The sequence below is a fragment of the Myripristis murdjan genome, chromosome 4 (genome assembly GCF_902150065.1).
Source record: "Myripristis murdjan chromosome 4, fMyrMur1.1, whole genome shotgun sequence".
NCBI lineage: Eukaryota > Metazoa > Chordata > Actinopteri > Holocentriformes > Holocentridae > Myripristis > Myripristis murdjan.
Window position 1 is genome coordinate 7,655,002 of NC_043983.1, and position 72,089 is coordinate 7,727,090.

Here is a 72,089-nt window from a genome sequence, read left to right on the forward strand (position 1 = left end):
AAGCCTGACGGTTTGTGACTGCAGATCCAGGAGCTTGTTGAGGTTGAAAATTAAAAATCACAGCATGAGATGGGAAAACTTGATGATGTTTGAAATCACACCCAGCAGCTCCTCATTTAATGACTTCCTCTGAGCTCAGTAGTTTGCCGGGCCCCCGCCAGCATTCACACAGGCAGCGCAGTGTCTCCTCATGTACTGGACACACTATCCAGTGGCTGCTGCCCAGCCCGTCTGAACTCAGCGTGTGTTGATCTGATGGCCATCTGGGCCGATTCTGCAGACTTCATCCTGCTTATGTAAAAACTGGAGAGTTGGCCTGACATGGCATCATGCTGATGTCGTCCTGTAGAGGTTATTGTAGTTTTGTGTTTTTCATTAGTTTTTTAATTTTTGTTTTCGTTTTTTTGTTTTTTTTTTTCCTAAAGTCAAGATTTTATTTTTGTTTCAGTTGACTAAAATGTTTTTTTTTTGCACCTAGTTTTTACTTCACTTTCAGTTAACCATAATAACCTCTGCAGGAACAGTGTAGTAATGCGTCCAGTGTGAGTCTTTGCATCGCTCTGGCATTTTGATGTCCTCTGACAAATGGAGCGACGGCTGACCACAGGGTCCTGTTAATGTAACACCACGCAGTGATTCCTCTGTGACCTGCTCCTTGCTGACTGTCCATGAAGACAAGCTGTGCCGTCTTCATGGACACGGCAGACTGCTCAGCTTCCCCTCCACATGCACCTCGACTCATCTGTAAACAGGACATTTGCCCTGGGTCTTTGCTGCTATTGAACCCCAGCAAGGCAGAAGCATAAAGGAGGATTTTCACATTCTCTCAGTTTGTAGGCAACAATGTGCACAGTGATAGTGTGTGTGCACTGATTGTCTGGTGGTTACATGCTGGTGTGGCTCTCCCAGAGGCATGTGTCTGTGTCCAGCTTATGTCAGAGACGGTGGACAGCCTGCACCCTGTATGATTCAATCATTCATCCAAAATTACTGCAGCACTTGTCCAGCTGTAACTCCTGCCTCCAACAGGCACAAAGCTCTCTGATGTTAATGAACTGACCAAGCTACATTTCATGGACTTGTATGGGGGTCAGTTTAGACACTGCTCTCACCAACACAACTGGCTTGTTACCAAGAGGATCCAGCTCAGATCCAAGATGTTGTCGGTGACCCCGGCACTGGCTAAACAGACATTAGTCTCAGTGCTGAAACTGCAATGATCAGGATTACTCTTCACTAATAAAGTAAACAAAGTCCCATAGAATTATTATTAGCTTTAATTATTTTATAGTACATTCATCCAGATTTATAAGCAGCCCTTGAAAATGTGTTGTGTGTCTTTTGGCTGTGAAGAATTAAAAAAAAAATCTGTTTTACATTTAAAATCTAAAATTTAATCATTTCTACTGTAATGTAATAGTTTATAGATTACTTGTTATAGATGTTAAAATGTAATCAGTAATCCAGCTATTTCAATTACTTCAAAGTAATGTAACTTGTTATCTTTGGTTACTTTTTCATTACTTTTTTGTTAGACAAGCTTTACACTGCACAGTAATGTAAGAGCCCTTTTCTGATTTCAGAAGGAAAATATTGTTGCATTTCCAGCACTGAAAGGCGTTCTTGTCTGACAACATGGCAACCCGATTTGTTGTGGTCGCATCAGAGCATCAGAATGAATGTTATATTCTACATATAAACTTTTTACAGAAAAGAATATATTTGGATGTAACCCCTTTGTAATCACCAACACTTTGATCTGTAACTGTAATTTAATTACCTTTTTTTCTCAGTAACTGTAATGGATTACAATTATATTTGTTTTGTACTTTATTTACATGTGCCTGGATCCTCCCCAACACCGCTGGTGCTCTCCATGTGTCTGTGTTGTGAGAAGCAGGGCAGTGGGTGGAGTTTGTGTGGGTCAGTTGTGCTGAGCCAGTCTGGGTCACATTTCCAGGGCTGTTTTATATCCTGGTGTGCCACTGATGGTGGCTGCACGGCGTTGTATAATCAGTTCATCTCACCCTCCTTTCCTTCCATCCAGACAGACACAGCCATTAGACATCTTTTTATTAATGAGAATAAAAATCTGGAAGCACTCCTTTGCTTTAAAGGTTTGTGAGGTGTTACCTGTCCTGTTTCATTTGTTTTTTGTTTTTTTGTGAAGTCAGTTTATGTAAGGAGGGAGGAGGAGTAGAAAGATAGAAAAACTTTCATATTTCTTAATTGGTTATGAAGAGGGGACACTGACTGACTGACAGTCTGACTGGGGCTGGCTTCTCTAAACAATGGATAAATAGCTGCATATATATTTTATTAATAATTGGTTTCCTTTTTTTTTTTTTTTTTTTTTTTTTTTTTGCCTTATCCTGCCAGTACTTGCCTCTCTCTGTTCCTCACGCTCACCTCACGTGTATATGAAACCACACTCAAATACACACACACACTCAACTTTCTGTTCACACACGCACACACGCACACACACACACACACACACACACACACACACACACACACACACACAAGCTATCTAGTTGCTGCACTGGCCTCTTTCCCCTGTTTGCCCTGTGCACACTCTGCTTTCGTTTTGATTAATCAAATCAGACTGGCTCCTTTAGGGTATTGCATTTGTCTATGGCTGACTGGTCAGATGGATGGACAGAGGATGGAGGGATGAAACGAGGTGAGCAAGAGGTTAGGTAGAACTCAATACAGCAACATTTTTTTTGAATGTGACAATTCGGGTCATCTCAGAGAGCAGCGAAACAGGACGAGGGCTGGAAATGTCACCATTTGAATTAATCAATAGTTATTGTGCAGTTTCTTTGGTGGGATAGGTGCACGCTGAGAGAATCAAGGCTGAGAGAAAAAAAGGAAAGCAAAAGGGAAAACATGTAAGCGGAGATAATGCTTGCAGACCTTGCTGGCCAGGCTGAAAAAAACCTGCAGAGTACTGATTTGGGATTTCTGACGAGAGCTCCAGGACTGCTGGCCACACTGGGTGCACACTGAGAAAGCATAAAACAGCCTAGAGCAGCAGAAATAAGCATTATCCACCATCAGATATTCTTCCAGTATTAAAATCCAGACTCAAGATCAAGACCTGTTTACTCTGCAAAACTCTCAGCCACAGTCTGCCATCAACTTCCTCCTCCTTGTTTTCCTGAACACAATTGTCACTGAGTCATTTTCAATTGTGTCTGTGTCTCCACTGAGATTCATTGGGTACATCTGCTAATTGACAATTTGTTATGCAAAGTGTGGACGAACAACACACGATCAGAATTACAAATAGTCATCATCATATTGGGATTATTTGTTGGCAAACCTGTTTTTTTTTTTTTTTTTTTTAAATTTCATTATTTGAAGACAGCATTTGTTAAAACAGATAAACTGTACTCCAAAAAAGTGAGTTGCATGTTTTTATTTTTGTTTTTTCGATTGATATATGGAAAACAACTTGGTTTGGATAGACTGGAGCTGGAGCTGGAACTGAACTTTCAACATAAAGCTCTCGACTCATCCCATCATAAATGAAGCTTAAACCTGCCAACCTGGGTTAGAAAGGCATATTTTCTGTAAAAAAAAAAAAAAAAAAAAAAAAAATCACAATAATTACACCATTATTCATAGTCAGAAAATGTTAAAATAAAAAATAGAATCAGATTTTCAAATTTCTGATGGTTTTTGAATGCATAATGTGTGACAAACAGTCAGGAAAAATAACCACATCTAAATTTAAAATAGTGATATTTCATCAAAATCACTTGATTCTACATATCTCATTTGAAATTTTGCCATTTCTTTTTGAAACGAGAGAATTGGTGTGCCCAGGTCAAAAGTTTTTACAAGTAGACATATAACATAATGAGTCACTCGTCACTCATAGATAAGTTTATATCACATTTTTGATGCACCATGAAAGAGGAAAATGTATGGCATTATAGCTGTGATAGTCTGACTTCTTGAGTGTCTCCTTACCTCTAGCCATGATTGTGCTGTTTCCATAGAGGTGCAGGACCTAAACACAGCAGTGAAGAAGGAGCTCACAGTGTAAAAATGTGACTGGAACAAAGTTAAAAAAAAAAAAGAAAAAAGACCAGAATCTGAGAGGTAATTGTCAATCAGCAAGTGAGGCTGAGGTGATTGATGATGCATTCAACGCTCATCAACATGCACAAGTCCGGATTCCTCAACAGCATCTTTAACTCTCCGTGGAAACCGTCTCCCTCTCTCCTTGAAGACAGAAAATGAGGAAAACCCTGTTGTTTTCTCCGTTGCTAACCACCATGTTCCCTGTGCAAGGTTAACCCTCTCCCTTTTTGGATTTTGACAAAATAAGAGAGAAACACTAATAGTTGTGCCTGAAATCCCAATGCCAACTGCAGCATGTAATCTCAGGTCGCTGGAGAAAAGTGACGAAAGGAGCTGACTTCTAGTATCTGCTGGGCTCCGGTAGCTGTGCATTATTGATGCAGAGGATACATCTGGAAGGCTGATTCAAAGCTACTGATGGAAATGAGAGAAGGACTGGAAAGAGGAATGGAAATGATTGACAAGAGGACAACTGATCAGCTGGATGGATTTATTATATTAACATGCTCAACTTAGACATGAGCTACCCAAGTGATGCAAAGCTCTGTGTACAGAAAACTGAGAACAAACAGGAATCTGAAATCGCTGATCTATCCAGCTGGTCAGATATTTCCAGTCCTCTTTCTGATCGTTTCCATCCCTCTTTCCTCTCTCCATGCATATATCGTTTACAGCAGAGAGAGGAACAATTTCCTGAACCTCAGCTATGAGTTACAAAATGCAAAATAGTACAAAATAGTCTTAAAAAAATCTACAATAGCCTTAATTACATAATGTAGCACAAACAAACCCGGCTTATGTGCAATTAGGTATTACACCCATAATGGTAGGATTATGAGTTTTAATTAGGATTACTCAGTCATTTTCACTGCTGCTCAAGCTTGCTACCGCCAATCCTTTTGTGTAACCCACCAGCCTGATCTGCTGTTGCCACACAGCTGCAGGCTGCAGCGTGCAAAAGTGTCAAATGTGAGCATCAACTCCACCTCGTCTCGACTGATCATGGATGAGTCGGCTCCAAAGCTCGAGAGTGAAGGAGTCAAGCAGTCACCTCTCCTGGGGTCAGTTCCCCATCACTGGATACCTCAAATACAAAATACTTGGTTATTTTGCTCTCCATTGGAATGAGGACATTTGGGTCATGCAAAGTGCCTTTTAGCAGCCATGTTATTTACAAAATAAATAAATAAAATTGAAAAATCAATCTGTACACACTTTCTCCCCTGAAATTTTATGAGCATATTTTATGTTTCATAAGTCTATATATTGTGGATATGTGTTTTTGCAAATTTTGGAACAGGAGATCCTAAGCCTACACTGCTGTGCAGTCATGCTTTGCTGTTTCCTCCCTGGCTGACGTGTTTCTAGTTGCAGCTACCGACGTCACTATTACATGATACCGAGGCAATAACTGCTTATGATCACTAGTCTGTCAACCATAAAACAACATTAACTGGCGTTACATTGATGTGACCAGTGAATCAATCAGATTATGTTTTGGATATTATTTTTTTTATTTAGGGGTCAGCATATTGGTTTATATCAGTTTTATATCAGTATATTGGCATTATAAGCTATTTGGGGCTTGTCTCTGCCCAGTGTTGCTGTGCACTGCTTCTGGAGCATGGATTGCCTTTTTTTTTTTTTTTTTTTTTTTTTTTTTTTTTTGTAACCAGATGTGAATAGAATCAAGGTACAGTATTTGTCCTGGTATGATTTCATCTGATTGGTAGAGGCATTTAAAAAAAAATGCAAAAAAATGCATACACAGTACTCGCTGGGGGACTGGAGTGTATATGTGTATATTCAATTAGAAAAATCCTACATATTTGTTTACTTACCAAATATGAGTGGCTGCCAGTCATGTATTAATATAACCAGCTGAACTGTTTTGCTAAATCAGAATGCCGTTACCGGGGTGACTTTTTGTTTGTTTAGGGTAACTGGACTGACTTCTCCTCCAACCTGCAGAGCTTTGTATTAACAACTATCCATCATCTTTCCCTCAAATGTTACTGATTTTGGATTTCTTACACCCACATACGTGTAGATCCTGTTTTACACACCTCTTTTAGCTGATGTTTATAACCACCGTAACAAAAATGCACTTCACACACTCCACACATTTACACTAATCATTTACATTGATTTGGGTGGTTGGCGAATAGAGCTGCTTCTCTGAATGTCTCGTAGATTCATGAATGGCACAGCCTGATGTCCTTTATAGTCACTATTTGAGGGTAAGCACATCATTCATAGGCTCACTCTGGACTTGGACACAAAGGATTACATCATCAAATCTGTAGTGGTGAGCGCATGCAAGCCTGGTTGCTATCTATTATTTATTTATTATTTAAGGCCAGCAAGGAGATTGTCTCTGCAAAACCTGCAGAAGCATCAATTATACCATTAATGCAGGAGATGTGACCTGCTACTGTGTTTTTCACACTTAGCCCCACCACTCTGATATTCATTCTCTTGGGGCTATCTTAGAAAATGGAACGAGCAAGAAAAAAGAAGGGAGAGGGAAAAGAGAGAGAAATGCGGGGATTTTCATCAGGGCTGATGGTGACCGCACGTGCCTCAGCCATCTGCCCTGTAAAGGTCTCGGAAATGAGTTCCTTTCTCCACGTGCCACAATGTGACCACATAATTACCTGCTTCCCATGTTGCTCTCTCTGTCTTTCATTTGAAGTAATGGACAAATGAGATAAAAAAGAAAGATGGCACGTTATACATTTTGTGGCTCCTTGGTGAAGGCATCATTAGGGTTGGGAGTAACCGGACATTGAGGTGTAACAATGAGCCATTAATGATGAAAGGTCATGCCTGAGACTGTAAATGCTTCTTTCACTGAACAACAGAGTGGCATGAGAGCACATGGCAGCCAAAAATATCCTCTCCACCTCTGTCCTCTTTTATTCACTCTCTTCACACTTAAGGACATTTTGTCATCTGTAGCAATATTTTACATGTTTCATAAGGGCGCTCTGACCATTGACATCTTTACTATTGATTGGTTTAATGCTGTTGATCTAACATTTGAAGCTTATCCTACTTCTGTTGCTCAGATAATAAACAAGAGCAAACAAAAGTGAATAACAAGAAAATACCAGATATGAATCAAAACTTCATTACACTAAGGGGAAATGGATTTGGAAATGGGTAAGTGCTAAATACATGAAAAATATGTTTTAAGAAATGATCTACTGATGTCAGTGACTGAAAGATGACAGTGATTTTTTTTTTTTTTTTTTTTTATAGTGGCAGGCACTCATAAAGATTTAAAAGATCTGATGTAGCTAGGAGTCAAATCTTACCAGATCTTAGAAATAATCAGCAATCATCTTGTCTGTGCTGTTTGAAAATGAAAGAATACAGCCATTCACAGTTGTTGTGCTGCTTTGCCTTGAGCTAAGACACATAATTATGTGCAGGTCAATAAACTTTATAAGTGGCATAGCATTGTCTTCTGGTTGCATAGCGTATTATTCTATGATAATAGAATGAGATTTCACACAGTCTGTTTATCATATGTTTTTTTTTCCATGTGTACATCTTGTTCTGATGTTACAAGGTTATTCTATGTCTGGAATCGTTTCCAAGCTTTTTTTGGGTGAGGTAACCGGTTGCGAACAGGCTGCTAAAGGCAACTTCTAAGGCCTTCTCATTAGGGTTTCTCCTCCTCTTGATACTTCTCTGATAATCCTTGAAAAATGTTGATATATAAGCCAATCAAACTGACATTATGACTCAGGAGTTGTACGTAACTAGATTGTGGTGAAATTATTACATCATCGGGGTACGTCGGTTATCTGGGCCATGCTGCTTTTAGCTGAACACTTGGTGGGTTATGTGAAAACCCATTCATTCTCTCCATTTGGAACAGAGGTGGGGAATCTTTTGCTTATCAAGGGCCATTTTGGTTTTTAGAACATCCATCAAGGGCCATACAAAATTATCAAACTAAAATGTATCACAAAATGTTATTCATGTTTGAACTTCACACTAACTTTAATGTGATGGCTGCAACTGCTTCTCAGATTGTAGTGATGATGATGATGATGATAGATAGATAGATAGATAGATAGATAGATAGATAGATAGATAGATAGATAGATAGATTTTATTGTCATTGCACAATCATATACGTATAATAATGCAACGAAATTAGGGCTCAGTCCTTTCGGTGCAGGGGAGAATAGAAAGCATCGTGCATTCTGCTAGCTGAATAGCCAAGTCCAGTAATAGATGGCTGCAGCCATGTCTCTGATATCAGAAAAAATGCAACAGTCACGGAAAACACTTGTTGGATGTGCAAGCACAATTCGTCATCCCGTGTTCGCCATGGACCTGGCGCTGGAAAATGCTGGGAGGCGGCGGCCCAAAGGGCTTTCCTTTCAGCCGTGTCAACGCGCCGGCCCTGCAGCCTCGGCGTCCTCCGGAATGTCCTGGCAGCGATGAAAGTCCGGTGAAATTGGCATCCCGCAGCGCAATCCCAAGCTCAAAAGGTCCTGACGACTGTTGTTTCCTTTGCTTGTTTACGTTTCCTCCTGGACTTGTCACTGGGAAGAACTATCCACGGAGACCCCGGTGTTCTAACGGCGTCCTCCGGAATGTCCTGGTATTGATGAAAGTCCGGCGAAATGATGATGAAATGATGGTGAAGATGGTGCTATTTGCAGCTGGTTGTCCTGGTTTGGGTCAGTGAGTCTTGAGCGGGACAGAGTTAGTTTTGAAAAGAAATGCTCGCAGCAGTAGTTTGTTCCAAACTGAGACACACGTGTCCTTACAGCTCCCGCAGGTTGGCATGTTTCCAGCTATAATGGCGCTCAGTAATGGCCTTTTACATCTCTGAGCATCTGCTCTGCATCTACTTTTCTTTTCATGACAGTCGCCATGATGCATGTGCAATGATACTTACATGAGGGTTTACCCTCACCTCGACAGGCATACAGCCAGAGGGGATGACCTGGAAGGACATGTTAGTCTATGAACTGTTTTATGTTTTTTTCTTTTTTAATATTTTCCATGCTTTATTTTATATTGTATTATTTGTATTCGTATTGCAGGCCACATGCAGCCTGGAGGCTGGAGGTCCCCCAGGCTGGATGTCGAGAAATTGCTGTAAGGTCTAGAAATTGCCTGTGGAGCCACAAGGACACAGCTACGTCAGAATTTATTATGTCATGTATGAAGTCTGTTAGGGTTAGATTGGTATAATGGTTTGATTTTCCTTCCCTCATTTGTTGTCTCTCCATCGTACGTTGTTGCTAAAGCAGAAATGAAGACAGCTTTTGAAAAGCAAAAACACCAGTGTGCTATGATGATGAATCCTGAGTCCTAAAACTACAAAATGTTTTCTCATTTGCCGATGCATGGGTAGAGCACTTTTAATTCCCAAAAACACCTTCACGGCCTCCTGTCAAGGCAACGCTTAACACACACCCCGGATCTCACATACCCTCACACCTCCTGCTTTTCGCATTAACCTTGAGGTGACTGACATCACCAGCAGTGATCTTGTATCAGCAGCACTGTTCATGTTCCAGCTCACGTGGCACGTGCTCTAAAACACTGCCGGCAAGAAAAAATAGGATGACAACTCAATTGACCTTTTTTTTGTGTGTGTTTGTGTGTGGTTTCGTCTTTGTGGGTGTGAAGAAAGAAACTGTTGTGGTATTGAAAAGAAGTGATTTGTGCAGAGAGAAGTGGTGTCAGGTGTAATCTGGAGAGAATAATTTGTGGCACTCCGCTCGTAAGGCGCTGACTGACAGATGATATCTGATGGGAAAGAGGGGAACAGACTCGGAACCGTCGATCAGTTTTTCACTGCACGCTCCCTGTCTGTCTTATAAACAAGTGTAATGTTCCTTTGGGACTTTCTTTGGGACTGAGATAAAGCAAATTGTGCTACTATCTGTTCTTACAAGGGCAACTGGATCGAAAAGTTTTCTTGTTACGTCCGCTTTTTTTCTTTCATTTGTTTTGTGGCAAGTTGTTTTTATAAGCCTCTTATTTTCTTTATCACCTGCTCAAATTTGCAGTTTGCATCACTTTTTTCTTTGTACTTTATCACCACATTTTAGTATTCTGCTTCTACATTTTATCACCGTGCAAATAGACTAGACCAACCTAATGAGTGGAGGCCAAGAAGCAGCGTAATTCACAGAGGCTTTTATGGCTCTTTAAAAATCATCACTGATGTTTAGTGTGAGAGGCTTTATGGGCCGCGCAGCTCTGATCAGGCACACCACTTTTCGTCAAAGGAATCAGCACAATGGGTTCGGCTGATGTATTCACAGACAGAGCCAAACTCCAGAGTGTGAGCCTCAGAAATCAGTCAGTCACTGTTGGAAGTAATCCTCAATGTCAAACTCCAAAGCTCTCCCTGCCTTTGCTGCAGGGCTTTGGTTAACAAATGCAGGATATGCACGTGCAACACACACACGCATACACACACACACACACACACACACACTGCTACTATATTTTGAGTCTGTTCCTGAGGGTTTGGAGAGAATATGCATGGAAGATCAATGGGCTGCAAAACTTGGCCAACATAATCTCATGCGCTGCACTGGGCCGGGTGCTTCTGATTGGTACAAGCCCTCCTAATCTCAGCTAATCCATCCCTATTGGCGAGAGAATAATTTATAAAGTCCTTTTTAAAAGCAACACCCAGTGTATCTCCACCATGGCAGAGGCCCTCTCGCCTACTTTTGATTCTGTAAGCTTAGGTGATGGATTCCTACTTTGCACTTTGTTGCACTGAGGATACTTGATTGATCATACATTTATCTCTTATACTTTTCCTGTCATTTGGCCTCTGTTGCACAAGTCACCTCTGTCTCTGTCATCTGGATTTGTTATTCATTTTAAAAGTTGTATTTCTTTTTTTATTTTCAGGTGACATGTTTTTAAAATCCCCCTATGGGATTCGTCTCACCCACACACTTCATCTGCCTTGTCTGCTCAGTTTTATCATTCACTTGCACAAATAAACTAAACCAAAGCCAAGCCTGCTTTCCTGTTCAAAAGGAGAGTGAAGTTTTACTCGAAACTTGGGACAAAGCACTGACAGTATTTAAAAGTAAAAGATAAGAGAGAGAGAGAAACAATAGTGTCTCAAATGAGCTCTCATCTGAGCTGTGTGGCATTAAGTGGGCCTCTGTCAATTTGTGAGCGCAATAAGTGAAAGAGGACTTGTGATTACTTCTGTCAGGTAATGCTGGCGTAATTTAGAGAAGCTCTCAGGAACCCGGTAAAAATGGCCCTCGTAGATGTACTTTACAAATAGAGGCAGTCTGTTGCCTCAAGTGTCAATTTCCAATCGAATATTTTTGAATTATGAATGAGATCTGATTACAGCTGCAGAGCTACTTACCCACTGAGTGAATTTGAGTCATTAAACTTTAGGAAATGAGTCTGTAATTTAGTGTGGATGCATACTAATATGCATTTAGGGCGAGGAGCTCAGCCCTCATTCCTATTGTTGCTGTACATAGGGGTTGATATGTATTAGATTAGAGATGCTTGAACCCTTCTTATTGAAATTGGTGCAACGTGTTGACATTAGCTAACATGAGACAATGGATGATAAAATACCCTCTTTGATTGACAAATTTATTTTACATAGACAGGTGTGTCTTCTCAATATCACCTGGCAATGTAGTTTTTACTTAGCTGGCTACACTCTTAAAACCCCGGCCAAACCGGTACATTGGCTTGGCTATGCAGCAGTGTTAGATCCAGACGGATACTCTGGTCTCCAGTGATTGGTTAGGGAAAATCTAATCACCCTCCGCCACGGTAATTGGTTAGAGTGGAGGCAATGTCAGACGATAGAAGATGGAAGATGGAAGAAGATGGACATGGAGTGTAATGAGATGACAGTTCAGGCTTGATTTCAGGCAACACCAACATTTTTTAGCACATGGTAACTTAACCAATTGCATACAAACAGTAAGTGTGCAAGAGAGGTTTTTTTTTTTTTTTTTTTTTTTTTTTTTAAGGAAATGCTCAAGTGCCCTCTCATCTGCCAAATTAACCTGCCTCATTGGCTGCTGCATGGTCATGTCGGCGGTGCCAGTTTGGGCTCAGTAGATGATGGCAGCCCTGCTAAAGGCTGAAGTGAAGGTTTGGGCGTTCCAACCCTCATGGACGGAGGAATGAGGTGCCATGTGTATTTTATATTTTGAAAATATTGTTTCTTAAGCGCTGAGTGTTAAACGTCATTTTGAGACAACACACATGTAAACTTTCAAGGATGAGGCAGACAGGGCAGAATCCATTAAATGTGCCGTATCCGGGTGTGGGAAGCAAGCCAACACCCTCAAAGTATATATTTTTTTTCAAAAGCAGTAATAAAAACTTATTGTGAACCCTCAAAGTCTATGTGTGCTGTCTATGTGAATGGAATAAAATTGCAGATCCTCTGGACATGTGGTGTCCTAATTAAACTTAATGTTAATGTCGATGTGGCAGACTAATCAACAAGAGGAAAGAGTCGTCAGAATTAAAGTATTACCTCGTTTGGCAGGGGGGTATGTGAGCTCCCCTGTCCGTCCGTCTGTCGGTCCGTCCGCCTGCCAGCACTGAACGGACATGCATGAAATGTGGAAAGGCTGATGACGGGCCAAAGCACATCACTTTGTTGAGGAACTTTTCAGGCCAAGTGATGAGGAAGCAGGGAGGAGGAGGCAGTGTTGGGGAAAAGTGGAGAGAGACAGATTTGTTTTATCTGTTCCGTTTTAGTAATTTATGTCGCATATGCCCTCCTCTCCTTGTTCTCTTGGCATTCAATCAAATTATCCCCTTAAAACTGAAGAGCAGCCGTACATCCCACTGATCCCCATTGTTCCTCCGTCTCTCTCTGCCTTACTTCTCAGCCAGACAGAGGCACACTTACATAACGTGTTTTTCTCTTGTTTTATTTATTGCCCATTACTCCTTTGCCAAAATGGCTGATTTGTCTTCAATGCAATTATACCAAGAGGAGAAAGAGAGCGAGAGAGAGAGAGAGAGAGGACAGTAGCCTCATATCCCTTAGAAGAAGGAAGTATGGATGTAGAGGAAGAAACTGGGGGGAAACAAGCAAGAAAGGCGTAAGAAAGGTATAAGGAGGAAAGTAAAAGAATGGCAGGAGGCAGGGAGGAGGCAGGTGGAGAAAGAGAAAAAAAGAAAAGAAAAAAGTAAAGGGACTTTAGCGTACTTTGCAATGTAATTGGATTGGGCTGGATTATGAAATGATGGGAGTGTGTGATTCTCTAAAAGCTCCAGCTGCAGGCTCTGGGTATGGCTAATGCTGCGAGGACTAATTGGATCCTGCTTTACAGAAATGTGCAATCTTCTCACTAAGTAGGGTTGACTAGGCCTGCGCCTTTGCAATACATCAAGGGTGTCCAATAAACAGCAACAATGCTTGCACACATGTAAAATTCATCTGCACTTTAGGTGTGCAAATTTCAATGATGAATACTCAAAGTACCATGCAAATAATCAGCACACCATTCACATGCATTTCACTAGAGGGTAGCAAGGTCAGACAAGACAGTTTTTTTTTCCTGTGGTTAAAACTCAGTAGCACAATCAAGTGATTCCTAGTATTATACTAGAAATGTATATATGCATTTCCACTCCCACTCTACATAATCAGATTAATTTAATTTAGTTCACATATTTATAGAAGCTCAGCCTAATCACGACTGGTATCTGCCGTCACAAATTAGAGCGCTGAATTCCAGAGGGAAGACAGGGAATAAAAACATTTGACACAGATTTTGCACAGCACTTGTCACTCGAGCACTTTGCGCTTTATATTCTGAAGAGCATCATGGATTATTAAGGAAAATTTAGTCTGCCAAGGATTTTGTTTCCCACAGTATTATTAAGCAGTGTGCAGACTTTTTCACGGTCCTTTCAGTATATCAACACAGATCAGTACTTGACAACATTAAGACCAGAAAAGTGTGCCACTGTGTGTGCCTGTGTGTGTGTGTGTGCGCGCGTGTGTGTGTGTGTGTGTGTGTGTGTGTGTGTGTGTGTGTGTGACTCCTGAGACTTAAATAAAAAGGTTATTGGGTCTGAAAAACTTTTTTTTTTTTTTTTTTTTTTTTTTTTTGGTAATTATTATTAGTGTAAAGACCTGTTTGTAATCTGGATCTCAATCCACGATCTGTAGTTTACCAAAATCTTAAACATGACGCAAATTTGCCTCAGGCAAGTTTAGTCTGTCTAATTGGAAGGGAGAACTGCCAATCATGGAAGTAAGGTAACCATGGAGACTGCATTTTTGGTATTTTGTTGACTGTTTGAAAATAGCAGCATATATCTGAGATATCTTGTCACCATTTTGGCAGATTTTGAAAATGCATCAAAATGCAAGGAGACTTGTGAGTGCTGAGAATTATGAACAGTTACATTAGTACTGGCACCTAAAGGACAGACAGTGATGCACTGATTCCAGCAACTTGGCATTAATATTATATAGTATGCCTGTGACTCTATCTGTTCCTCTTGTAGCACTGTCATTATATCCTACCCAGTAAGCTGCTGCTAACCAGAGAAGGTGCACGTTCACAGCCTCACCTAAACTGAAAATCCATATAATTATGCTCTGACTGCAATCACTGTATAATTTCCCCGTCTGTTCTGTGTTGTTACAGCAGGCCATAATCATCATAAACACAGCAGTCAATTAGCTCAGGTCTGGGAAACCAGTCACAGCGGACAGTGGGATGTCTGACACAGGTTATTTTGGGCTGACTGGCTGTGGCAAGGAGATGGGTAAGGTTTCCCAGCTAGCGTGCAAAACGTTGGAGCACAGATGAGACTGGACGGCGGCATGCTGACTTTCACCTCGTCCACCTAAGTTTCTCTTGCACCCTTTTCTCCTTTTGGATGCCAGTGAGTGCAGTGACAACACACAGCAGCCTGGCTATAGGCCATAAGGTTAAGGTCTGACTCCACTTAAGATGTTTACATGCATATTGATACCTTGCAGGTCGGCTAATATTCCCTGTTGTTATGGTGAGGTGGCTTAGGGGGTTGGTCGGTAGATCAGCCAGCCTTCATGTAAATTAGTTTAATTTACTTAGATTGGAGGTGCAGTAATAATAATGACATACAGCTCCTCACAAGATCCTCTCCATAGATATTATAAACTATGTGCACTGCAAAACTGCCTCTTCTTAACCTCAGATCTCTTAAAATCAATCAATTTTGATCAATGATGTTATTTCTGTGCACAATTTTGATAATCTGCCTTGCCTTGCCAATAAAGGTCACACAAGTGGGAAACTGTCATGTATGATAAACTGACTGTACTGTCACTACTACTATGACTATCTGTCTATACATCCATATACTGTATTTATATGTATATCTATCTATCTATCTGTTACAATATACGCATCAGTGTTGAACCGTTTGGTACAAGGCTTTCGGTTTGGTATGCATCACAAACCAAAACAATGTCATCCACACCACTTTTTTAAAAATATGTTCTCTGTGCCACACAACAGAGCCACTGTGCCAACAAGGCAGCCAACACAACAAAACAGGCAGCATGCTGTCTGCCTTCCCATCCCCAAAGAAACACACTCAAGCAGCTCCAGTGAGGCAGCTAAGCTAGCTCATTACAATATGACTATTAATGCCATTACCATATACCAGAGATAGAAGATCCTCCAATAACTAACAGGTCTGGTCTTGGGAGCCACTCTAGTTTCCCTGTGAGTTATGAGGCAATGGCAAGAGAGTGGAGCATAAATAACAACGGTATGTCGCTGCTGCTACACAAGAGTAGGTACCTCCAGTGGAAATATTCAAACATGACAACTCATTTATGCCGATGACACCCCACTGTGTCATCAGGTGGAATAAAACAAGGAGCAACACACACACTACAAAGTGTCACTGCAGCGTTTCAGCAGGCGCAGCCGTTCCCAACTAAATCAGGACAAAAGGAATCACCGCAGAAACTGGTACATTTACAGCGGCGGATATGAGAGCCGACTCTGTAGTGGAAAACGTAACGTAACTCCTGCTATACAGAACAAAACAAAAGCCCAAATACAGAATGAACTGTGAGAAGCAGCCACGGTTATAATAAATGTTAATAAATGGCTTCTGTGTATCCCTCAAAATTGTGTGTACTTCCCTCCCAAATGCATTTACTCAGGGAAAAGTTAGTAATAAGTAACTCACACAGGTGCTGCAGAAGACAACCATATTAAAATTCAGTCAGTGTGTCAGCTGGTGTGCAAATATGTTATCCTGATGCATTCTGACAGACACAATCAATAGATATCGTTTGGGCAAAAATGTGCGATTGAGCAGATTGTGGGGGAGAGATTAGAGGAAGAACTTGACCCCTACAATGATTTGACAGACGAAAGCTCTTCTGAAATGCTTTTAATATCAGCTTCAACACTGTTGGAGAGGAAGGCTGTTATTTTTTTTTGTTTTGTTTTGTTTGTTTTTTACATGATGGGGAACATGTCAACTTTTCTGACTTATTTGTTAGTTTATTATTATTATTATTAGTAGTAGTAGTAGTAGTACTAGTAGTATTTTGTTATGCACATGGATAAGGTATATCAACAATGTTTTGGCAGCATTTTTACGGCAGCATGTAGCTCTGAGATAGATATCTAATGAAAGCATCTTGACCCAGCTGAGAGTATTGTCTCCCATCAGAGGCACTGTGTCAGGGTGACACGCCAAACTGTATCTGGCCTGTTTTTACAGGTGCTGCCTGTTTGTTTTCTGGCTTAGCTCAAACTGCTTTTTAGCTGTTGGCAATGCCCTATTTGTTCTCATTTATTGCACACGATCAAATCAGTGTTTATTCAAAAGGCATTAGTCTTAAACCCTTGCGTCAATAAGTGGTGAGGGGGAGCCAGATTGCATTAGAGTGCCAGGATCAATAATTTCTGGAATACAGCGAAACCCCTGGAGGAGGTGAGGCGGCCCCAAGTCTCTCAGCACAAATAATGAGAGAGTGACTTATAGGCTTTATGAGTTTTCATCATTTTCTTATGAGTTCAGGGTGACCTCATTCTGAGTGATAGGAACCTCACTGCTGTTCCACCTCCCCTGACCTACCGGCAGATTTCAAATAAGACACTGGCCTGCTGTTTCATTAAGTTGGTTTCGGCTTGATAAAGCTATATTGTATGATGTAGTGAGAGGAATCGGCTTTGCTTTCAGTAGCTTCTATATTGGGCCCCGGTTGCTCTCTCTCTGACCTTTTTCTGTCTTGGTCTCTCCCTTCATCTCTTGTAAACCTGTCACCCACAAGCCCAGAGGAAAGCAGCAATAGTATATCACCAATCTGTGTTCCCCTTGGTTATAAAAGCTGCTTGGTTTGAAATTATGCAAGGCTGCATCATGAGACACATCTATAGGAATACACCTAGAGGACTATTTGTTAGTCTGGCCTGTAGTATCACATGAAGTCATGCTGACGGCCTTTGGCAACGGACAATGGACAAATAAACTCAGTAATTTTGCTGCAGTTGTTTGGTTTAGTGCAGGCACATGGAACCTGAGTAGTCAGCATTACGCAACTGAACTTGGTAAGTTAGTTACATTCATGCAAACACATTATTCATGCTTTACAAAGTCACGAACACAGCCTTACTCAAAAGGACCTTGCGTAACAGAGATTAATCATGTCCAAAACTTTTCCTTTTGAGGTATTTTGCAGATATTAATATTCTGAATGTTCTGGAGTAAGCAGACACGCAACTGTGGTCGTTTAACTGGAAGGTCATAGGATCAGTCCCTGCAATTTGCCCATCCCTGCTGATGTTTCTTTGAGCACAGCACCTGCATATCAGGAAACAGAGTGTAGCGATATATGACATGTGTCCCATCAAAATCTGCACATGGACCCAAGATGGATCTCTGACTGTCTACTACACATTTACAATTTACCTCTGCAATGTATTTCACGTCTTATTGCCTGAATCCACTTTTCTCACGTTAAAGACACATTTTCTCTGTTTGGGATCTTATAAAAACTTGATTCGGGATTCTTGACTTTTTTTTTTTTTTTTTTTTTTTTTTTTAGTGCTTCCCACCACACATCAGCTTTTGGACATTATCTTTCCAGCTTGTTACAGTAATTCAGTAAGGACAACACACAGGGAATGTATTTCTTAAATGATGACATGGCATGACAACAGGTTTGACTTCGGTTTTCTCAAATCATCAGATAATCATAATCGGAACCAATAATTGTTATCACAGTATCCAGCAAACTAATCAGCCATTTCAACCATACTTATAACTAATCATGTGCTCAAAGCAGTAGCCACCACGCCACCAAGCCACTGTGTCAGTCAGTTGATTGCTAGCTATAATCACATGTTTGTTACATAACTGAGCAGGATATACAGAGCCGGCCATTGTAGACGTCTGAAATTTTCCTCGGCGCTGACTTGTCTGCTATACAGTCTGCTAGTGGTATTATGAAAGATTAGAGTTTTGTGTTACAATAAGCTCCATTCACAACAGAAATAACAAGGTGCAGTAACTGATGTACTACAGCATTTGATGTCAGCTTTTTTGTTGTTGTTGTTGTTGCTTTTGCCACCTTAAAATGAAGCCATGCATATTCCTGTCTGTAAGCTGCATATACAGTTCAACCAAATTAGGGATTTTATGTCACAAATGATCCGACTCTTTTGAATGGCTCTTTAGTACAAACCATGGAAACCAAGTCATAGGTGAGAGACTTTTTTTTTTTTTTTTTTTTTATCTCTGTGCCAAAATTTCACTGCCTGCCCTAATCCACCCCTCAAATGACCAGTGTATGACCAGAATGCAGTATTTGGATGCACTTCAGCAATAAAGGCAATTATAAAGCAGAGTGCAATATCAAAATGTCATTAAAGCCTGTCCCCTCTTGTTTAAAAGGAACCAGCTGTAATGGCTCCAATGCTTCCAAACAGAGCTCCTATCAAAGATCTGTAATGCTCATCACAACAAAGAATGCTTCCCCCTTTTCAGGTTGTTTCATTTTATGTTCTTGCATACATCTTCTGATGCACTTGAACACATCATCAGTGATGTGAACTGGGGTCATTGGGTGTTTCGGGTCTTTCAACATCAGACACCCTTGCCCAGGTGACCCAGCCGTGGCTGATCAGACCATGGCTTGTGTTCAGGTGGCATTCGCTTGTCCCCATGGTTCTCCCCTCCGGATCCAGAGCCATCTCGAGGCTTTCTCGGCTGGTATTCTTGATGGCTCTGCTCCTTGCTGTTCCTCTAATGCCCAATGCACTTAGGGCTTTGTGGAGTGAGTGCCCCACAAATCCCCTGCAGCCGACCTCGATGGGCATACAACTTACCTTCCAGCCCTGCGCTCGACAGTTGATGACGAGATGTTCGTATTTGGTCCTCTTCCTCTCATGGGCCTCCACCAGCCAGTCCTCCCATGGCACAGTCAGCTCCATGAGGATGATGTTCTTGGTGCTCTCAGAAACCAGAAGGATGTCTGGCCTCAGGGTGGTGCTGACAATATGCTGGGGGAATCTCCGCTGCTTCTCCAGCTCTACAGAGAGCTGCCAGTCCTGAGCAGTTGCCAGAATCCCTGCTGCCGGCCTCTCGTGTCCTGCCCGTGGCTGCTTCCCTGCCTTGACGAAAGCGACTGCGCGGGTGGTGTTGCGCGCTCGGCTGCAGCTGCTGATTCCTTTGCTGACGGCTTCTGCAATGGGTTTCAGCAATATCAGAGGCTGAAACCTTTTCACAAACAAAAAATGAGAAAAATCTCGATATGATAATAAACGAGACCTGATACTGGACATTTAATAAAACTTCAGCTGCAGCAAACGTCTTCCGCACACTGTCTAGTTGTAAACAAATGGTAACATTTCAAAATGTGAGAAGGCCTGTAAAGGGTTATGGGTCATTTATGCTTCACGGTAAGTACATACACAGATATGCACAGCGCCCTCTGTCTGTACTCTGTGTTCATTTCGTTGTTTTTGTGTAGGTTTTCAGGAAGCTTACAGACACGAACAAAACAGAGCAGGACCAACAGAAATGATAGCACAGCGTAGCCAATAGTAATGAGCGAGACACGTGGAAGTGAGAAAAACGACAGAGAAAACATTTCTCCATCCTCCTGTTGCGATGTTTTTGATGACCTCACAGACTACAACCATTTACACCACTTCCTCTACTTTTGCCTCTTTGTAGCAGGTCCACTATTACGACCTCCTTAACCATCGCCAGGCTTGTTGTTGTCAGACAGTTTTGACTCTGACCTGCCCTCTAGTGGATTTGTGCTTCACGTCTATGTCAGCATATAGAACTCATGACAGTATGTGGGCTGGTGTGTGATGGTTACATGTTTTGATATGGAGATATTCATTTTTGTATGGAACGGGAGCATAAATGAGCCTTTATATTCCACATTGGTGTATCCATACCATATGAAACTAGGCTTCTGTTTTCACACCATTGTCTCTCAGTGGGAGGGCTCATGAAGACTTTGTAACCCTTATTGTGCTTGTGCTTTCATACCAACAATCACAGCGTGACCGAAAAGCTGGAAAAACACCAGAGCAGAGCGTTTCCAAATGGTAGATATCTCTTTTTTGAAATGGAACTCTTAATATCCTGTTACAAGGCAGGAGATAGACTTCTCAGAAAATCTGTTGGTCAAGCGTGACAAAAAACAAGACATCCAGTAATATGAACTCAGCCACTCACTCACTCGATGTTGCATGACCTCAGCTGACATGCTGACACATGCGCACCTTCACACACACACACACACACACACACACACAGTCCAGTTGTGGAAAATTCTTCTTGTTGAGCGTGTGCTGTAATTTTCAGCAGCTTATCTTTTTTTGACGCCGCCTGGCATATGACCCTTCTTTGAGGCCAGGTTGGATAAGATGGAGTTAGGCAGTGGCGAGGGCTGCGTGTGGCTATGTAGGGGTAAAATGAGGTGTGTGTCCTAACTTGGGATAGAGTTGCTGAATGGGTAAGAATAGGCCTGACCTGGCCTGAACTGATCATGCATGAACTGTGTTTGTGTTCCTCAGAACCAGCTCAATAGCTCTAACTATGCCACTAATCGCAGACTGTTGCATCATACACACCATCGGTGAAACACACAGTCATCCCCAACAACAAGAAGGCACAGGGGGTTGAGTTTCATATGATGATTCATATGATGAGGTAAAAGTAAAGCAACAGAGAAGCACACTACAGAGTAAAAGTATAGAGTTTTACAACTTCCGTTTAGTTGTTCACAACCTTGACCATTTAAAGCTGCACTATGTAAAACGGCATTGAAGTGAGGACCCCGAGTCAACATAGTTCTCATCACCAGCCTTGTTCAGTGATAAATGTGTGAGGTTACGTTTTTTGTCAGTTGAGTCTAAAAAGGTCCTTATCTCAATCAACCTTCCATTTTACTTAGTAAGGCTCAAATCCCTTGAACTTTGATTTCCCTTTAAATTTCCCTTTGCGTAGCTTCAGATTTAGAGAAAAATATATTTTTTTTAATATTCGACAACAATGTCACACACATATTCTGTATCTGCCGGTTGCAGCGCTTCATTGAAGCTACATCACATTTACACTTAGTGAACTATTAAACCCAAGATGCCATGCCAATAAAGCTCTCTCGGTTTGAGCAAAGCTTGGCTGCACAGGAACGACAAACCCACTGCTGGAATCAGGGGAGTCAAAGAGGTTAAATGGGCACTACAGGATTATATCTGGCCACTAGCTGGTATCAAGAGTTGCAATAGTTTTGCATGTAGCCGCTTGGCAAAGACAGTGTCACGGGGAAGCCCTGTAACGTTACATTGGTGCCAAATCACACAGACTATATGAGATTTGGAAGAAAAGACTGACAAAACATTGACTATTTTAACTTCTTTTCTTTATTTGATTAACTTTTGTGTGTCTCATCTGTCCTCTGGACTGCACTCAGCCATCCTCTCAGCTGTATGGACCCCCCATCTGTTAAACCACTCCCTGTACATTGAGACTCATTTTAGGGTCAAGTTCCTTGGGGAATGTGCCAAATGTCTTCGATTTTGCTTTTCCTCAACTGGGCCAAGCTGATCAGCGCTCTAAGTATGGTGCACTAATCCACTGCTGTGAAGACAAAAAAAGGGAAAATAAAGAACTTTGACTGTGGAAAGGTTTAAAGACCCTTCCTTTTTTTTGCCTTCACCACTCCACCACCCTGCTCTCCCCACATAAAATAAATAAGGATACATCATGGGAGTTTGGAGGCCTAGAACAAACTTTGGTAGGATCTGTGCCTGCAGGTTAATTGCTAAGCCAAACCAGCAGCAGCATGTTTTGCCCCATCATCTTCTCTTTCTTGTTCTCTTTATTTGGCTCAGTGCCATCACTTGCCTTGTTGTTGTGCTCACTCACTTCATGGATTGTGAATTTTCAGGAATGGGAGGGACGGTGTTTCTTCTGAACAGCTGTGGAGGTAGCAGGAGGACGTGCACGGCGTGCCAGCCAGGTGCGGATTTTGGCAACGAACTTTGGAGAGGAAGAGAAAAGCGCTGAATGCAGCAACATGGCTGGTCTGCAAGAGCTGGTATTGGTTTATATCATTACTTCTCAAAGAAGACATTAGTTTTAGGATTGTTGCAGGTTGTGAAATCTCACAGGGTATGTTTAAAGATTCATTAGACAAGACTTTTATGTAAAAATACACATTTTATATTCAGCCTTAATCACAACATTGGCAACCATAAACATCCTGTCCCTTTGAATTAAGACACTGGTGATTCACTCTTTGTGCTGGGCATGGTCAGGGGCAGAAAACCTCTTTTTTCCCAGTTTCTGTGGGCAAGGTTATTTTTAAATTGAAGGAGAAATTAGAGGAAGAAGTTGAAATGGTTTCTTAAACACCACAGAGCAAGCACTCTGCCCAAGAAACCTGGACTCACCAGCATGAGATCTTTTGCCTCTCTGATCTCTCGGCTATCCTTTGCTGTAAAGCATCACAGAGCCGCTGGGTTGCTGAACTTGAGCTGGCTGCATGAAGTTTGCTCCAGGTACGTTTCATGATTTGTTGGTACTGAAGTTCAAACAGTTGTCAAAAAGGTCCTTGTTGCCTGTGCACCAAGTTGCCTAGTGCAACTTTAAGAACTTAATTCTTTAGTTCCCTCAGCTACTTATGCTTTTTTTTGTCGTTTTGATTCCTCCTTCTTTTTCTCTCTGGGGTTGATATGCTTTTATAATATCTTTGGACATGGTTTCTGGAAATAAATGAAAACAAAACTGCACTAAATTGTTTTGCTTGCAAGCTCTGCCATTGTGCTCTTTCTTAAGGCCTTTGGGATAAGACAGTCAGCAAATGCTTGAAATTTAAGTGTAAAAACGAACAGGAGCAGTAAGTAAACAACTCAGAGACAGAGAGGGAGAGAATAAGTGGAGCCTGTTTGGCTTTGCTCCTCACAGCCGCGTCTCTTGTCTCTACCATGTGCAGTATACATAACGTGCATGTGGCTCAGCCTCTTCCTCTCTATCTCCAGACAGCGAGCAGCCAGCCTTGGTGTTTGCCAGGCTCCTAAATGAGACCATTGTACACCCCTGAAACCCCGCCACCCCACCCCATCAGCGTCGTCTCACAACATCTTCATGTTACACACCCATATTGTGAACTTTGATCTGGGAAATTACATTTACAACCCCATAAGGACCTGGCTAAGCCTCACACACAGCAGGCCTTTGTGCTTGTGTTACCCAAGCCTCTCCCTTTCTCTCTCTCTCTCTGTCTTTCTCTCTCTCTCCCTCTCTCTCTGTCAGCTCAGAGACACAGTGTTAGGATTACAGTGCGCTGATGGCTGAGTGTTCTTGCATGTGCACATGCATGCATGGTTGCATCAATGAATCACTTTACACCACCATTAGACTCCTGTGCAGCCTTTCACAGTGTTTATTATGTACACTGTACCATTTAATTTGTACTTTTAACGAAAAAACATTACTTTTGTGGCCGTATATTTTGTGTGACAACTTACATTTCTTTGGCCATGCTCACTGCATTCTACTGTCCCGTCACCAGAAGGTCACGAGGTTCAACCCCTCCGAAGCCACTGTGTCCATCACAGTAAGGGAACATACCAGTGCTTCTGCATGTTTAACGTAATATCTAAAAAATGTATACACTTATACCATAGCAAGCAGTTGTACTTTGTGATTGCGATATCATCCCTACCTTTTTTCCAGCCATTTGTTTCCATTAATTCCGCTGCGATATGAAAATGAACTTCAAACTTTCTTCGCACCACTATTCCATCACCGTAATAAAATCGTCCACATTAGTTTTCCTAAAAGCCGCAGCACTGTTGTGTTTTGATGACTTGATATTGGGTGGAGTGACTTTACACAGAGAATTCTCAGTTCAGTGGTTTATGAGTAGTGGTGACTTTGTTAGAAGCAGAACATTATAAGGTGGCTGTCTCAACCAAAAATCCTGATTTAAATATTGGGGGACTTTGATTATATGTTGTGAAATCTTTAGTACCCCTGCATGATTTGTAAAATGGTTTGTTTACATGTAAAATGTGGGTAAACTGTAGTAAATGTGCCAAACATACAAAAGCACTCGTATGGTCCTTTAGGATGTCCTTTGGGATGGCAGCGAATCCCCTTCATGTGTTTCTGTAGTACTTCAGAGTACTTCAGCTAAATGAATCCCATTTTTCCCACTGTGCTGCACTCAGTAAGTGAACACATCTTGGTGGCTGCTTTCAGATGGACATGACCCCTCCCCACACAACAGTTGAGGCTTACACTATGCACTCAACATATTGTGCTGGCCGGCAATCTCATTTGCGAGGGGACAGAGTTACCAGATAAGAGCATTACAGAGACATCAAGTGTCCTTTCACGTGATAATTCTTTATAATAATGGACTCTCCTGAGGGATTTCAATAAGCAGGAAATAACTTTGGTGCTGCAATCGCTTATAATGCACCAGCAGCAACAACAACAACAAAAGGCCACGTGAGAGAAAACAACAGACATGCATATAGGTATGTCGCTAAACAGATAGCAATAGCAACTTTTTGCGTACTCCCATTCTCACAGTATGGTGTACAGACATTGTCAACAGAAGTGGAAATCAAACCTCAAACCTTGGCAGTGGCAATGCCTTTGTTAGTGCCCACTGAGTTGCGGAGAAAGAGTGAGAATCAGCAGAAGAGGGAGATGGGGGGGGGAAAGGCTAGAGGTTGAGGACGAGTGCCGATTCAGTCAACAGAAAGCCTGTCAAACACTTAGTGACACAATAAGCCAAAAACAGGAAACTGCAGCCACGTGGTGCACATGGCAATGCAACAATAATCACATTGTCCACCACCAATGATGCAAGCACCCTTTGAGGAAGAGTAACAAGAGACATCATCACTCCAAGATTTGCTCATTTTGCAGTTATAGCATTTCAAAGTTTTTATCTGTGAATTTTAATTATAGCACCTCCATTTGGCCAATTAGTGTACATATATACATACATAGATAGATAGATAGATAGATAGATAGATAGATAGATGATAATTATTATTATTATTATAAAACACCAGAACACAGGAATTATGTTGAGCTGCTGGCATGAAGATGTCATGGTCCTGTGAACAGATTCTGGTGCTTGGACTTTGTGTTTTGGTGCAGTTTCCTTTGCCCTGCTGTGTCACTCATTAGTGTTTTCACCTGTGTCTCGTTACTCAGTGTTGTTGGCCCCGCCCAGCTTCCCACACCTGTCCTGAGTTGCATAATCAGCCCTCTTATCCTTGTGTTCCCTGAGTTATTATTAAATATTAGTTTTCTGCAACGCAACCTGCCTCTGCTCCTGCGTTTGGGTCCACCCTCCCTCCACCATGTGACAGGAGAACTACCTCAGTTTTAGAAAATGGCCATGAAGTGGGCACATCATTTACAACAGGCCCAGATCCTCACCTTAGTCTAAAACCATTGGTGTGCAACTGTTGGTCTACAGCTGGAAGTGTACTTCTGTGAAGATGCATGTGAAAGTCTCTACAGAGCTATGCAGACAAGGGTTTTATGAGTAATCATAGGTCCCAGGGGCTTGTAGAGCAGCTGAAGTGCACGCTTCCCAATTCTCAACATGTTGTGCGTCAAACAAGCTGATTGGTGGAATTGTCCTACTTTCCCTCAGGAGGCAGGCTCGCAACAGAAAAGGACCGCTGAATGAACCGATCTGTTTTAGGTCAGTGAAACAAACATGGAGCAGATGGAAGAGCACCATGCAGATTTAGGTTGAAAATATAAATGCAATATCAATGCAATGAAAACACATTTGTTTTTCCCAGTGTGATACTTGCTGCAGGTGGACACATGACAAACCCTACAAGTATAAAAGTGAACAGCCATGTGAATGACAGCTGTGCAGGTTTGCTGATGTGCCAATGAAATGTTCCATCTTAAAACTGTGCATGGAAATTGTGTGTCATCCCAACAAACCAGGGCTGGAGAGCCCAAGTAGAGAAATGTAGAAAAAAAAATCTTGTGTTATCATAAACATAAACCTTACTCTCTGTGTAGGCTCATTGTTCCCATGCCCTCTATTTTACACTGCCACTTCTATCCATCTATCTATCCAGTGGGAAAAGTCAAATTGGATGAACTTTGACCATAAGGCAGCTGAAAATCACTGGTAGTGGCCTTGATGCTGTCTGTCTTTCTTTACCTTAAGATCTCTTCACAAAGCACTTTTGCTCTATTTTGCTCAAAATGGATAAGTGCTATCTCATGGATATACAGCACTGAGGAATCCCTCTGAGAAACTGCACGCTATGATGAAGTAGCTCACAGTTGTAGTGATGGGGAGGCCCATTTTTCATTTTAATGGGAACATGAATTTTATCTTGCTTCCTTTTTTTTTTTTTGGAGGGTTAGTATCGTACGCTGTATCGATATAACAGGAAGCCATTTATAATAATAGATTGGAGGTGGGGTGCTGTGACCAGCCAGTGGTGGGCTGTTTTTTAAATTTCATTCACTTCGCAGGATGAGGGAAAGACAGTGCCATGGGAACAGCAAGCTCCCTAAGCCTAAAGTCATATTAGAATTGGAAAAGCTCAAACTGTTTTTCACATCTCTGCCGTATGCTGAGGGACATCAGCATTCACATTACATTTACAGAGAATTAAGTAAGTATTTTAATCAGAGTCTTCAGTGTGTATCTGAGAAGTTTTTTTTGAGAAATTTGAAATATTCATGCTTTCCCCTGGAGAAGCTGGCCTGTTTGTTGAAATTCGACTTGTAGGTACTGCTGTTCTTTCGAAAGTGGGGTAATGCAGCCATAGAGATGATGACTTAAGATGTGTAGTGAGTGAAAATGTTCATTTTCTTTGATTTTTAGAGCATAGAAAAAGCAAACAGAAAAGGGACAACACCTTCCCTGCTTCACTCAGTGGTCTGTTTGGTGTTCTTGTGATCCTGTGTGGGCTTGCTTATTCTCATTCATCTTTTATACCTAACTATTTTTTTTTTAATTCAGCCATTGCTAACAGGAGATATGCAGTTTTAAATGTGTGTGAATGAAAGAGCATCGTTCATTCATAAGGCTTTCCACATGAACCCTCCATTAACAAATATCAGGAAGGAAGAGCAAAGAAAGCCATTTAGCACAGTGACTGTCCACAGTGGATATTATTTCACAGGCTGGTTAGCAGTCCATTCAAAAATATTGTTCATCATGCACTTGCTCATGGAAAGAAGAGCAACAAAGCTGTAAAAGGCTTTTTTTTTTTTGTTTGTTTTTTTTTTTGTAGCCAACGAACCAGTTTGTCCATTTGTGTGACGATCAGTTTTAGCTTGCATAAGATCACATAGTATCATAATCACTCTGTTTACCAAATGTGCAGGGATTTGTCTTGGTGGCACTGATGCAAAGAAATATTGACAGGATACTCAGAGTAGCCTAAGCTCGTAGCTTTATGCTGTTTGGTTTGATGCTTGCAGAGCAGAAAACTCGTGTTTACACTGTATCGATGGTTCCATTCCAAAATGAGCAATCAGTTTGAGAAGATTGCACAAACTGCCTGTAAATGAAAACAAACTATGAAAATTTCTACCTTTCACAGCAGAATATGTTAAGTCAAGTCCTTGGCTGACCGCGGTCCAGAATCTCTAATATTGTAACAGGTGGAATCCTCAGTATTTTAGAATTACTGAATCATGAGCTCCATGTTGTTGTTTTTTCCAAGATGAAAATTTTGCTGTTGATACTAGTGACAGTATTCCGAGCTGAAAACCTGATTTAACTTCATTGATATCACCTGTGTTTACCTGCTATTTCATGTCAAAATGGCTGCTGTGAAAACAGGTTCTTGACTTTGTTTACTTGGTGGAGTTTTGAAAACTCAGGCTAGAAAACTCCGTCTGAGGAGTGAGTTCAGAACGAAAAACATTTGAAGCTCAGGCTCTCAAGAACCCAGTGAGATGTTGCTTCGCATTTTAATATATCTGGCCCATTATTGCTAGTTAGTCTAACCACATGGCTAGATCATAGTTAACTTCCATGCTAAAATCCATCTGTAGTTGTTGTTTTTGCCATTACAAAGTAATTTGATTTTGTACTTAAGGTCTCCCTAAAGGAACGCTACTTTTATACGAACATGTAATTCTTTCAGGTTGGATTCAGGTTGCTGAATCTGCACATGGAGCCCATTCATTTCTGCCAGCAAGAAATTATGGTGCCTACAGACTGTGAGATTTCAGTGATCTTGTAAGTTTATCACAAGCTAAGCTGTGCAGCATGGATCTAATAGACAATACAAGTTGGATGAATGTAATCTTATGATGAATCTTTTAGGCTATGACTAAAGTCAATACATAAGAGAACATCATCAGCATGTGGCATCCATCCGCCAGCTAAGCAAGAATGGAGCCTTTGCATTAGTGGTGTTAACGTGTTTGGACAAAACCCCAAAGAAGAGGAAGAGAATGTGCACCCAGGCGTTTTCTTCTTTGTTGGAAACATTTCATTTTGCCTGATTTACCTCCATCACTGGGTTTAGCACCAGTGTCGTGTTGATCAGTGCATTATTTTATGCTGCATTCCTATTGGTTGGTTAGTAGACGTAGGTCGCAGCAGCAGTCACATTGTGGGATGGTTATCCTCAATTTTGGACACAGAATTTTTTCCAAGGTAATTTTTGGTTGCAAGACTGTGACAACGACCATGTTAAAACCTCTCACAGTGTGATGTAAGGCCACCTGTTTTCAAGCCACAACTACAATTTGGCCGTGTTCCTTCCAATTTGGTCATCTTTGGTCTGGGACAGCCCAAAATCACACAGTGTATACCCAGCTTTAGACAGCATGTCGAAACGTTCTTTTAGTCTTCCAAAGATGGAAAATCAAAAGTTCCTACAAAATACTACTTACCCTGTTGTACATGTTGATCTTCCTTTCTTCCTAGTCCTTCTTCATCACCTCAGGAACACTTTGCTACAGCCATTACCTGGGCTCTATGCCTGTAATGTGCCCCTGGTCACTTGCTGCTCTGGGAATTTAATGTCACTGTCCTGTTGCTCTCGCTGTAAGCCAACTTTTAAAGGAGCATGAACTAATGAAAAGTTATTCCCTCCACAACATATTTGCTTGTTGGTATTCTGAGGCAGAGTCCCTCCCCAGCCCTGATGGCGTCTGCAGGATATATAGGCCTGCCAGGGACAGTCCTCTGAGTGTATCATTGCAGATGAGGCGATGATGGCCACTGAGTTAAACCGCATGAAGACACATCCTTCCTGGGAACAATGTGACGGATACCACATCAGCCGACCTTGATTACATGGTTCAGCAGGCGAGAAGTGTTACAAAGGGCATGAAATCCTGTTTAGTTTGTGTTTGTGTGTGTGATGGTAACATGTTTAGCGCCAAGTATTCGTTGCTGTGGTGTTTCAGCACCACACCTGCTTGCACTTCCAGTATTTCTGTGACTTTTTTTTTTCTATTGATGAAGTTTGAGTTTCTGCAGGTTGCGCTCTTTGCCTGCTCAGCCTTGTTGTCTATTTATGCCACTTTTTCTAGTTATCCCAAACAAAACACTGTTTCTGCTGCTTCAAATGTAAAACACTTCCTGTGTGCCTGGGCAATTCCCCTATCGGATAACACCACATGTAAACACCTTCATGATATGGATATAGGTTGAATCAATATTTAATTAAGTATTTAATTAGTATCAGTATTTATTTAAGTAGTGTTATTTAAGTCATGTAACAGACTTTTATTGCTATGAAATCATTACTTTATTACCTCAATTTGTTGTTAACAATGACAATGAAGTGATTCTTATTTTTCTGCCTGTCATTGGCTAGATGACACACACAGTGGCATTTAGGGTGTCTGTAATTTTCATTTCTGTACTCTTATTGTGAATTTGTATTGTAACCCAGGTGCTAAATTATTATTATTATCATCATTATTTTTATGCCTTGTTTTTTTGGCCTTTTTTAAATGCCTTGCTCTAACTTTATGGGGATATATATATATATATATATATATATATATATATATATATATATACACTACTCACAAAAAGTTAGGGATGTTCGGCTTTCGGGTGAAATTTCAGGATGAACCTAAAATGCATTATAACCTTTACAGGTGAACTTAATGTGACCTTCTGTAAACTTTTGAATGCACATGTCCAACTGTTCAATGTTTCAGTACTTTTTGCACAAGTTGCTGTTCTCTAACAAGGAGCTTAACGGCAAAATTCACATCAGGTGTTTGATGCTCCAGCTCATCGAGGTCGTATCATTAGGGAACGGCTGCTGGAGACTGGGGTACCTCAGATGGAGTGGCCTGCACTTTCTCAGACCTGAATCCCATAGAAAACCTATGGGATCAGCTGAGTCGCCGTGTAGAGGCTCGGAGCTCTGTACCCCAGAACCTCAATGTCCTGAGGGCCGCCCTTCAAGAAGAGTGGGATGCCACGCCTCAGCAGACAATAAGTCGACTTGTGAACAGCATGAGACGTCGTTGTCAAGCTGTAATTGATACTCAAGGGCACATGACAAGTTATTGACACTGACATTTTTTGTTGTGGTATATCCACCACTGTTGTTGGCTTTTGTTTCAATAAATTGTTTGAGATGAGGAAATCACCAGTGTATGCTTCTACTTAAATGCCCTACTTTCATGATATAATATCACTGTAGCATGAACATTTTACATTTTCCATAAATTTCACCCAAAAGCCAAATATCCCTAACTTTTTGTGAGTAGTGTGTATCAATCGATTCAGATTCAGATTTAAACAAGGATTTGTGTAGTATACTTTGTATACATATGTATAAGTATTTGTATATATAATCTAGTTCAAATTCAGCTGTCACTGAAATAGAATGTTTGGTCAGTAGTTTGGGACTCTCACCCCCCTGCTTTGCAGTAGGAACAGAGGAGAAAACTTCTGGTGCATACAGACTGAGTGACTGCTCTCAGTACAGTACAAAATACAATACAAAATACAAATACAAAATGTTTATATTTTCTGGAAATCAGAAGATTAAATTGCAACGACCATATAGCCTCATATATGTATTTTTTCACCCCAAATCCAATGCCACCACCTGTGAGTTTACAGTTTTGGAGATAAATTAGACCTGCATGCGGGACTACAAGGGAGACAGTGAGCAGTAACCAAGTAACTGTCATGTTGTTCTTTTCACAAATATGGGAATGATAGCCAAAAAGTATCATTAAAATGCATAGTTTTATATAAAACAGCATACATTTTTTTTCGCCGGCTATACAAGGGCCCAATAAGATTTCTTTTCATGGGGCCCAAAAACCCTGGCGTCGCCCCTGGGAACAAGTATAAATATGTTGAAACAACAAGGCAGAATACGGCAGATCAGCCCACTGGTATTAAGAAAATGACTCTGCATTTGAGACAATCAAACTGATCAGCACTGGAAATAAGTGGGATCATGTCATCCCATTTGTAGATTTTTTCACGCTTGTTTCCATAAGATTAAGATTTTTAAGACTGAATATGAGACCTAAGGACTCATTAAGATGGAGATTTTTTTTTGCAGTGTGAATATGTGCTGCTGGAGAAATGGTGTTGCAGGGCTTTGCTGATTTTAAAAAAAGTATGCATGGCCAACCAAGCCTTTTCCTGGTTAAATAATGGTGGCTCTTTTTTCTACATGGAGCAACTGTCTTTCACATTAAAATTAATGTTAGAGTGGTACCATTCATTGAAAGCAGTCTTTCATGGCATTTCCTTTATTTTTTATACCAGGAAGATTAATGGGCTTCAAGTGGCTCCTCATTTTGTCCTGAACTGTTGGTCATGCCAACTCATGCCAACTCCCAACCAGTTTGTCTTTGGCTGTTGGTTCTGAAACAACACGTTTATCTGAAATTTTAGGACATCAGGATGACAAATTGTCATTATCTTTTGAATAAAAATGGTAGGTGGCATTGCACAGGACATTTTGGTGTGCTTGTATAACCTTGTTTGCTGTTTCTAGGATGGAGACTGTTGGGAGACATGCAAAGCGCAGAACACAGAAACGTGCTGAAACACACTGAAGGCCTCCAGACCAAATGGAATTGTAATTAGAATGTAAATTAGAATTCAAAGTAGGAAATGTTGATTATGTATTTATTGTCACACACTCTGGAAAATTGCCATTGGCCAAGACACGAATGCATCAGTGCATAGACACACAGACAAATGGACAAAATGTACACACTGTCTTAATTAAACCGTAAAATGCGCTGCACGAGTTTAAATGCTATTTGTCGAGTATGTATGGGTTGGGAAATTTTCAAAGCACTTGCTGGAAGTCTCGGAAGGTTTAGGATAAATAACCAGCAGGTTGGCTTGTGTACAAACCATTGACAGCCAGTGAGGTGAGGTACTTGTAGACTAATGGAACAAACAGTTCAAAGAATTATTCACATGCACCAATCTAATTCCATGTGTCTCCGCTCTCCAAGTGCCCCCTATAGACCCTATCATCATTACTGTCTGTCTGCAATCACATTCCTGGCTCTCATCACTATCACTATCACTATGGTTACCTCAAGTCTCCGTGTACCTGTCTCGTGTCACAAACACCTGATACAAAGTTTCAGCTAAACGCACTATCTAAGATTACACAAGATTTCACGTGAGCACAAACACATGGTGGTTTATAGATGCAGCTGAGGATGATTTGACTACTTTTCAGTTTAAATTATTGTGTAAAGTAAGAGTTATGCAGTATGATCATGCTTTGATGGCTTCTGAAAATTTGTGCATGTTTTTGTCTGTGCAAACTGATGATTTAAGCATCAGCTAAACGGAAGTCTGCTTTGTCTGCATTGTCTAAGTGCTAATGCGTGTGTGTCTTTATTTCATGCATGCATGTAGAGTCTGAGTGCCAGTGCATTTGCATGTGTGCATGTACATATAGAGTAAGTACGTGTGTGTGTGTGTGTGTGTGTGTGTATGTATAAAACTGTATATTTGACTACAGCTTGTATACCTGTGTGTGTGTGTGTGTGTGTGTGTGTGTGTGGTGTCAGGGATGAGGTGTAAATGCAGTGAGGGTGATGCACAGTTAGACAGTCACAGCATCCCTGAGGGGTTTCCTAATGAGCTTTAGCTGCTGGCAGGTAACTGACATGTTATCACTTCACTGAGGACACACACACACACACACACACACACACACAGAGAACATGTTAAAATCCTACCCTAATCCAACCCTTACACACTCTTCACACACTGTCTTGCCACAGCCACAGAAATATCTGGGACACTAAACTTTTGTACTGCTCTCCGGTATCTGGCCTACATGTTGTCAAAGATAGATATGGTAGTCTGAGACATTTATTCCCAGAATGCAATCGGGATATGGCCACTGGGCTCCCGGGTCTAAGCGGTGGTCCTATTAGCCACCCACCCAGCTCAGAGAAATGAGATTAAAGGGGCATGGCTAAATTTAGCTCCACTGCTCAAAAAAAGAAACCCCGACACGCACAAAAAAAAAAAAAAAAAAAAAGAAAACAAGCTGAGTGACAGTAAAAGGAAGGGCAATCTGAAGGCATTCAGACAAAGCCTTGTAGGTCGCGCAGAGAAACGAGAGAGCCTTGCGTTCATTTCCTGAGGAACTCTAGCACCAAATGAACTATGGCTCCAGAACAGTGGCTTCTCATGGCCTGCAAGATGAGATACAGCCTTCTCACCAAGGCTGTAGGTTTATCACACGATTGTGATCAGCATTGGAGATGGGCTTGCTATATTGGATTGTTGCTTTCAGGATGAAGCAGCGATGATGAAATGCATATTTTTAGAGGTCTGTGTGTCAGCGTGTGTGTGTGCTAGTGGGAATCTGCAGAAAGACAAATTTCAAGTATTTTAGGTTAAGAGATTAAAGTCTTTTTCATCCTCTTCCTCCACCCTTACACATTCATAAAACAGCAATATGTATTTAGTTTAATCATCTACTATAAATGTCCTCCTCATCCTTTTATTTCTCAGCCTCTTCTCCACTGAGTTGTGAATTATGCAAGAAAATCAGCCTGTTTTTCCCTCATGTAGAAGCAATCAAAGTTTAGAATATGCTTTGCAAAGAAGACAAATGAATGAAGTATGGTTACATCGTTGGGGAAGGCTGCACAAGAAAAGAAGATGACACTGAGAAAAAAAACAAAACAAAACAAAACAGCCAGCCATTATGGTGGGATTCAGGGCCTGGATGTATTTTCTGTTGTTTATGTGTAAACAAGACTTTAAAGAAACACTTTAACACGGCATATAATGTATACAAATGTATGCGTAGGGCTGTATATGATGACTGTAAGGTTGCCATTGTCAAAGCACATTGAAAACATAAAAAAAAGATTTTTTTTTTCTTAATTTGTAGCATGTAAATAGAATAGACAACATGCCTGCAAGCAGTGAAATGTGTCACATGGCCCTTTTAAAAAAGGACTGATGGATGTTAAAAGCACATAGCACAGTTCCCACACAGCGGTTGAAATGTGGGGTTTAATAAAAGGGAAGAAACAATACAGTGTGTGGGTTATCTAGTTTTCATTAAAGGAAAACCTCATCCTAAATCTGTATATTTTATAAAATGCTTATTTTGCAAAGTTTTACCAAAAATACACTGGTTTGACAGGCTCTGGGTGCAAGACTTTGAGAATTTGAAGTAGAAATTTTCAAATTCGTTTGCTTGCTCAAAAATGGATACAGTTTTGGGAACCTTCGCTGTCCAAGCGATTAAAACATTTGTTCTTTGGACTTTTGAGGCAACTCAGTGTGAGTAATTCTATTTCAAATGTAAGTATCAAGGTCAAGTTCTCATTTGTAGTATGATGAGCTGTATAAGATATTTTCCTCTTGACATGCAGCCTCTCAACCAAAGATGAGGAGGAACATTTGACGCCAGCTATTCACTGAGCACTGAACACCTTGACCACCTGAAAGCTCAAAGCAGCGATGTCTCACTCAACAGCTCGACCATGAAAGATGATCTTATACAGCTTTCTACTTGAAACATTGTGTCAAAAAGAGAAGAAAAAAAGATGCATTTCTACTTTGAGATGGGTGTCTGCAAAGTGGTTGTTTGTATGTTATGCAGGTTAATATCAATGCAAAACCACCAGGAAATGGGCAATATGTCATTGCAATTTAAAATAATCAAGACACCATCCAGTGCAAGCTGATAATCAGGGTGTTTGACATTGTTGTTCAAGTGGTTTTGTAAAGGATATGTATCCAAAGCGGTTTCTGTTCCTCATTTTAGAATACTTACACTGGAAAAGAGCTTCCTTCTTGAATTTGTTTTAGCCAAACAGGTCATGAAAATGAACTTCCAGCAGATGTGTAGTAATACCTCCTAAATGTATGATTCAGTAAAGTCAGATGTTTTGATGATACAGAAGTAAAATGATAAAGCTCAGTCATTAGACAGAGAGAGAGAAAAAGAGAAGAGGGTTAGCAATTCATAAATTTGTCAGTTCATCTATTGCAAAATCAAAATGTGAGGGTTGATTTTGTAATGAACATGATATTAAATTTCTACTTAAATATTTCCTTCCTTAGATTCAAAACAGTGGTAAACAGTTGTGATATATTTAAAATGAAATTACAAAAAGACTAGTAAAAAAAATACAAACAAAAAAATAAATAAAAATTATAATACTACTAATAAAAAAAATTATAAATAAATGGAAGAAAAAAAAAATTACAGTACAGTGACTGTAAAATCATCAAAAAGAAAAAAGACCAGAAAAACACATTTGCAATGATTATAGTCTTTTAGTCTTAATAATCTTTTGGAATTTGATTGGCTTTTGGGGGTCACCTACAATGTCCAGGGGGGACACATGTGGCCCGCATCACCTATCTGTGCTGTGCGGCCTGTTGGCTGCTGTGTGGTTTGACCACTGGGAGGTGATAGCAGGGTGCTGGTGGCTCTGTGATTTAACCATTTCCTAATATGGCTTCCCCCAGCGACTTCTGCAGATACATATATTTATATGTATTTTTTTATAGTTTGGAGGGGGGAGAGACTCTGTTGAAACCATGTGACACTTCAAGCTGCAGTGCAAATCCTGGCGGACAGACTGGCAGCTTCTGTTGATGGGGTCACCCACCCTGCTACTCAGCGGCAGGGGAAACACAGGCCTGCAGACACTTGGCTCCAGCAGCCAGACTCACAGTGGGGTGAGATCCTGATAACCAGGACAGCACTGTCTCTCTCTCTCACTCGCTCTCTCGCTTTCTCTATCTCTCTCTGTGTCTGTTTGCTTTTGATGAAAGCCACTACACTCAGGCACAGACGAAACTCATCTCAAATGACAACAGTGCAGAGTTAACATATCTCCCTTTTACTCACAAATGGACACTTAATACACACTCTTTCTCTCTCTCTCTCTCTCTCTTCCATTTTTTTTTTTTTTTTTTTTTTTAACACTTATGTATTTGTGTTTCTGTGCTTGGTGTGGGCCTGGCATTAACTACAGTCATTCCCTAAACATAAGGGCCTATTCACACCAAGTCCAAATTTTCAGCATGTAAAAAAATGCACAGTAAAATCTAAAACAAAACAATGCATCTCTTTTTTTTTTTTTTTTTTTTTTTTTTTTTTGTTGGAGACCGAAAGAAAACTCACCGACCATTCAGATTAGCTTTTGGGTGAAGTGTCAGGAAGTGCCATTGAAGATGTCAGGCAGTTGATATCTGATAACAGCTATCTACATGATAAATAACAGCTGAAAACAAGTGGAAAGAAGCAAACTGTGAGCTCATATTCATGGTGTAGTTTCTGTGGCCTTACCAAGGCTAGTGGTGGCAGGAGAGCTAGTGGGCGAACATCTCTTTATCAGTGTTTGTGTGTTAGGTAGTGGGGGAGGTCGGTCAAGAGTTTTAGTGCAAAAAAGAATCGGATATTTTATACCAGTCCTTTATTCACACCAGACTGGGTGCGAATAGGACTTAATTATAACCCTCACTGTTATCCTCCTGATCTTTTTACTTCCTTGAAGAGGTGAACAGCAACAAAGATGAACCCTCTTCACAAAATTGTCCTAATTCTAAAAATCTAACACTCAAACTGGTTCTCACAAGGATAGGAAAACAAGACTCAGACCTCGCAGCACCCATCCAGCGATCGCCATGGTAATAAGCCCCATTCCTAATTGGGTAATTCATACAAAAAGGGGTATCAGCCATCCCAGGCTTTCTCTTGGCAGATAAGGTCGGTATTTATCGGCAGCAGCAGCCGTCCAAAATTCGATCAACAATTACGTAACTCCCAAAATCAACAAGGGCAGCGCCTCGAGATGTTTTGTTTTTGCTGCTGTGATGTAACAAATTTAGCGGCCGCAAGCCCTCACAGGCGTTGTCTAAGGTGAACTGTGTGAGAGTCACAAGGTCCCAGCTGCTTGTGCCTGTTAACTCTATCAGGACTAATCCAGGGCAGGTCTGCTCTCCTGAAGCCTCAGGTTCTGCTCGACCGTAATCCACAGACAGCTTATATCACACAGGAGCAGACGTGGCCAATCCAGGGTCATGGCTCCTCCACCCGTCCGCTCTCAAAATTATATAGTAACTGCTCTAAGGACAGATGAAACTAGGTAGTGCTTATCCTGTGTGTTTCAGGGTACACTGCCAAACACCTCATTCAGCCTCATGTTCAGTGTTAGACTGTTGATTTTCTTAAAGAGCATATTGCAGGTTAAATTTTTTACAAAATTTATACTTAACATTGTGTGAAAATGACCATGTGAAAGGTTAATGCAGGATTTCATATGTTTTACAAGATATTAGGGCACGTATTCAGAGGAAAAAGTGGCCGTTTTGAGCAAACCGCCTAAAAACACTCTTTTTTTTCAACATCGCGTCATATGACGTAACAAGAGGGAGTCGTTCTCCTCAGCTCTGCTCCAGCTCAGTGCGCAGCAGTAGGTGGTAGTGAGTCTGAGCGGTCTTGGTCTAATGAGTTGGTCTGTTTTCAGTAGTTTTACATAGCATTTATTTATCATCATCATGGTAAATTATTGTGTTTGTGCTAGCTGCACAAACTCCAACTTGTCAGGACGTCGGCTCCACCGTTTTCGAGGAGAGAAACTCAGTGCGACCATAAATGACAGCAAAACACAGTAGACGCTCACACTGAGCCTAAATGAAACAAGTTCACATAAATTAGGAAAATAACATAAATAAACATGCCCTATTGCATTTTGCTGTCATTTATGATTGAGCTGAGTTTCTCTCCTCTCCTCTGTTTGACCGCGGGCAGAGCTGAGCCTCCGTGTGTCTCCACGGAGCGAAGCAGAGCAGAGACACTGAACCGGGTTGGGTTGACAACTACACTCGTTACTGTACTGTAAAGGGCTGCTCACACAGGGCAGTCACATTACCTAAAGCGATCGCCCCGGGAATGCACGTCATCACGTTGAAATACGACAAAAAGCATGGTCCGATGTCATCATAAATCAATATAGTTCAAATACATTCATCATGTCTTCTTTTTAGCTAAAAGACGTTTTTGTTTCTCTTAATCAGACATGGGATGTTTATTTACCTTGACAGTGTCGGAGGTAACTTCCTCCTCCTTCAGAAAGCGTCCGACTGACAGCCGGAGCGACACCTGTCAGATCCGGCAGCCCGGGTGCCACGGACCGGGGAAGCGCAGTGCCTGAGCGGCATGTCAACTGGCTGCTACTTTAAACCGAGTGGCGGCGCACACCGGCCAGCCCACCTGATTCCGGCCAGCACCGCGCCCACCCGGTCAGGTCTGCCGGATCTGACAGACTGCCATATATACCTTTCATCATAAATCAACTTTTGTTTATATGCGGCTGCAGCAGCACGACAGCGACAGACAACAAAGCGGGGGCTTTAAAATCAGTTTATCGTTTATCAGGAAGCTGTTTATCTCTCCTGCGGTAACGGTAAAGCACTATACGACGCAGTGTGGAGTTATATGATGCAGTGCGAAATACGACTGATAGAAGCTCATTAGTTTCCGTTATGGGTAAGTATCAATACTCCTGCTGGTATTATACGATTAGTACTAGTTATAGCCTGATACGTGATAGCAAACTTTACAGTGTTGTGATGTGAACACAGTGTTAGATAACGCTTGCTAACGTTCATAGATAAATGCGTATATATCTACAAGCTAACCCTGGTCACTGACCAACACACCTGCCCGGTCCTCCGCTGGTTCTCCTCGCACCACAGCTGAATCTCTCTCTGACCGTTATTTCTTCTGACTCTGGTCTGTTCCTGGTCTCTTTGACGCCTAACAGGCTCGTAATTATAAGGCTGTGGTCCATCATATTGATATGAATACACATTCACAGCCTCTTCAGTGTCACAACAGGCATTAAGATCCATTATATTCCTATTGTTCAAATTGACCGCACTCCCTCTTCCTACGTCACTTCCGGTTTAGCTTTTTCAGATGCGGAAGTAAAATTCTGCCACAAAAACAACTCCAGAGGTCACTGTAGAATATATATATGCATATTTCAATGAAAATTCAGTTCCCACATGATTTTCCTACACATTGATTCACTGGGGTCTCCAACCTGCAATATGCTCTTTAAACAAAAAAAAAAAGGAAAAAAAACTGGCATGCTGTGCCATGTTTCCAATGCAGTTTCACCTGTTTCAGGAATTTTCTGGGAATAAATATGTTGAAGAATAAATACAGTGAAAGAAGGCACAATAAGGCAGATCAGACCACTATGATCAAGAAAATGATTCAAGAAAATTCTGGAAACAAGTGGATTAGAGCTGGAAACAAGTGGGATTATCTCATCCAACTGGCAGATTTTTTTTTTTTTTACTATGTTTGAAGAAAGTAACATTGCAGTGTTATGAAATATAAACTTATATGGTATGCAACTTTGTTCAGGTTTCTTAAAAACAAAACAAAACAAGGCCACATAGCAATTTAATGTAGCCAGAGTAGATTCAAGATTCAAGATTCAATAGATTTATTGCCATGCCAACAAGTTGATAGGAATTTGTCCTGGTAGACTCTCCGACATAAATATCATAAACAAGGACAGTAGAGCAGCACATCATGTACAAAAAGACGAGCATAAACTCAAACAGACAGTAAACAATAAGCAATATGCAATACCCAGTAACTGTTTTTTGTTTTGTTTTTTTACCCAAAGTTACATTTAACAAACAAATATATTCGTAATACCTTATTAAAGCCACAAATCAATATCTTTAGTTAAAAAAAATATAAGCTTAATTAAATAAATCAGTGCACTTAAATTCAAGTCAGGTGAGTGAAATCAGTTTGAAACTTGCTGAAGGAGCTAAACCGTGCAGCCGCGAGGTCTATCCTGTGCGCACGCAGCACCCCCTCAAGTGTTGATAGTAAAATATGTGTCCTTGAAATACATATCATTCTGCTGCAGCTCTGTGAAAATGTGATATATGACTTTCTTTGATGCAAGCATGAAGGAGCTCAAGTGAGTCTTTCCAAAGTCAGGGGGCACCTAATGGGGTCACCGGTTAAGGCTTCGAGGGAGACGCTTTGATTGGTCGCAGGGGTAACAGATCCATCCGGAGAAAGCCAATGACGGCGCCGCCTCGCTGTGTGTCGCCAAGGAACATTCTCATATTCCTTCCTCTCAGTTTACTTGAATGGTAATTATAGAGCGCAGCCTGTTACGGCGAATTAAAACCCAGACGGAATAATAAATGCTTTGATGCGCTGGCTGGAGCTCTGGGGTTTATTGCCAAGGTGATAGAGGGGTGGAGGTGTTGGCACATTGGCACACTTCTTCCCTGTGCCCTCCTCCTTCACGTCATCCCTCCGTCAAACCTTCCTTCCTAATAACCCTGCAGGTTATTAATCTAGGTGCTATGACGTACATAATAATGTAGTGGCTGCAGTGAGGGAAGCCATATCAGTTGGCAGGGATGCTCATGAATGAACCTATTAAGGCAATAATGTCAAAATCCTGTGTGTTTGTATGTGTGTGTGTGTGTGTGTGTGTAGTCTAGTCTGTGTTTGGATGTAAAATACACAAAAGTTTCATTGTGACTCTACCATGTGTGTTCACTTAGATTTATTTGTGTGACATTGTCTACAGTTTGAGGTAGTGTGTGTGTGTGTGTGTGTGTGTGTGTGTGTGTGTGTACGTGTTTATGTACCCATGAGTAGACTTGAACATTTACACCCCCCCTCCCCATTTCAAATATTTATGAGAGGTTGTTCTCTCATATTTATAGTCTGGAGGCTGAAAGCACTGCATCCATTCCTCATCAGCCCAATTTACTCTGCCAAGGTGAGGGAGGGAGAGAGAGAGAGAGAGAGAGAGAGAGAGAGAGAGAGAGAGAGAAAGAGAGAGAGAGAAAGAGGAAGGAGGGGCTGACATGTTTACAAAATCCAAAGAGACAGACAGGCTTGCAGGCACGCAGACAGACTGGGCAGAAGTAAATCTTCCACTGCCAGTTTGTCTAGAATGGCAGCTGATCGCTCTCCAATAAATACATAAATAATAAAAAAAAAAAAAAAAAAATCAATATTTAAAAAAAGAAGGGCTGTAGAGATTTCTGAGAAGGCATGAGATTTCTGATTGGACGCACTGTTCTTTGCAATGACTCAAAAAGGGATTGACAGTGAATCTTTCAGCACTGCTGTACTGTTCTGCCGCCGGAGCCAGTCAGCACAAAATCTATCATGTCAAAGTGCCCTCAAGCGCCCTTACACTCCCGTCTCAGCATGACTCACTTTTGATCGCTTTCTTAGTATTCCCTAACGCCGGAGCCCTTTTGATGGACCCAAAGACAAAATTACTTAATCAGACGGATGAAGACATTTTCGAAATATTTGACACACTTACATTTGTTTCTCGAGAACTTGTTTGCTTTTTCTTTGTCTTTTTTTTTTTTTTTTATGAAAAAAGAGGCACCACGCCAGGACCATAATCCCTATTTGGCATGTGGCGTTGAGGTTCTCGGTGTGTTTCTCAGGAATGCTTGGCGGCGGTGTGAGTTACATCATGTAACAAGGAGCCCACTGTGAGGGATTTAACACTCTGATGGACGTCCCGAGGAACAGATGCACTAAGAGGTGCAGATGAATCAATCAACACGACATCTGCACTCTAATCTGCAAAGCCTCTCTCCACCAGGAAAAGTCCCCATTAGCACACTTCCCAATGGACACCAAAGCACACATAGAGACACACACACACACACACACACACACACACACACACACACACACACACACACACATAGTCTAATTTAGCCTTGGAAACACAATGTCCAAGTTTCTTTGGTATTATAGCTGGATGGCATCACTTTTACAGATTTACTGTCAACTGTTCTGCTTGCATTGTTGGATAACTAAAGTTTGAACTGAAAGCCTATCATTTCTAATTTCAGAGTGAATAAGATGTGTTCCAGTAAGACAATCACACATTGTTGTAGGCGTTCCCCTTGACTGCCGTCTTTGAGGTCATGCTGATTTTAATCCTCAGCCCAAACAAGGAAGATCGGATCCTAGACGCAAATAATTGGTTCCTTGTTGTATTCAAGATCACTGTGTGTGATGGGCGGCTTTTGCTTTCATGCCTGGGTGGGATGGGCTGGGCGAAAAGTGAGGATTCTGTTCTCTCTGCCAGAATTTTGGGCAGAGGTTCGGAATTCTCCAAGATTGGGTGAAATAATTACTCTAGCAATGTCAATAAATACCCGCCCACTCCATGCAGAGCCGCTGGTCCATACCTTGGAGCTTTTGGATGCTTTCCTGTTAGCTAGGCTGACTCACACTCTGGTATGTTTGCCTCCTAGGTTCATTTTGTTTTTGCCTCCTAAGTTCCTTTTTGTTTGGGCAGCTGTGAGCACAGTATTTGAACTTGGGTGCGGACAACATCAACTGCATCAAGACCAGTTCAGTTCAGTTCAGGTGTGAAATCAATCTGACACAAACAAATTTCACATCACTTTGTAGTCTCAAAACAGCCACTTTATTTGCTCATTTTTTTTTTTTTTTGAGTTATTACATGTAGGTATAACCAAACTTTGTATTTATCCTACTGTAGTAAAGCATCATGCATTCTAGATTTGTGTCCAATGTAGGTAAAGAGTAGACAGATCCCCAGGTTGAGCCACCTGTCTTTAATGACATTGTGTCTTTTGATGATCATGAAATCATCACAAAGTTGAACAAGACGTTTGCAAAACTTTCTTCCACTGACCTTTGATGTAAACCCCAAAGCTTCCCATTACAACATGTAGCTGGTTATTCATTTTATTTTTCCTGACAAGTCCCAGTTTGAGGCAAAATTTTTTCTCATAATTATGCTCCCTCCTGGTCGGATCATATCCTTTTGGTAGTGTGTGAAACCCATCAGCACTGAAAGAAAATTGCAATGGTGTAATAACTTGAGGCTGATTCATACAATAAAAAAAAAAAAAAAAAAAAAAAAAAGTGAGAAGGTCTGAAAATGACCTTAGTCTCAGTCTCCCAGTTTGATTCTGTAACTGATCCAGGATGCTGCCACGTGCCAGCTCAGCACCAGGGCTAAATCCCGTCATGTGAGCGGTGGTTATCATTACTGATTATGGCGGCTGCCGGGGGAATAGGTGTAAACATGAGCGAAGGTGGTGAGGGCATCTGTCTTCACCGGCGCAGGCCTGCTGAGAGAGCTCTGGGATGAGCCATGAAGACAAATGGGGGGCCACACAGGCCACAGATGGCCCTCTGGTAATTATGTATGTGGGTCAGCAATGTATCAGTAAAGCCATGCACCAGCTTGAGCAGAGTCCTCCCATTGTTCTCATCAACAAAGAGAAGGAGAAGCCATCAGACGAGCCTTGCTAGAAAGCCGGGTCTTGAGCGAGGCTTCAGCACAGTCCTTTGAAAGTCAGTGAGAGAAGAGCCACTCCACAGGAGGAAATGATGTCACTCTCTATTGTTCAAGGACATGGGGCGAGCTGCCTCTCTTCCTGCCAAGCTTCGCAGGAGACCGTAATTGTTAGGATGTATTTCCAAGCTTTCTGCGGGTGCCACATTTAGACAGCATGAGTACCATGTCTAATTATTGTCTCAGAAGCCCATTTTTACCACCCTAATGAGTTTATATATACACAAAGCACACTTTACATTGTACACACAATGAACTAGGGACAAAGAAACAGTCGGGGTCAGGGAATCAGTTGGGAAGGAAAGATAAACTCTTGCTCTTCATAATGAGGCTCTTCAGTGGTTTCCAAATCAGCAGGGATAATATTATCAATACAAAATGAGGCCCAAAAAACAACACACGCTCTCGCACGTAATTGGAAAGGTGACATAACTACCTCGGAACAAAAATACTGAAACTCAGCTCAACTTTTTCATAGAATAATGAGGCACTAGCTCATCAACATGCAATGCCATGAACACACACACACACACACATACACACACACACACACAAATACAAATAAATGGCAGTGCCCTGGCGGTGACCTGCCCCTTAGTCTTGTTTCTGGCTCCGAGTAACACTTGCCATAACAAATGAATTTCAGATTTATATAAAATGTTACATAACCATAACAATTTATTTCTTAAAACTGCAACGAGCAATTATATTTGAAAAAAATATATGAAATAAAATAAAATAAAAAAACAATGCTGGAATTTGGTTCAAGTTCAAAACAAGCAGCAATAGTAAAAATAGCACAGCCTCTACTTTCTCCATCCTTCCTGCTATATAAAACTGTCCTCCAGCAGGAAGAAAATCATAACATAATCAAACATTTCTGTCTGCGATCATCACAAATAACCAGACCTGGGTGATGTATCTCTAAACAGCTCACAGGAGGTGGATATTGCTGCATGCAGAAATCTAATGACTCACACAAACTCAACCTCCTGTTAGGTCTTTATCCTCACATGACAGCACTGTCACCACTCCCATGTCTTACAATAAGAAATGACTCCCTAATGGAGACATATCAAGGACTTTCCCTACTTGGCAGTTCAGTCTTCCATTGTCCTCACACTCAAAACATCTGGGTTATAAAAATACACTCCTTAAGTCCATCATACTCTTGTTTGGTCCACATGCTCTATTGAAATATGATTATATGGAGTCACTGCCAACCCCACTAAACACCAATATTGTTCCAGCTTTGATTAAAGCCAAGGCTCGCTTGGAATTAAACTTGTATTTTTGTTCCTCTGTGGAATCTACAGTCCCAGTTCCAGTAAATGTTACATCTGGTTTTACAGGAAGTTCAGAGCCTTAGTTACTGTTGCAGTCACTGTTAACTACAAATGTAACTACACATAATTAGTTTTGTTCCTCGTTTCCCTTGAACACAGATGCTGTACTTCAACAGAAAGGAGTGCACTCTGAATAGTAGAGACCTATTACCCCAACTCTCGCAGTGGCCTTGAAGTCTCAAGATTAGAATATTCCTGTATGAAATTAACATCACATCAACACATCAGTGAGGACTTCAGACAGACCAAACAGATTAACTTGCAGGTGCGTAGGCCATATTGAGCTAAATATTTTATGCATGAAACGATTTTTTTTTTTTTTTTACTTCTGTTTTTCGCTAGAGTTTACTGCCTCAAGTGTGAGTAAGTTTATAATGACCACCATGGCAATAGGTCAGTGGTCAGCGGTCATTTTGCTCAAGGGCACCTCAGGTCTGGACAGACAGGAGGCGTCAGTGTGCGCCCTCATTGTGCTAAATCCCATTGTGTGCCTTTTGATGCATGGCATATGATCCCCATGAGTGCACACTGCATGTGGGAGCCAATGTGCGAGACAGATATAGCCCATTTACATTAGTATTTTGGGACTTCGCTCAAATTTCACTGTCACTTATGAGCAGTGCAATTGATTTTCAAATAGGGTGACCACATTTTTAAACCCTCAAACCAGGAACCTTAAGTGCACTGCATGCACATTCACACACACATGTATGTGCTCATGCACGCAGCATAGGCATTTTCACCAGGATGGGGGACAATTATTTCAGCTCTCAGCACACTGACCAAGCATAACCTTCAACACAATGGACAGCACCTCAGTTGGAAAACTTTGTCTCCCAAAATCCACCAAAACCTAGTTGAAAACTGTATAATAACACTAGTTAACACTAGTAAACACAAAACACAAGGATTGCATCGGTGTAATGCAACATGTACTGACTGTCGGATACCTTTTGAAATAAAACAAAAGGTACAGGTCAGATTGCTTCAACTCTGGTACCATTAGATTCAGCAGTAAACACTTAACATTTTTGGTATATAATATCTGGTATGTTTGGTTTGAATTATGGTGTGAAAGGTAACTACTTTGGTAGTGCATAACATTTTAGTGTTTTACAGATATTTGATGGGACTCCGGACACCTCAGCTTGAAACAGGGACAATCCCGCGTAAACCAAGACTTCTAGTCACTATATTGTGAAAGGAACAGAGGTCTGAAGATCATGTGGTGAACCCATCTCTCTAGCTGTCCCTATAGCACGTCACTTTATATGTGCAGAAAGTTGAACTATTCTAAGCTTCTCTGTGTTGCATAGTCACTCAGATCTTGTCACCAGTTGCCGCTCTCTCTCTCCTTGTCTCCCGGCTCCATTTCAAATGAATGACCACCAGTCACTTAGAAAAACAAGGTCACTGCCTGTATGAGCACATGGTCAAGCCTCTTGTTTGCCTGCAGCGACTGAGAACAATATGTTTGCTTATGCTAGTATCTCAGCAGTTTCAAACTACAATTTTTTTTTTCTCAGAAATCATTATCGCGACATGTGTTTTTATCAGGCCTTTGTCAGCTCAAACCAGCAGCAAGAAGACCACTCCTTGTTGATGCTTTGTGACGACATCAAAGGGATGATCCTGCTTTGTTTGTCCACAGTCTGCCTCCTTAACCTCACACTCTTGCGTCTTGGCAGCCTAGTGCCACAAAACAAGCTTACCTTCCAACATGAGGCTGACCGCTAACTATATCACCATGTGCTAGGCTAAATTTAAACGCTGCCCTGACTGGAGGCGTGATGCCGCCTGGCTACACCCTGCACATAATGTCATGGTGAGTCAGACCTCACGTCCACTGCATGATACTGCGATCAAGGAAAAGCCATTACCTCCACAGACCCATGCCAGCACCAAAACAGAACTCTGAAGTTGAAATAAGGCAGGGCAGAGTGCTGAGTTTTCTGCCTTGTGCAAAGCAAGTGCTTTAAAAGGCTCTGCTACCTATATGTCTGTGCTTATTTGCTTACTGCTTCTCAGTGCATAGGAGTCATCAGCTGGGGCTTGAAGTCGATGAAACTGCAGAGCATGTCCTGAAATAGAAGTCACCTGCAGTGAACTGGTCAAAGATAGAAACATCGCCCTTCCCTTTTCACAGACAGAGATTGAAGCCAGCAGAACAAGATGGACTTTCAGTGATTTCAGAACTTAAATGTGCTGCAATCATTGTGGTGTTTAGTTTGAAAAGCATGTTAAACCACACTGATTCTGATTATCAGTGCTTAGCTTTGGTCTTGGTCTTGGTGACAAGAGCGTGGTGTGTTAACCGTGTTCATTACTGGTCAAGCATCGCCACTGATCACCGGACCAGAGCCTGGAAAGGAGGTGATTAGGACGGATGATTGGGTGATTAGGAGGATTTACTGATGAGGGCTCCCATGAGGTTGTAGCAACACATGCTGAAAAGGAGCAAAATCAGATGTTTTTCTGGGCACAAGAACAGTAGTAAACATACAAGGGAAAACCTGAACTACAAAGTACATTTGTCAGTCTTTAGCACTATTTATTTTAAAGTGACCACCGAGCTGTATTCTGCATCTTGTGCGATTTTCGTGTTGGAATCCCACCAAGGTGTTTCTTCAGGTTGATGCAACTGGTGTGCAACAGCGGCTCTCCTCTTGACTCCGCTCCCAGTCTCTGCATAAACGCCTGCTTGGCTGTGCTCAGAGCTCAGGCTGTCATTTATTCAGCTAGTCTGCTGCACAAACACAGAGATGGATGAGGCATAGACCAGATCATTCTAGACCATCTAACTACTTGTCAAGGATAATTGTGTGGCACTCCTGAGTGCCTCCCTTCACTTTCCTTATGCCTCAGGAATATATTACATTTCTCCTGCCCATCAACACACAAGTGGGTAGTGAATATACTCATTTTTAGGTGTTTTTTTTTCTTTCATCTAATCAGGTCAGGATACAAAACTGACAGTCTGAATGGCCACAAATATCCAGTTGATGTTCAAAATGAGGGCCACAGAATTCATTGATCACCACTGTCACAAGCCTTCCATAGTAACAGGCATAAGAGTTATAATGTCAAGTCAATATCCCTGTTGAAAATGAATTAATGGTATTGGATAGTCAAATATCCTACTTTTCTATAATTATGACTGAATGATCCATTTTCATGCACTGCTTGGGGTATGATCTCCTGATTTTGTATGTCTTATTATATGATTTTTATTTTCTTGTTATGTTTGTCTGTTTGCTTGCTTTTTGGGCCACATTTGGTATTTTTCATTGTCTTGTTATCTTTGTTTTATGTTAAATTGTGCTTATACTGTACTGTTGTTGTTGGGGACCCCCTCAAAAAAGAGATGGTACGTCTCAAGAGGTTATTCTTCATAAAGAATTTCAGTGCTGCTGTTACAAGCCCTCCATAGTAACAGGCACAAAGACCAGAGTTATAATGCCATGTCAATATTCCTGTTAAGAATGAATTCATGGAACTGGATGTTCAAAACCAAGTTTGAGCGAGGTCAGAGGTTCTTTGCCATGACAGTTCTTCACAGTCTGCACACAACACTGTCCATGTGAGCAATGCAAAGGGAATGAGAGAAAGACTGAGGAAAGTAATGCAGACACAGCTTGTCTGTACAGGCAGCGACAGGATAAAGAAGGCATTTTCAGGCAGTGTGTAGACTGTGATGCAATTTCATAAAATCAGTGTTTTCAACCTTCCATTTACCCAGGCAAGACTGGCTGATCAAATATGCTCTTTTTCAGCTCATTATGCTCCACTCCAGTCTCCTGCCAGCCACTGAGCAGCTCCACTGTCGGGTGAACCCGGGGTCAGCCCTGTAGCCGTTTGGTGACAAGCTTTCCTCTCTAGCCGTAAGGTTAACCCCAACCTCAATTGAAATACAGTTTCTGTCATGGTTGCCTTTCATATGCCCCTTTCCTAACTAAGAAGGGCAGCAGTAGCCTAATACAGGATGATCAGGAGGGAATGAGAAGCAGGACATTGCTGAAAAATAGAGCAAGCTCAGGAAAAAAAAGCTTCTCTGGACAAACAAAAGTTTGAAGAAATAAATTAACCATACGCTCACAGGACAAGAGCAGCAAATGTTGCACAGGATTTGAAATAACTTGTCAGAGGGATCATTGTCATCTGTTCTGGCAATTCGAAAACATCAGTGCTGCATTTAACTTTTGAACATAATCAAAGGTAAGTACTGAAATATTCTGAAATATTATCTCTTTTGGTAATCAGTAGCAGTGTGTTGTCTTCACTGACCTTTCTCAACAATGCTCATGACACTTGTTTAGAGGACTTTTGCACACACTCTTGTTTAAAATGCATCATAAAAATCAGCTTAGACTAATGAGCTCCCTGTAGATAACTGCTCCTGCTAAATATGTGCTGTCTCTCCGTCGCTCCTTGAGTTGCTTTCTCACACACATGCACACACCCTTTCAGACCGCACTCGGTCACAACCTCATTAAATGAATGGCAAACATTGTAAACATCATACGTTTTTTGTTTTAAAGATTCGCTGATGAATTATGTGGCTATAACCGCTTTCACTTTTACATTCACCACACTGACTCCATTATTAAAGGCCACTTGAGGTCAAGGCCATGGTTTGTATTGTTAGAAGCATTATTTGTTATCTAACAGCCAAATGTGCAGGGGTCATGTGCCATGTCTTTGTCGTTATATTGCGTGACAGCTGCCGCCAACACGACGGCTAATTTTGCCCACATCTGTCGCAGAACTGTATAAATCTCCTGTCGAAAACAAATGGATGTACTCTTTGGTGCTTTGGTCTCAGAGCTCCGTTTCTTTGCAACTGTAGTCGCTGTTATTTGATAAGCTTATTTATTTCTCTTCTCTCTTTTGTTTAATCTCATTTATTGTTTCCTGACAGGAACAGGGGTTTAATACCTGCCGTGAGAAAATCCCGGCAATGACCTCAGGTTGCTGTTGGTTTGGCAAGGAGTCACCACTGGAATGTGCGAGGCGAAAATTGCTCTGCGAAAGGTGGCCTTAATCCAGTGAGCTTGTGATTCGAGGGCTGCCAGATGAAATCCCACAAAACTCTGGGTACAGAGAGTACATGAAGACCACTCTCTCTACTGAGAAAACAGTCTGCAGCACTAACGCAGCACACGGGGAACGCATGATGGAGCGTTTTTGCACTACGAGTACGATCGCAAGTGTCCCAGGTCAGAGGGTTACATCATCAGGTCACTTTGTTTACAGCGAGCGCCGCTCATAGTTGCAAGTTCAGTCCACATGTGCGCTGAGGTCAGTTCCTAGAAGTTAGAGGAGTGTGAAAATTTTCTTATGAGCATGTCATGTTTGGATGGCATGTTTGTCAGGGCCGGTGGATTGGTTCCCACATGATGTCACCTTCCCTCTCTGCGGGGGCTTTATCAGTGAGCTCAGACCAGAGGCTTTTGCATTTTCTTTCCATGACAGCTGGATTTTTCTCATTCACTCTGAAAACTCTTCTCAGTAGCCTCATGTACAAATGCACTCTAATGCAGCTGCACAGTCTCAAATCCCTCAAGGTACAATGTGTATTCTATATTCAAACCATGGTCAAATATTTAACCTTTAACATGCACTGTATATGTTTCTTCTTGTTCTTCTGTTAAAGGAATAGTCCAACATTTTGGGCAAAATACCCCTTTTTCCGACTTGCCCAGACTGAGACAAGATGTGTGATACCATTTTCACCTCTCGGTCCACTATTTTGATTCCAGTGGATAGCATTTCGTGTTAGCTTAGCATAAAGACTTGAAGTCTATGGGAGTCATTAGCCTGGCTCCGTCAAAATGAAAAAATAAACCTTACAGCAACTCCGAAGCTTATTTACCCGGTGCATCACCTGCATTTCAAGTCCATGACTGGGGGTGTTTTTTTTTCAAAAATCATTTCAGGAGAAGTTAGATGGTGGAATTGTAACAACTGAACACATAGATCCAATACAAATTATCTTCTACCCAGTGGAACCAAATCACTAGGCACAGAGGTGAAAGTCTCAGCAAAGCACTCTGCAACAGAGTTCAAAACCCTGCCTCTGTAACTTTTTTTTGGAAAGTGGCCTCATTTATAACCCAAATCAATCTTCCATCTTGGAAACTGAATGTAATGCATAATTTAACATCTGATTGACATTCATACATTTACACACAATCACACCTAGGAATTGCTCAGTATAATCATTCTCCTGCTGCATTTTCTCTGAATATGCACAAACAAAGAAGCACAAAATAAATTTTAAAAGTCTCTGGTTCACTTGGAGTTTTCTCGAGTCTCCCCCCAATTAAAACATTCTCTCCACTCAGCACTTTCAAGAAAGGAGAAGTGTGAACTTCACTCACCCTTTCTTCCCCTTCAAAAGTTATCAGCGTTTTATGGCCGGGCGCCAAATCATTAGCTGCTTTTATCGTGCAGCGGCTGAATTTCCTCGCAGCCGAGATGCACGTGAACCGGTGGCGTGTGAAATCCTCTCTGGTCAAAATGACTCAAACTGAGTCGGCTATTTGGTGGGCCAGATTTAAAGTGCCAGATTGCCCCGTATCAGGGTTCCTCTAGCAATCCACCAGAGTTATTTCCAACATAATAAGGCTCGTCCTGCATTAGCAGCTCACTTAGAGGGCCGGACAGGTGGCCTGGCTCTGACTGATAGAACTGAGCTGCTCTGACTCCCTGCGGGCCCAGTTCACTTTCATGTCGTTATCTCTGCCAGCGTCCAGTAGATTTAGGTCACAACATTTTCAAGAAGTTACAGCCTGAGTCCAGGGGTGAAAGTGGGAATTATGTGGCCTGTGCACAAGAGGCATTTATGGGCCCCGCTCCACTCATTTTATAGGGTTGTAGCTGTGCAGATATCCACCAAAACTTGTTTCAAAACCAAAGAAGTCTGAATGAAAAGTCTAAAAAAAAAATTTAAACATGAAGGTTTTTATGCATTTTAGCACCAGCAAAGTCATTTTTGGTGCTTCCCTCAGCCTAAGATTATCAGCACCACTCCTCCCTCTAGCCTGATCCAACCACAGTGTGTGCTTGAACGTATGAGAGTGTGTGTATGGGCTCAAAGCACAAAAACAGAAAGCCTAGGACATAACATTACACAACCTCTGAAAATAAAACAGCTTGACAGTGTTGTAAAGATTCCTGACCATAACATTATCGCTCACAGCAGCATTGTTCTTGAGGGATGACCATATTCTTTTCAAGACACATTTGCCAAGACATCTGCTCTCTTGTCTGTGTGTTTAGTCTAACCCCGCAGTTTCCCCCCATTTTGCTTATAAAGCTCATGCGAATCTGCCCAAAGTGTGCAAGATGTATGTGGTTCACCCCACTAGACCACATGACAACTGCAGGAACATTCAGACAATTAGATGAACATATGAGAAGGTGTGTTAGGCAAGGTTATTATAGTTTTGCATTTTTCGTTAATTTGTATTTTTATTTCATTTCATTTTTATTTCATTTTTCATTTTGGTTTAAAGTAGGTTTTGAGGAGCGTTTGCTAGTTTGTTTTTTTTAATTGCTTAGTTTTAGTTTAGTTTTTACTTGTATCAGTGATAGTTGTAGTATTTTCATAAGAAGGGGTATTTCTCAGGGGCAAGATTCAAAAAGGTCAGGAACTGTATGTCGTAATCAAAACATTTTCACTATAATTTTAGTTTATTTTAGTTCAGTTACTTATCTTTTTGTTTGTAAAACCCCATTTTTATTTTTCATTTCAGTTCACGAAAATGTTTTATCACATCTAATTTTTGTTATTTCATTAGTTTTCGTTAACAATAATAACCTTGGTGTTAGGTCACTTGACACATCATAATTGTCCTGATATGGTTAAAAAAAAAAAAAAAAAAAAAAAAAAACTGGTCTTCCATCTTTATGATTTTCACAGAACTGAACTTACAGAGCATTGCAGCAAAAAAGGCAACAATGCCAAAAAAAAAAAAAAAAAATAGTCATACTTCCTTCACAGCTGCCTCATTTGCTCGCCACGCATGATGACCACCATTAGTTTGACTATGTGGCATGTGTAAATGCCATCAGTTGCATCAAATACGATCGCTTCGTGGCAACAGGCAGCCTCTAAAGGTCTCTCAGCGTCATTTACTGCGGTGATGGAATGCCATTTTACCATATAGGAGTGAGACATCAAGATAAAGAGTTGACATCCTGCTTTGGAGGACTTTATCAGATGAATGGTCTGGATATGTTTGCAAAGCTAAATGATAAACATCACGTGATGACTGAATGGGATGCAGGCCTCCTTGTGAAGTTTTTCATGGTACGGCGATGACAGAGTAATTAGAGAGCGGAGGACCATGTGCATTTTACAGGGGCCCCTTTTTCTGTATGTCCCCTGATGCTCAATCACATGCCTCGTGTTCATTAGTGTGTATATGGCAACGGAGGTGAGGATGATGAACTCACTTGACAATGGTACGCATTCCATCAGCTGCAAAACACACTCTGCATTCATCACCTCGGCCTCCACTCTGTAAACAACTTTTGGATGTATACGTGCATGCCTGTCCGTGTGAGTGTGTCCTGTTTCGTAATCACAGGCAGGCCTGAAGTCCTTGAACAAGAGCGGGGTCTAAATCTGCCAAGCGCACAGAGGATGGATGTTGTGGAGTTCGGTAGCTGGCTCTGCCTGCTGTAGTGGAGGCTCTATTTCTTCTTTATGGGCTCGGTGACCTTGCCTCTCATGAAGTCCTGGAGGAGCTGATCACCGCCACTGGCATTCAGATCACCCCGCCTGGTCGATGTGAGCCGATTGAGAGCCACTGTATCGATCCAGAATGTCGGCCTCATTCAATACAGCTTTCTCCTTCAGTGCATCAAATGTGAGTGAAGGCTGCCGGAGCCCTTGTGAATGTTATAAAGTGGAGCGCCGGGCTCGCTGAATAAATGTAGCATAGCGCTTTGATGAGGAGAGGATGGAAAAAGGACAGGCAAAGGTTTTAAATTAAGCAAGTCCCATGAGGCTCGTGTTTCACATTGTGCCTAACAAAAGCCCTTAGCCGTTCTAAAATCACTGTCAAGCACGGCTTGGAGTGGCTTTAAAATTGCAGTTTTAATGAAAGAAAGAAATGCTCAATATTTATATATTTTTTTTAAAATTTTCAATCATTAACAATTACAACAGTTAAATGTCATTCATCCCCAGGCAATATAGATCAATACCAATATAGGCAGCAATGTTCAGTAAATTAATTCTCAGATATGCAGCAACAGAAGTGTGTTTATCATGCCTTTAACAGCAGCTTTGAATGTGAATAAGCCAACTTTACTCCACTTTTAGGTATCCAGGTGTTCAATGAATGTTTAGTCTAAACAAAATAAATTTGCATATGCGTCTCTGAAATGGGGAAATTAGGTGATGCTCGTGAAATGGAAACATTACTAGGTCAAAGTGGTGCTGCTCACAATGTGGTGGCCAGGGCTAGATGACAAATGATATCGCCATGCTGACATTTACAGCCTGACAACAAGGAATTATCTCTGTGTGGGATCAGACTGACACGATGTTTTCCACATGGGGATGGCTGGGGAAAATAATCATCACGGGAAGAGTTGCAAAGGGTTCAATTTGGAAAAAAGATGATCCTGCACTCAGAAACAGGTATTTTAAAAGCCAGGTCTTAAAGGAATACTCCAACTTTTTCTGACTTACCCAGACTGAGACAAGATGTTCAATAACCTTTTCACCTCTGAACGTCCAGTTGGTCGGTTCCAGTGCCAGTCAGTTCTAAGTTCCAGCTTCAGAGTTGCTCTAAAGGGTTTATAGTATTTATTTTGCACTATTTCACGTGGTTGGTTATGAACACAGGCGGCCACAGCTGGCAAAAACTAAACAAAGAAGTGCAGAAGCAATGGCCAAGGTAGCATGAAAATTGTTTGAGTGTTCCAGAGTTACATTAGAGAGCGAACCACATGTTTTAATTATCCATCGGCCCTATAACACTGAAATGGAGTTAGACATACAGGAAGTGTGGTGAGATCAGGGGCGCCGCCAGGAATTTTGGGCCCCATAAAAAAACAAAAAAACAAAAACATATATGTATATGTATATAGATATAGATATAGATATAGATAGATAGATAGATAGATAGATAGATATGGATATAGATATAGATGTTAGGAGTCGCATCTGTGTGTGTTTTTTCTGTTTTCCTGTTTCCCCTCCCCCTGTGTTGTGTGTGTCTGTTTCCTCCCCTAGGCTGGGCGTGGCAGGCTCATTGGTCTCTCCACTCACCTGTTCCCGCTCACGCACCTGGTTTCCATTCAGTCATTACCTCACCAATCAACTGCCTTTATAACCCCGGCTCAGACTTCCACTCATCGCCAGTTCGTCCTACACGCTCGCGTGGTAACGTCTCGGCTCCATATTGCGACTTTGCTCTGTTTTTTGAAAACCTGTTTCCTGATCCCTCTTTGCTCTGCTCCCAGACCCTGCCCTGCCTGCCCTCGCGTCCTGCCTGCCTCCCCGTGCCCAGCCTGCTGCGCCCAGCCATCCCCGGATATCTCCGAGCTTCGTCTTGTCATCTTGGATTGTTTTTCTGTTTATTAAAAACTGCTAGTTTTTCCACCGTATCTGCATTGTGGGTTCAGTTCTTTGGGCTTAGGCTTAACAATAGATATATCTATCTATAGATATATCTATCTATCTATAGATAGATAGATAGATAGATAGATAGATAGATAGATAGATAGATAGATAGATAGATAGATAGATAGATAGATAAATACATTATTCACAAAAAGTTAGGGATATTCGGCTTTCGGGTGAAATTTCAGGATGAACCTAAAATGCATTATAACCTTTACAGGTGAACTTAATGTGACCTTCTGTAAACTTTTGAATGCACATGTCCAACTGTTCAATGTTTCAGTACTTTTTGCACAAGTTGCTGTTCTCTAACAAGGAGTTTAACGGCAAAATTCACATCAGGTGTTTGATGCTCCAGCTCATCGAGGTCGTATCATTAGGGAACGGTTGCTGGAGACTGGGTTACCTCAGATGGAGTGGCCTGCACTTTCTCAGACCTGAATCCCATAGAAAACCTATGGGATCAGCTGAGTCGCCGTGTAGAGGCTCAGAGCTCTGTACCCCAGAACCTCAATGTCCTGAGGGCCGCCCTTCAAGAAGAGTGGGATGCCATGCCTCAGCAGACAATAAGTCGACTTGTGAACAGCATGAGACGTCGTTGTCAAGCTGTAATTGATGCTCAAGGGCACATGACAAGTTATTGACACTGACATTTTTTGTTGTGGTATATCCACCGCTGTTGGCTTTTGTTTCAAGAAATTGTTTGAGATGAGGAAATCACCAGTGTATGCTTCTACTTAAATGCCCTACTTTCATGATATAATATCACTGTAGTGTGAACTTTTTATATTTTCCATAAATTTCACCCCAAAGCCAAATATCCCTAACTTTTTGTGAGTAGTGTGTATATATATATATATTTACTCGATGGTTTAATAATTTTAGATTAGTTTTTACCTATTTTCTGGGGCCCCTGTCAGTCAAGGGCCTTTGGAATTGTCCTAACTTTTCCTCCATATACGGCGCCCCTGGGTGAGATATTCATCAAGAGTTTGTTCAGAATCTACTGGCTTGGTAGAAAGAGATGGGAAAGTTGCATTCAGGTCAAAAATGGCTGGATAAAGGCTTTAACATGACTCAGAATCTTGGTGATCACAAATAATCTTTTCTATTTCTAAACTGCAGATAGCCCATTTGGAGCTTAACATCTTCTTATGGCAATTTTGGAGAAAACTCGTTATATTAAATCCATCATTCAATTACAAAAATATGAAGCATCTCGTCTGTAATAGTATTATCTTCTCAATCAGCGGGTCACAGTTATGCACTGTATCTTCAGGTCATTGCCGTTTCTTTTACTTCATCATGTCGTTAGAGCATGTGTCACCACGTTCACACGGCAAATGTGGCATGAAACTCATCATTCATCCCCCCACTGGAGCCTCCGGCAGCCTCGCTCTCCTTCTGTCCGCCGCTGTCCCTCCCATCTCGCGCTAATGTGTAGATGGCAGATAAGAGTGAAACTCAATAAACAAGCAAAGGTCAGAGGACTATTCATGCCTTAAACAATGTCATGTTTTTCTCATTGATGAAATTGCAGCAATTGCAGAAAGAGAGCGCGGAGAATGTAGATGTGACATACTGTTGAACTCACATGCGCTGGTTATTCTTTCAATGAATAAAGTATGTAGGCCACAGGAGGGAGGGAGGGATGGAGCATGAGAACCGGTGGGTTGGCATTGATGTGCTGCTAAAATGTACACTAAAGTCTGCCATTACAGCCTTTCATTGTGATTGTCCTTGCCTGAGACAACAGCAGAAGCGGCCATTCAAATTGGGGAAAAAGGATTAACGCAGTCGGTACAACAGTTTTCTCGTCTTTGTACTGCAAGATTGCTGTCTCAGGTGCCATGGTAACTTGCCTATAATACTGATGGTCGAGTCACTAGCCTTGCTTACTCAAATTTTTTTGTCTCACTCCCATTTCTTCTTTTTGCATTTTGAAGCTCTACTTAGGACCTTCTTAAGATCCAACAGTGTAAAATGTAAATTCTTGCAATTTCTAAATGGGTCTTAAAATTTTGATAAGGAGTGTATGTACCCGAAGATGTGCAGATGCATGGTTGTGTTACACCAGTGAAACGTCCCACGAGTCAAACAGGGACAAGATACATCATCCCACCAAGTCAATCAAGATTTGAGATTAAAATGTTGACTTTTAGGGGCCCGGGTCGTTCACCAGGTGGAGTGTGTACCACATTATTAAGGCCCAGTCTTGGCTGGACCCTTTGCTGCATTTCGTGCCCTCTCTCTGTCCTGTCTGTCCTGTCTTTCTCAGCTGTGCCTATCTCATTAAGTATAAAATGCCCACAAAATGTCTTTTTTCACCGAGCTTTTCTCAAAGGCCTATTTCCAACAAAATGTTCAAAAAGTTTGGTTTCTTTCAATGTGTGAGTCTTTGATTCATCTATTACTGTTACTACTCAAACACAATGGACCTTGCAAATTAATATTTCTGTAGGCCTTTTTATAAAACATTTAGTCAAATACTGTGCCACAATGTACTTAAAACACACGGCAGACATGCAAACTGTTTCCAGAGACTCATCCTGATGTCATTTTGAAGTGAGGACTGTTTAGACTCAACGGAACACGCTCTCTGTAGTGCTAATAAATGAAATTATTTTTCCAGGTCTTTTGTCAGCTTCTTGACTTTCATACAGTCTGGACGATCTGTGTTAATTAAAAAAAAGGATCATCTGCAATAAGTGGAATCCCATCCAAGGTGATAGCTGCCAGGGTGGAAAAAAGGCAATTAATTGGTAGTGTAAGTTCATTATGTCAATTATTATTATTATTAATTGTGGACTTTAAGCTGAGCTGTAGCTTTGATGTCAGATGTGCATGTGTGCCATCAGACCAGAGCATCCTCACTTAATTGGATTGAGGGGGAGACGCTCATCTGATGCAAACCCTCGGTGATGAGACTGGTCCTGCGTGTGCAGTAGATTCAATAACATTAAGCCTTGGGGGCAACATTTAACCCTTCAGCGGTCACACCAAGGCCGAACTGCAGAGAGGGAATAGTCCTGGTAATGGGGACGGTCTGACTTTGACTCAACAGATGTCACCGCTGACCCAGGGACGACCTGTGTATTGACGTATATCTCGTGGCTCAGAGTGTAGATGTATGCACAACGAAGAGGAACGGGACTTTAATAGCCGAATAGGAATGGACTCATGAACATTCGTTTGGTAACTTACCAGCAGCTGCATGACAAAGTTCCTGTGATTTTTGGGGCGAGTCGGAAATTATCTGATAAAAATGCTTCAATCCAGGTCATTACTTACTGTGAATTACTCTTATCAGTGTAAGATGTCAGCATAACAGCCTGACCCGTGTCTATCACAAAAGATTGATCCTCTTAGAGCCTGAAATAGAGGATGATGTGTTATTATTCTTCATCCATGGAAAATAATACACCAGACACTGAGCTCACTTTATATCTGGACAGAGAAGTGTTAAAGATTCAAGCCCTGATTTATTTATACACCTTCCCTCTTGGTGGATTCACACATTCTTTTTTAAATAATTTGACTTGTCAATGGAAAATAAGCTCTTTTTGGAACTGCTCTTAAACTATCAAAATGTAAAATGCCTCTACAACAGGTTTCCTTCAGTTTGTACAGTCGTCACTACTGATAAAAGCTCAACAGACAAGATAAGCGACAACATGTTGTCCCACATGAGTGCTGCACTCTCTGGGCCTGGGCCAATCTGGAACCAATATTTCTCCATGTTTTGACCTGCAATAGGATCATCCCTCCTGGGAAATTCAGTGCAAACTCTCGTCATTTTTTCTCCAAATTGTCCCAGATATTAGAGTGTGTCAGATATTAGAGCGGCAGCAGTGTCATTTAAATAATACTGGTCATGTGACATGAGGCTAATGATATTTTTTAAAATGCTGAGCATATTTGTTGTTTGCTCTCTAAAAGTAAACCAACAAAGTAGTTAATAAATGAAACTGGCCCAACCTTCTTTGTTCAACATTTAAATAGCATAGAGATTTATTCATTCTGTAAAAAAATTCTGTTTAAAATGTTTGTCATACAAAGAGCTTATATTCTCGTAGCTACTCAGCGTGCGTATTTCATCTTGAGTCTTATTTCATGTCAACGGCTATTTTATCTGCTTAATAGCATGATTAAAAATTGAAAATGAAAAAAGATAGAAAGAAAGAAAATATTTTGCAGCATTTTAACATGATACATAAGGGATGAAGATGCATAAATTACATCTTGGACAGATGTAAAATTGAGACTTTCAAAAGCCTTTGTGATTTTTTTTTTTCTTTTTTAGTCTCTCACTCAAAATTGAGGCATTTTTCATTGTAAGGCTCAACATGTCAACAATTTCATGCCTGCATAAATGCAAGGGCAAAGAAATTAAAGTCACCTTTTTGAGTTTATGATTTTTAGAATGACTGTATTTACCTCTTCGACTCTTGGATGGTTTTGTCATTGCTGTGCAGCCAGGCTTTATCCTAACCCACAGAGCTTTATTTTACATCCCAAATATGTGAAGATCCCCCACCAAATCTGTCTTGCTGAATTACAAGGAGATGTGTATAAAAAAGGCTTAAACCAAGTAGACCCAGATGACATATTTTTCAGTTAGAGAATGTCTATTTTTGGAAAGTAACTCTCCACCTGTAATGGATTTAAAATTTGGACAGTCAAGTAAACTGTTTTTTTTTTTTTTTTTTTTTTTTTTTTTTAACATTTTGTTCCCATGTCTGAGATGTCCATTCTCTAAGATGGAAAAAAACCTGATTTTATGAGTCATCCTCCATGTGCGGAAACTCCACTATGTGCTGCTGACCCTCTCTGCAGATGTTTCCTCTCTCTGTTGTTGTTGTTGTTCTCTCTCTGCACCCTGGGGTCTCTCCCACTCAGTTTGTGGGGAGGCCACTGCGGTCACATTAGTTATCTCCATGAACAATGTCTATTGAAGGGAACAGGGACCCAAACAAGTACATTTCAGCTTTTCCCCGACACCGCGTGGCTGATGGCTGGATGGCGGCCATCGCCTCCGCAGTGATAACGACCAGGCCAGGAAGCAAACATCCCAACAGTGGCTGCTGGTGGCTTCCAAACATTTAAGAGCCACTTTTACTACTTTTTAGAACAGGACACAGTGAGGTTGGTGATCTGCCAAAGTGGATAAACCAGTCAAAACAAAAAATTTAACAGCATTTGGCTGACAATTGGTGTAATTTCCGACTTTGGTAACAACTCTGTTTTGTTCCTTGTGCTTTAAAAGTTTATTTAAAGCGCAATATCACTGTTTACAGTCTCAAAGGGCTTTGCATGCCCACAACTTTACAACAAGCAGGACGACACCTCCTGACTTAATCTTCACAGATGTTGTGCAGAGGAAACATCTAAATCCAGTTTACACACATTTTTAGCTGCAACCAGCTGCTCTATAGCCCCAACACTTTAGCCATGCCTCCTCCCACAACTCTTGACCCATTTGTCTCAGGCTGTGTTCGAAATAGCCTACTAACATACTGCCTACTACATCCTCAAACAGTATGGACTACATGCTGCTTACTCAACAAATGATTAGTATGCTTACTCATAGAAGACTGTTCACACCAAAGTATATATTGAAGTACATAGTGGTGCTTTCGTTTTGAAGACAGGACGTATAACATCTTTTTCAGCTGACTTCTGGCTAACTCGACACAGTAACATTACATGTCGTTTCAATAAGTTGGCTGGCTCCCAGTATCTTAATGTGATGTGACCTGTTGACATGAGAGAATCAGCATCTTAAATCTTAAATTACGATCATTTACAGTACCAGAATGCTGACATAGCGTTAATAGATCACACATTTGTACGGACGCTGCTGCTGGTCGGCGTCAGAACAGTCTGTCAGTCCATCACTGCAGTCTGTTTTGATGCAATGCATTTGGGGAAGTTGAGTGTAACCAGTAAGCTGACACAAAAAATTGTGAATCTAGTATACATCCAGGCATTTCTTGCATACACAAAATCCAAATAGTATGCAGCTGAAACACACTGCATAGTCAATTTGACGTCATACTTAGTATGAATAGTACATTAGTGGGTGGTTTTGAACACAGCCTGAGACTCCTGTGGGAGGCGTCACTGGTCAGTTAGCCCCTCCTCCTGCATTATTGCCACGCCTCCTCCTGGCTCATTAACTGTTTGTTTTAGGCATTTGTGGGAATTATCGTTGGTCTAAGCAGATTTTATTTTTCACTGATGACTGTTTGCCCTGCCCCATATTTTTAGCCACACCCCCTTTCATAACTTATGAACCATTTGTCGTAGACCACCCTATTGCAACTTTCTACCTATGAGGCTGAAATTTGCATGGAGGTCAAGTGTTTGTGAGTTTGTGATTGTGTGTGTGTGTGTGTGTGTGTGTATGTGTGTGTGTGTGTGTGTGTGTGTGTGTGTGTGTGTGTGTGTGTGTGTGTGTGTGTGTGTGTGTGTGTGTGTGAATCCATGCACAGACGGATGCATGCATGTGTGTGGTTGCAAGTTTGCAGCCTGATATAATCTTTATGACTCTACATTCATAGTATCATGCCACAAAAATAGAATCAAACTAATAAAACCTAGATGAGGAGAGGGTCTTTTAAATTAGATATGCATAAATTAACATTTTTTTAATAACATTGTAGATTTTTCTTCATAAAGGTTGTTGTTTGTCCGCTATAAATTTGAACATATGAGGCAGAATTCATCATAGTGCAGTTAAAAGCCTGTAGCCTGCACTGATGTTATTTATTAGGTTGAAAAAGGCATATTATTTTGAGTTATGGCCTCAGTGACTGGGACGACCCGTACTGTGCAGAAAATACCTGATATGTGCCTCATTAATATGCTCCACTCCTCTCTCCTTTATCTCCTTGTCCTTCTCGTCTCCCCCTGACTCCCTCCTTGTTGATCCTGGTGGAAACTAGGACAGATGTTCAGGCATTGCCCTCACCTTTCATGTGATGCGCGTGCTCGTGCGCTCGCTCAAACGAGCAGGTGCGTGCATCTGCATGTGCCTGTGCTCCCACAGAGAGGACATGTTGCCCTTTCTCTGTCTCATCTTTAAAAATCACATGCACAGAGCACAGAGAAGTCTCGTGACAAAAGAGGCCATTGTAATGAGAATGGATGCATATCTGAATTTAAACCAGCGACCCACACCAGTCTCTGTGGCCAAGGTAAAAATACCCTGCCTGAGGTATTTATAGATTTCATGAATGATTCTCTAGCTTGCAGTGCTCAGAGGGGAGTACACTGGGACTTCTAAAGATAGGGCACCTCAGCTGTGCCTGAAATACGAGGCGTTCTGGTTCCCATCCAGAACCGAATGGGGGCTAATACACTGTGAGTGATGCCACTGTTGAATATCTGGAACTGTGTGGAGATATCATCATAGGCTGGGAGATATTCCCAAGTCACCCATTCCCAGTAAGATTTACTGATTTGCTGAAACAACAAGAAAAGACATATCATAACTTTGGGTGGCCATGCTGGGAATCAAACTCCAGGAAGAAGCCTAGTGGGAGCGGAAAGTGGGTTTCTTCCATGTGGGAAAAGATAGAAGCAGATAGTCAGAAAAGCAAATCACTTCCCTCTGCTTCTGCATCCCCTGTGGATGTGCCCTTAAGCAAGGTTCCAAATCCATGCAAAAACATTAAAAAAAAAAAAAAAAAAAAAAGACAGGTATCAGCATTGTGGCTTATTTCTGGGTCTGTTTTGTTGTTTATTGGTGTATGTTTCTTATTTGTGGGTAACTTCCCAAATGCAGACAATATGACATCGCCTGAAGATGTTCCAGTGTAGCTATGGTCTTTGACTATTGCAAATTCTGCAGCCATCTTAAATATAAATGGCAAATGCCAGTTTTTGGTGTCAGATCCTTAGATTCCATGAACAAGAGCTTTTTTCTAGATGCATCATTTAGCACTGACAATCATACAAGGAGGAATCATAGAAGAGGTAGAAATACAAATTTCTTCATTGAACGTGGCCTCAGTATACCAGAGTAATGTGCTCACCTTAATTTCAACTTGAAAAAACTCTCGCTCTCGTGGCAGAAAATGTCAGCCTTTCTCTGTGGATTTCTTGAAGTTATTTTCAGAGATGCAGGAAATCACTACTTGAGGTAGAGACACAGTGGGCACACCCAAACAAGTAAATTACAACACTTCATCATGGAATAACTCCCTGAATGCATTAAACATCACAGATTGAGATCACATCACATATGAACCCTGGAAGGATGGATGTGCTATTGCATATCCACTTTTCAGATGGCAAAAGGCTGATGTTATAAGGTTTGGTATTTTATGACTTTGTGCTACATTATATTCTTCTCTGAGTCCAAAAGGCTGCAGCCCCATGCACAGCAGTGTTCCCAGGACCTGTTATTGGACACAGCAGGAAGCAAACAGATCAATCAAAAGCTCATCACAGGATCCCCAGATGGTCAGACTAATGCACCAACTATGGCCAGCCTTGCTCATCAGAGAATGTCCCCGCGAAGAAGAAACTCAAGATCAAATAAAGTTAGACAAGGAACCATGGAAAAAGTAGTGTTGTCAAGGTAAATCATTCGTAATATGATTAATACGTTTTTTTTTTTTTTGTTTTGTTTTGTTTTTTTTTATGTTTTTGTACTTTGAGTACTTTTGAGTGTACAGTATATAACACATCATGCATAACACATCATAATACAGATACATATGTAACACTCCAACTGATAAACATCTTAACATAAAGAATTTTGAGAACATCCCTCATCAGAGAACATATATTGACAAGATAGCCATTACTCCATCTATTATTATCATGTTGGGTAATGTTTTCTCCAGGCACGTATGGCATGACTCAGTCTCAGGCAAAACAAGATGTACCGCAGGGAAAATCCTGCATAATATGCAACATTAATCTGCAGCATTTTCATGTAAATTACTTTCTATTTTACTACCATCTATTGCTGCCTGATATAACACAGAAGTGATTCAACTAATAGTATATCCAGGCCATTAAGGCTTTGCAATATGCAGAAACAATCTGTAAAGTTTTCATATGAATTAATTTCCATTTGGCTGCTTTATATTGCTGAGTGATGTAACACAATAGTTACTCAGCCTATAGCCTGTTCATGAAAACTTTTACAATTACTGTTCCGAATATCTGGTGTTGGAAAGACTGGTAGGACTTTCCATAGTTAGTATGTGATGGCCACCTCACCTGAACCTCACCTGGCCACCAGTGCCCCAAAAGTCATGGACCACCCTCTCATGGCCCCACTAAATGAGCAGTATTTCATATATAGATAATTACAACCAGTTACTTTGGAGCGGTCATTGAAGTATTGAAATAGCAATGAACCTATCATTTGCTTCGCCTTTTTGTATGCTGACTCCATGCACATGCTGACTCCACCCATCCGGGCCAGTTTTGGCGTACCCTGGCGGCAACAACAAGCACACCCAATTTCTGCAGACCTCCACGGTGTTGGATCTCTTAGCACCACGAGACTCCAGATTTAGAAATAGAGTTTGTTGTGGCATGGACTCAGGACAGAGTCTCATTTGAAACGAAAAGAGCAAATACAGGCAGCTTACTCAGACTTTACACTTTAATTCAATGGCCTTACTTACAGTATTAACTTACAGAAGCGTGGCAACAAATTACAAATTTGAAAGTTTAGAGTTAGAGTATCTTTGCAATAAGTTAGCATTATATTAATCATTAGGAAATATAGCCTGTTACTGACATGTGAATTGACAATAAACCTGTAATGTCACCTCATGTACTGCCTCATAATGAGTGTTTAATCATTTCTGAAAAATGGCCACCTACAACCTCAACTGTGAACACCCACAAGTTTTCTCGGAGGCTAATTTACTATTTGGGAATCTCTTCAAGCTATAAGAGAGAACAGCTAAAGCTGCAACAGCTGGGTCAAGATATCATTGTTACATGTTTCATAACACAAGCAAATTATGAGCATGGCATATCAAGACAGTGGTAACAATCCTTTAGAAATAAATGCTGAATTTAAAAAATACTGCCAGCTCAATAAATCAGATCATGCAACTGCTAATGCTGTTGGAAAGAGTTTTATGGACAGATTATCTCTCCTTTCATTTAGATTAACAACTGAAGATAGAAATCTGCTCATGGCCCGTGTCTCTGTAAAAGAGGTATGCTGTGTCATGAGCTTATTATAGAAGAATAAATCACCTAGACCAGATGGTTTTCCAACTGAGTAATATAAAGCCTTTTCTAAGAAACTCGTAGTTCTCCTCACAAACATGATCTTAGAATTACTGGAAAGGAACATTATCCCCAAAATAATACATGCTGATCAAACAGGGTTTGTCAAAAATTGGCTGGGTTCACCTAACACATGCCCTCTACTTAATATAATCCATTCAGCACAGAAACAAGCAGTTAGCTGTGTATATGAATGCTTTTAAAGTGTTTAATATCATCAAATGTACGGTCTGTTTTCAAATCCTTGAAGCTATGAACTTTGAAGATGATTTCATTAGACTGATCAAAACTCTTTTCAAGACTCCCAAACATAGCATATTAACTAATCTGAACCCATTTCATTTTTCAGAGGCTGCAGGCAAGGGTGTACAGCGTCTCCTTTGCTTTTAAATTTGGCAGTTGAAACACTGGCTCTCGTCGTTAGATCAAACCCTACAATCACAACAATCAAAAAAAAAACTTAAATCATCCTTATGCGCTGATGATCTCTTGTCTTATTTGACCAATTCAAACTAACATAAAACTGAGATCCTTCCTCTCAATATACAAGACCCAGAGATCAAAGCAATCATCTCTATAAAGTGAATTATGACTTATTATAACAATAATAAAACTACAGTGACCAAATCTTGCATAGCTTGTTCCATGATGTTGTTTTATGGTGTTTTCCTCCTTAAGCACAGATGCAGAAAGAAATCCAAACAAGTCACAGGACGGTGTGTTACTGAGACCACTGTGTAACTTATGACCAGTATGTACGTGTGTTCATGCATGCATGCATGTGCATATGAATGTGTGTATGTCCGGTATATCTGTGTGTGGCCAAACATGTGAGTGTCAGTGTATGTGAGGGTCCGTGTGTGTGTCTGTGTGTGTGAGAGAGAGAGAGAGATGCAGAGATAGAGAGACTGCATTATATAACTATGGTATTTGCTGGAACATGGCTAGAGGCCATGTTGTCGGGACCCCAGCTGCAGACACACTGCGCCCAACCAGCGAGTCATACTGCCCTTCCGCTCTCCACACAGTCCCACTGGACAGCTATGACACTTTGCATAACACCAAGACCTTCATGCACCAACACCTCCAGCAGCACCGCGCAGCCTCACCTGCATCCTTGGGGGTGGAAGTAGCCGAAAGTTTAGAGCAGTGCGCTTGTTTACAGTTGAAGTCCCTGGACTGACCCTGGGGAGCGAATGATTTATGCTCTCTTCTATGAAGCTGGGCAGTGCTGAAGGAAAAAAAAAAATGCAAGACATCTCAATCCAACATGCTGGCGAGACAGTTCAAATCAAAATGTCTTAGTAAACCTGCTCCAGCTTGACACTGGGATATTGATATTGAGGTGGGCTCAGCAGAGGGCATTCACTTGCAGACTTAGAGTGCTGTTAGCGCCCATTTAATGTAGTGGAAAGACTGGAGGATCAATGAATGCCCGAACAATTGTCTGCATTCTTAGAATCTTGCATTCTTAGAAATCCATCTTCCAGGCAAACCAAATTACCTCATGTGCACAGTGTTGTTCAGCTTCTGCAAGCTATGAAAAAAAAGAAACTGATTCTTCACTCATGTTTTTTGCTGAAGTTGTCACAGTTGGTGTCCTGGCTGGCCTCAAGACGTCAGTCAGAACCTTTGCTATTTTTTGCTCCCAGTTTCTTTCCGTTGTTTATCTCTGGGTTTGATTTTATACAGCTGCATGTTTGGATTTAAGGCCACCACACTGGTGAACCCTGCGCAGAGAGGTGACCACACTCATTATAGCTGGACACACATAAATACTGTCAGGGGGCTTGTGTGAAGTGCTCAGCAGATGTTTTGATGGAGGATCTTGATCTGATGATCTAAGTTTGCAACTCATTATTCCCACACAGTGGGCCATGGCTTTTCCTGCCACACTCAAACTCATCCCCAGAGCTTTGTTGCATCTCAAGGATTTGCAAATATTTGATCATGGGGTCAGTGGGGAAAATGTATTTGTATTTGAGATTCTGATATACCATGTAGCCCAGAGCTACAGTGTTACGTTTAAAATGACTAAAACACAGCAAAATAAAGACTTTTAAAATGTCTTTTAAAAATGTGCTCAGCGTCAGCTTCTCTAATATACAGAAGAGGCCCTCCAGAGTTAGGAAAGCAATTACACTACATGCCGCATCTCCCCTTTTCTTTACGGTGACCCTGGTGACATTTAAAGGCCCTGACACACCAAGCCGATGATAGGCCATCAGCCAATGTTTGCCTGTCGATGAACGTCTATGGCCCTAGTTTTTGCGGTCTTTCCCATACTGTTGGCACTAGTCAGACCCCTGTCCATGACTTTTCAGATCGTTGTGCATGTTTAACCGGTAGTAGAGCTGGTCAGGCGACAGACACAACAGTTGACCTATATTGCTCAACAACTCTAAAACACATCCAAGAAGGCAGGTTATGTAGGCATGAACAAGCTTCTCAGCGTCTTGTTGGGTTAAAATTTGGGATGCACCCAAAGAGATTTATTTTGCGGTTTTTAGTTCAGTGTATATAATATATATAATGTGTATTTTTTAACCAGACTTGAATAAGTGATTGACCCTGACATTCTCTAATTCAAACTAGAATGGCTGCCACCGCTGTCAGCTGTCCTCAGTAGAGTCTATCGACGAGGACAGCAGCACTGACAATATGGTATTCTTTATAAATATAGTTTTAAGAAGGATTTTCAGTCATTTACATTTTGTTGTGGTTAAAGTCCAAAAAAAAAAAAAAAAAAAAAAAAAAATCACCTCCTGTTTTAGCTACGCCCACTTTTTCCCAAATCTGAATCCTAATTATTTTTCCCCAAATACAAATACAAATAAACTGCATGCCTTCAGTTAAAATGCAGCCTTTATGTTCACCTAAGGAAAATTATTATGGAATATGCTCCTTAATAAATGATTCATTAAGGCGAGTCAAGACACTCCTCCAGGGAACCATGTCTAGTGATGCCGGGGTCAGCCGAAATACGTGCCCTGGGAGGCGGATTGACAGGCACCAGAGCTCCACTGGAACAGCTATTGTTATACAATTCACATTTAAAATGTAATCAACCCAATGAAATAACTGCACACCTGCACATGCACTCAACTCAACTGTTCAGCGCATATTCTAGTTAGATCATGGTGAGATTGTCAGTAGACTACAGTCACAATGCTTGAAGAAGCACAGAGGCGTTCCTAAGCTTTGCTTTGATGAAGAGTCAATAATAGTTACAGTGCTCAGCTTAAAAGATCACACCCCCTTTGAAAATTAAGAGGGTCTTGACAAAACTGGGTGTCATTAAACATTTATTTTATTAACATAAAAGTGTGGTCACCTAGCATCATTAGGATAAGATAATCATTTTATTCAAAGGAGGTGCTGCAAAAATGATCACACCCTACAACAAATGTTACTAAATCTAATATTTTGTATGGCCGCCTTGATTTTTAAGAACAGCACCAACTCTTCTGGACATTGAATGAACAGGTTGGTGAGTTACTGCTACATCTATCTTTCTCCATTCTTGCACAATGAACTCTTTCAGATCCTGGAGGCTAAATGGAGAATGACGCTCAACTTGTCCTTTCAGAACTCCCCACTCGTGTTCTGTTGGGTTTAGCTCTGGTGACTCGCTGTTCACTCTGTTCTTCCTCAGAATGAACCAGTGGCCATAGATGTATGTTTTGAGCTGTTATCATGTTGACAGAGTGCCTGGCAACCTTGGACATGGAGTGATGGTTTATTTATTCATTTAAAACCAATGAACCAGACTTGCACAAATATTTTTATTGTATAGGATTCCATAGAAAGTATTAATTCTAAAGGGAGGTAGCAGTTTTTCTGAGAAATCTGGTGGGGTCTACTCATTTATGCGGAGCACTGTAATTAATTGTTTGGTTGGCATCATAGCCAGTAGCTACTACAGCTGCTGCCCACACTCCTTTTAAATGGTTCACTCCACTGTTTTCACTATGTAAGAAGCAGAAAGCCAGCACATGCAAATGAAGCACTCCTATGAGTCACTCACTCCTGTGACTGAATGAGTGAATGACTTTTACTTACAGCTCAGAGAGGTACTTTGTATCAATTTTTAAAAAAAATAAAAATGGCAGGGATGGGGTATAAAAAAAACCCCCAAAGACTATATATAAATTAAATAATTTAGTTTTGTTTGGTCCACCTAAATCTCCCAAAATGACCAGGCTGTTGCAGTATCATGCCGAAAAAAAAAACATCAACAAAAAAGTTTTCTCTTACAAAAGCACTGCCACAAGCCAACCTTGTCACCATATAGACAAAAATAAAGAGGGAACCACATTTTAATTTCATTATACAACCTGTTGTATAATGACCAATAAACTTCCTTGTATCCTTGTATCCATATAACTTTTACTTTATTGCTTTATCTAGAATTCTGTTTTGCTCTTGCATCATTTCCTTGTTATTTTTTTTTTTAAGCCAGTGATAATTATATTATTCACCTGTAATTTGCACTTCATTATATTTTACTTTTTCTGCACCTTCTGGGTGCAGTCCTTTTGGGCCCGGGGGGAGGGCAGTGAGACAGTGGCTGTGAAGATCATGAAAAATCATGAAGATACGATGCAGGATGCCAAGGAAAACTTAGATTAAAAAAAATTATTCACCAGTCAAGATGGCAAAAGAAATTGCTAGTTAATTTTATGTCATGGTTGTAGAAATACTGGGTACCACTGTCAACGTGATGTAAACAGGAAAACTTGAAATAAATACAGGTGTAAAAATCTCCCCGTAATCTCTCACATGTTCCCCAGGTGGACTTCATAATGAAACTTGCATCTTTGGACCCAGACCCAGGCAACATTTTGAGGTGGAGCCACTGTTTCATCTTCGTAGGATGCATCAGTCCGGAGTTTGAAGTCCTGGGCACAAATCTTGCAGACTTCATGGAGCAGAGAAAATACAAATCTCCGCCTCTGAGGGAGATAAGACCTGTCCTTCATCAGGTATGGTGGACTTTCTTCCTTTGCTTTGGTGATGATAAAGTGGAAATGCATACTGAGGGAATATAGTTCTCATGAAATTGATGTCTGTGACTCTGCTGACTTTTCAGTGTGGCGCAACGCTAAGATACCAAAGACCATCTGATTAATCCAAGCTGACCCGAAGTGTGAGAACATTATCGATCATCAACGGCAGCCAATCAGGGTCAAAATGATTGACTTTGGCATAGCCTGTGATGTTTCAGCAGCCAGTGTTCATACATCTTGACCGAGTGGTGCCGGTAAATAAGCGGCACCACAACTGATCTCTTAGTGTAGTTTTCATGTAGTTTTTGTGTTGTTTTGATGGCTGAT

At 41.1% G+C, this 72,089-nt stretch overlaps 1 long non-coding RNA gene across 1 annotated transcript; it reads right to left on the minus strand.

Annotated features, from left to right (window-relative positions):
• Window positions 1-22,043: 22,043 nt before the first annotated feature.
• LOC115358166 (uncharacterized) lies at window positions 22,044-23,409 on the minus strand. Its single transcript, XR_003928158.1, has 3 exons — window positions 23,049-23,409; window positions 22,522-22,635; window positions 22,044-22,233 (listed from the first exon to the last, which is right to left on the minus strand). It is a non-coding gene; the product is annotated as an uncharacterized LOC115358166 (long non-coding RNA).
• Between the last annotated feature and the right edge of the window lie 48,680 nt (window positions 23,410-72,089).